Source organism: Nyctibius grandis, chromosome 8 (assembly GCF_013368605.1).
Source record: "Nyctibius grandis isolate bNycGra1 chromosome 8, bNycGra1.pri, whole genome shotgun sequence".
Classification (NCBI taxonomy): Eukaryota; Metazoa; Chordata; class Aves; order Nyctibiiformes; family Nyctibiidae; genus Nyctibius; species Nyctibius grandis.
The window spans coordinates 16758078-16820517 of record NC_090665.1 but is presented as its reverse complement, the minus strand read 5'-3'; the positions used below and the strand labels follow the sequence as shown (position 1 = coordinate 16820517).

At 39.0% G+C, this 62440-nt stretch overlaps 2 protein-coding genes across 4 annotated transcripts; one reads left to right on the top strand and one right to left on the bottom strand.

Moving 5' to 3' along the window:
- The first annotated feature begins 2410 nt into the window (after positions 1-2410).
- TRPC1 (transient receptor potential cation channel subfamily C member 1) lies at positions 2411-25875 on the top strand. Of its 3 annotated transcripts, XM_068405835.1 has the most exons (13): positions 2411-2688; positions 4499-4653; positions 5886-5987; positions 6824-7026; positions 8417-8548; positions 9816-10011; positions 11708-12044; positions 16047-16186; positions 18342-18485; positions 21832-22007; positions 22164-22365; positions 22905-23099; positions 23933-25875. In XM_068405835.1, the coding sequence occupies exons 1-13, from the start codon at positions 2553-2555 to the stop codon at positions 24158-24160; spliced, it is 2346 nt and encodes a 781-aa protein (XP_068261936.1). In that variant the 5' UTR covers positions 2411-2552; the 3' UTR covers positions 24161-25875. The 3 variants fall into 3 exon arrangements, with proteins under 3 accessions (XP_068261936.1, XP_068261932.1, XP_068261935.1); XM_068405831.1 differs by lacking the exons at positions 4499-4653; positions 5886-5987; positions 6824-7026; XM_068405834.1 differs by lacking the exons at positions 4499-4653; positions 5886-5987; positions 6824-7026; positions 18342-18485.
- Positions 25876-28781: 2906 nt separating this feature from the next.
- On the bottom strand, positions 28782-58748 carry PCOLCE2 (procollagen C-endopeptidase enhancer 2). The gene is made up of 9 exons (XM_068406584.1): positions 58545-58748; positions 57388-57496; positions 46063-46318; positions 44254-44378; positions 41013-41149; positions 36653-36807; positions 33176-33259; positions 30999-31166; positions 28782-29343 (listed from the first exon to the last, which is right to left on the bottom strand). Exons 1-9 carry the CDS (start codon positions 58628-58630, stop codon positions 29213-29215), a joined length of 1251 nt encoding a protein of 416 aa, XP_068262685.1. The 5' UTR covers positions 58631-58748; the 3' UTR covers positions 28782-29212.
- Between the last annotated feature and the right edge of the window lie 3692 nt (positions 58749-62440).

The following is a 62440-nucleotide window of genomic DNA, read 5'->3' as shown; positions in this document are numbered from 1 at the left end:
CACACTGTATTAATCAAGCTTCATTTGTATTAGTTTCCATAGCATTGTAAGAATCTGCATCATTTTACGTAAGTTATTTCAGGACCTATTGTGAAACGTTGTTTGATTTTTGTGAGTGTAACATGTAGTCATACAAGTCTCAAGGTGCATTCCAGTCCTATTATATTACATCTAACTGCACAGAAGTTATCATCCTTGCCTTATTCTTGTGAGAGCTTAACTCCTGTTGAAGCCAATGAGAATCTTCTCATTGACTTCAATGAGAGCAAGTGAAGGCCTGTGATAATGTCTGGAAACTAATGAATATTGATAAAGCTGATGAAACTTTTTTGTGGGAATAATCTTTACATATATGTAGTAGTTTTGTTCTGTTACTGAGCAGGAACTTTTATGGTCTGTGTCTTAAGAAAAAACAGCAAATAGTAAGCAGAAATGTAATTGTGTCATTATTAGGTCTGCATATGCTTTAGCTTTTGCAGTTGGACTAAACATCTGATTTTTTTAAAATTTTTCATAAAATAGTGTAAGAAAACAATAAAGAGATGGCTAGTCCAGTTTGGGATTTCACATTAATGTATTGCATTTCCTTACAGATTACTCCTTTGATTTTCCTAAAGTGGTATCATGTGTGTAGAGGTTTTGTCTAGAAAGACTGGTGCATTGTCTGGATGACATGAAGTCCATAATTATTTTCTTATTAAAGTAAGTATTTGTACTCCTTTCTCTGCAGCTGTAAATTTTCACCAAACATTCTGGAGCTGGATGTTTAAAAAAGTTGTTACCAGAAGCCAAACAGTTAGAAAGAAAGAAAACTAAATAAAAAAAAAAAAAATCTTTCATTCTTAAAGTTTTAAGTTGCTACTTTCTCTCTCAGCTCCTGAAAACCGTCCTAAGTGGGGCAAAATCTGAGAATCATGATGAAGGAACAGCTGGACTTAAGCTTTACATCTTCAATATCTTGCACAACATATTAACAGAAAGAAGATGCATCCATTTAGTTTCTTTTATATAGGGGGATACTGGGAGTTGAGAGAAGTAAGTGCTTGGATTTAGATCCATTTGTCTCTGTTTACTGGTTTATATTCTCTGGAAAAGAATAAGTTATTAATATTAACCAGTTTGGTTAATATTAACCAGTTATTAATATTAACCAGTTTGGAACTGGTTTCTATTCCCAGTTCCAAACAATGCCTGAGTGTCATACAGAATTTGAGTTCTTTGCCCTGATTCTGGAGGCAAATCAGTCTAAGTCCTCATTCAAGATAAGCTGAATTGAGGCTTACTTAGTCTCTATATTGCAGGAATAAATGATCTCTTGTTGAGAAATGCATGTATTTACCTGCCCAGGCACTTGGCAACTTACTCTGTAAGGGTCAATAGTTCCTGTTGTGTAAACTATTGCTGGAGTGTTCTGTTCCCTTCAGGAAAAAATATGCTACAATTATGTGACTCACTATTATATGGCCAGAATTACTTTAAACTTGCTTTGAGCAAAAATGGGTTTTCAGGAGCAACCATCTCATGCTTCTCAGCATAAAAGTTTGACATACAAGGTAACTAAGAGCAACATGTTGAAGGATAAATGACAGCTAACACCATGTGAAAAGAACGGTCTTTTCAGACTAATGTTTATTTTAAAGGGTGCAAGTGTTAACCAAGTAATATTTTTCTAAAGGAGATTCAAAAACCAGTGAGTCAGATGGTCAGCTTCTATTAATCCTTGTAGCTCAGCTATGAACTGGTTCTGTGCCTCTGCATGCTGCCAACATACACTAAGGAAGTGGTAAGTTCTTCTGTATCAACCTAGAGTAATCCACGAAAAAATTAGTTTGTGTCTGGTACCTCATCTAACATAAACTTCAAAAAGAGATTTTTATAAGGATAAAGTGGCACATAATTTTAATATGAAAAGGGAAAACAGGATTTCTAGACGTATTCCCAGAAGAGGAAAGTGAATGAGAGAGAGTTTATCAAATATTTGGAAATGAGTGGCCTGAGCAGCCAATGCCTCCTGTACAGCCTGATGCTGGGGTGAGCAGGCTCCAGTGACGGTAGCAGCTGGGAGAAAAACAGATTTAAGGGAAAACGCAGAAATAGGGACAAACAGCAATTACATGCTGGTGTGTGTTATCAATGCCTTACCGTGGGGCGAGACAACGCCCTCCCTTGAAGGAAGCCCCTGAACTCCGCCTCAGGGCTCCTGACGGGCGCGGGGCCCCCTCAATGCTGTCGGGAGGGGGGGTACACCCGCGGCGGCGCGGGGAGCGGAGGAATACGAGTGAAGGCCGCCCGGCCGCCACAGCCCCCAGCGGCCCTCTTCCCCGCCCACCTCCTGCTGCCCCTCGCAGGGGGTACGCCGCCATTGGAGCCTGCGCACTGCGGCAGGGAGCGGTCGCCCTCCGCCCTGCACGGCCCGGCCCGGCCTGCCCGCGGGGCTGACAGCGCCGGGGATTGCCGTCCCGCTCCCTCCGCGGTGGCAGCGGGCACCTGGGGTCGCGCTGCACCGCGCCACCGCCCCGCCCGCGCTCTGATGGCCTGGCGGAGCCGGTGCCATGGCCGCCTTGTACCAGAGCGCGGACCCGTCCGCCTCGGCCTCGCCGAACAAGCTGCTGGCGCTGAAGGACGTGCGGCAGGTGAAGGAGGAGACCACCCTGGACGAGAAGCTCTTCCTGCTGGCCTGCGACAAAGGTACCGGCCCCGTGGCTCGTCCCGCCCCCGCGTGCCGCGCCCTCGAGGAGCGGAGGCCTCGGCCCCTGGCTGGGAGGGCCCAGGCCCGCCGGCGGCAGCGCCCGGCCCCGGCGGTTTGGGCGGGGTCTGGGGGTAAATTCTGCGAGTGCCCGCGGTTCGCACCGGGGGTCGGCGGGTCCTCGCCGTGCCCCGCTCTGCTGCTGAGGGGCACCGCGGCGTCTGGCCTCGCCTCAGCGCCCGGCTCAGGGGGCCCTGCCCCGGCCCCGCAGCCCCGCCGCCTCCCGTTATCCCCTGGGCTGGTGGGCGCCGGGGGCAGGGAGGCGTTGGGCCAGCTCCTTGCGTTTGTGAGGGAGTTCGGTTTGTGTCCGATGAGTTCGTTACGATATTTGCTGCGTTCCTTGTTAAAGAGTCTGTGAGTATATAGTTGTTGTAAAACTGGGGGCTTATCTGGACATCCCCAGAATGAGTGAGTGTAGTTTCCTGTGATTTGCACCCGTGGTGGCGGATGGGAAGAGGTTTTCGTTTCTAAAATATGCTGCTTACTTTAAGCGTGTATTTCGTTTTCCCTCCGTAGAAACACAGTCTTCAATCAAACTGATCTTAACGTGTCCGAAATGTTGGACTCTGAGATAGGCTTTTACTCCTGTGCTGAACGTGTGCTTCAGGACATAAGCATGGTTGTAGAAGCCGGTGTGTTTATATGCAGAGCTGTCTGCTAGCCGTGTGTTTAGGTTAGTTCGCAGCCGTAGGAGTGTTTCTGGGGTGACGTTAGCCATCGGGCTTAGGAAGGTTGCTCTGGTGCTCTGTGGTGGGATGCATTGCTGTTAGCCAGGCTGCCTGCAGCTCTGCTGCTGGTGGAGTCTGTCCTGAAGATCAGATCGAGCCACAGCTTTCTCTCTGAGTGTAGACAGAGGCTCAAGATCTAAAAGGATGCACAATGAAAAATGTAAGAAAAAAAAATTGTGTGTATAATAACTGGTTTAGTAGTCTTGCAGACTCTGTATGTATTTTGCTGTACATAGAAGTATTCTGCATATACTTCTGTAAGTATTCTACACTAAGGTCTGTCTTTGTCATGGTCTTCTATGTTGCAAAATAATTTTTAACCCTAGAAACAAAAATAATTTAAAGCTTTTATCTTTGGCAAGAAGAATCAATTAAACAGAGTAATATTAAGGAGGACAGCCTGGTGTGTCTATACTTCAGTCAAATAGGAAGGTGCAGTTTATGTACATTGACCTGTAGTTAGCTTTACTTGCTCATCAGACTTGCTAGCTTGAGTTTTATAACATTGCAGCATCATATCACACTTGCTTTAATGATGTGTACACTAAAATTGGAGTGATGCAGAGAAGACTAATGTGGCTTCTGCTCAAGGAAGATGCGAACCTGTTTGTAGCATCATAGAGAGGGCTTCTCTGAGCTTATGGCTTTTTTGAACCGAGAAGCCTTCTCTGATGTAGTTGAACTTAATGTTTCCTGTGTCTCGCAAGTTTTGTATGAGCTATTGCCCCAGTTTTGAAAAGTACTCATGCTTTTGTGTGTGTTTGTTTTTAGGACTAGAACTAAAGAGGTGGATTGAAGTATGTGTCTTAGTGCTTTCCTAAAAGACACCTCCTGAAATATCTTTAGTTTGCTCCCTGTTGAGAGAATGCTTATGTACCTTGGCTTCTTAATTGTCTGACATATTCAGTGTGTGTTGTCAGCTATGGAATGTTGTCTTGTTTGATGGTAGCTGGTACTTAGAATATTCACATGTTTTTAGTGCTTTATAATAATACTAAGTGACATTCATCCATTACTTGTGCAGGTGACTATTACATGGTTAAGAAACTCTTAGAGGAAAACAGCTCGGGCGAAATGAACATAAATTGTGTGGATGTGCTTGGACGAAATGCTGTTACCATAACCATTGAAAATGAAAACTTGGACATACTACAGCTTCTTTTGGATTATGGCTGCCAGGTATACAACACCTAGGTTATTGAAAATTTTAAGTGTAGTCATTGAGCGGTGTATTCTACTCTTCATATATCTTCTCTGTTAATCCGTCAGAATTTGGACGGAAATAGAATCTGTCTTTATAGGCAGTCAGTTCTTTTTCCATTTAGTAATTGTGAAAGTGTTTCATCTCACTAATTTACTTTTCTAGTGGGATTTTATTGGCATGGCAAATATATAGTAACATTTTCAATGATATTAATAAGCCTGAATTTTATTTTAAATGTTATTCCTGTTGCAGAGATAATGTATACGTTATCTTCAAGCAAAATAAACAGTGTATAGTCAGAGTGCATCATATTAAAAAGTGTAGAATCTCTGGTTGTCTGTGGAGTAGAATAACTTTTAAAACGGTAGCACAGTTAGAAAAATGCACATTGTATTAGATGATTTTAAGTTAAGGTAGGCATGTGTTTCTGCAGTGCTTTCTTGTTAAACTTGATCTGTGCTTCATGGCAGAGGCAGTTTCCTACCAACAATACTTCCTTTACTATATGCAACATCTCTGCTGCTGCTGGAAGAGTTGTAGCTGTGATGGCTTAAGTATGTAAGACAGGGAAAAGTAGTATCTTTTGTTAGGTTATTTGATATTGGATGGGAAAAAAACAACAAGCTTTCCTCTCCTTGGATCTCCTTTTTAGTGGCGATAATAAAAGCTGTGTTCTTTTTATTTTATTTTTAAAGTAAAAAATTTGAATTTTCTCAAGTGGATTAAAAAGAATAATATCAACTGTAGGGAAAATGAAAAGCTGCTTAGCTCAATTTAAGAGGAGTTTCAGAAGTAGTTACCAGCCCAGAAAAAAAAGCTTATGTTTCTAGCTTTACCACAGAACTACAAATGTGGGCCTGAAGTATCCCGTATACCTGGGCTGTGTTACACAGACACATTTTTAATAACCTGATAAACTGTTCCTTAGAACTTGATTTTTGCAGATATCCTGTATCATCTTTGCTGGATAGTAATTTCTGCAGTTGGTTCTTCTGCTGTTCATGCAATGAAACGAGTTGTCAGTAATGCTAACTCCTGGAATGATAACCTGAATTTGTATCCTGATCATATGCGTGGTGATAATATAGAACATTGTTTTAGTACTTTAAAAATAAATTTTAAAAAAAATGCAGTTTGGCTTCAGATTGACTCTTTATACTGTTTAGGTTACTGCTGTTTTCACATATGACTTGTTTTCTTTCCTTAGTCATCAGATGCACTTTTGGTGGCTATTGACTCGGAAGTGGTGGGAGCTGTTGACATTCTACTTAATCACCGACCAAAAAGATCCTCCAGACCAACCATTGTAGTTGAGTGTTGTTATTCCTTGATTTTTGATCAGGAAGTGGGGGGCTGTGCTGTTGCATTCTGGGTATCGTAGATTTAAAACAGTGTTCTTAAATGAAATTCTACATCTCTAAGGTGATAGAATCTGGACATTAGGGATTATTTTTGTAGTCTCTTATGTCTTAAAGGATAGAATATGTTATTTTGCTTTACCGCCTAAGGAAGCCAGTGGCTTTATACGTGCCAAATGCTAACAGATGCCTAGTTAGTCCAGAAGAGAAAAAAAAAATAGAGTGGTTATAAATCTCGCGGACTGTTTGCAAGGTAATTAGTAGCCTTGACCTATAATGGGTATATTAATGTATTGAAGGTATCTTCACCTTGAAATTAATCAGTTGAAAGTTATCTTGGCAATGCTCAAGTATCAAAGAGCTTTTAAAAGTTCACAAGTAGAGGTGGAGGAAGGGAGAGAGTAAGTTGTTGTGTAACAGAGTATGGTATAGTCAGGGTATTTTTTCTGTGCTTAGATAGTAAATATACTCATAATAATTTTTTCTCAAACTAGAGCAAAATACACTTTTTAATGTTATACATGTATATGGGAGAAGGTAGGCACTGAATGTCAGGTTTTCTATGTAAATAAACCAGAAACATTTCTGTGTCCATTTTTATTTTTCCAGTATTTATCTGAGAGGTGTTTGAATGTTACAAATTTTTCCTTATTTCCATGTTACGAAACATAGGAAAATATTTTGAAGGAGAGATTCATTGTTGAACAGTCAAAAAACCCCCTTACGTATAAACACTCTAGTAGAACCGTATGCAATTAATTTAGATACTTGCTACATTTTATTCCAGAAACTGATGGAACGCATTCAGAACCCAGAGTACTCAACGACCATGGATGTGGCACCTGTCATTTTAGCCGCTCATCGTAACAACTATGAAATTCTCACCATGCTGTTAAAGCAAGACATATCATTACCCAAGCCTCATGCTGTAGGCTGTGAATGCACACTGTGTACTGCAAAGAACAAAAAAGATAGTCTACGACATTCCAGGCAAGACTTACGGCTCGTAGACAATAATAAAAACAATCTTGTCTTAATTCTCTCATATTGCTTGGGTCAGATTCAGTATATTTCCTTTTTCTCTTTAATGTGAGGTTTATGAGTGGATTCCTTAAATATATTGTAGCCTTTGTTGTGAGAGATGGCAGTTCTCGGGGATGGGTTGTGCTTGAAAAGGCTGATAGGAGGCAGTGGCTTCTTTTTAATTTTGGTTTTATACTTGTAGTCGCTGTGCATATTAAGCTAAGTGCCTTTCCTTTCTACCAGTTGTCACAAACATTCTAGCTATCTGGCTTGGGAGCATAGAAACTATGCAAATAAAATTTTTCTTAAGTTAGTTAATACTTGGGGTTTTTTTGAGCCAGAATGAGGAGGTGGATTATTCTGTATCCTGTTTCTAAAAGTGTTTATGTAGCATGGATCGATGAATGCAAACTAAAGACCATTTTTTTCTTTTTTTTCCTTCAGTATTTTTGAAAATAGAAAGCTTTTTAATAAAGGTTCAAATGAGGAGAAGGATTTACGAATCTTAACAATATTTTGTCTGGTTAACTTGACAGTAATTTAATATGTGAGAGTTGGGGTGAAAAATCACGAAGCTCAAAGATCGTAAGTGGACTGCAATTACAATATACAATTAATTACTACATAATTACTTCCGTATGTATCCAAATGACTGAAAAATAAGGGAAGTGAAAGGATAATTGTTACTGGTATTCAGCTACTACAGGCCACATTCTGGTACCTGTAATGGCAACACCCATCTGATACCCCATGTCATTAACTTCAGTATGAGAAAAGGTGTCAGGGTATCCCAAGCAAACAAACAATAGAAACATTTGAGGTAACAGCTCTTAGTTTAAACCAGAACAGATAACAGACTTTGTTTCAGTGTTCATGAGTTTTCCTCTAGTTTTGCAAGAGGAAAACATCCTTTCAGATGCTCTCCCTGATATTTTTTTTTGTATTGCACATTAAAGCTCCCCATTGTTTGTAATTTAGTTTATTAAAATAGAAGAGTGCCTTAAATGCTTTACTTCCCTCTCTTCTTTCCACTTGAGCTACTGTATAACACTTAAAATGTAAAAATTTCACCAATAGCGTTACCTTAATTGATGGCCGCCTGCCGATGTACTGATAATAGTTGAAGTAGTGAGGAAAAAAAGAGGGAACCAGTTTGGCCAATTTTTGATACTTAGAATAATAGGGATTCAAAGTATTGTGAAGGACGGTGTCTTCCATGACAACACATTTAATGGTTGTGTCTGATTTTAAGAAACCAAATTGTTTTGTCTTTCAGCTGACTTCTGGAATAGGTACTGATATGAAACCACTAATCAAATGAAACATCTTCATTTTGCTTGTTATTCTTTTGTCACAGGTTTCGTCTTGACATTTATCGGTGTTTGGCCAGTCCTGCTTTAATCATGTTGACAGAGGAGGATCCAATCCTGCGAGCTTTTGAACTTAGTGCAGATTTGAAAGAATTAAGCCTTGTTGAGGTTGAATTCAGGTAAGAATTGAAAACACAAACCAACTTTAATACTGGTATGAAATTACATGTATGAAATGTGTATGCATTAGAAAAGGTTTATTCTTAATTTTTGTAATTGGAGTGTTTAAACTGATAATTAGACGTAATAACAAGTTATATAGTATAATTTATGCCTCATTAGCAGTCATTTTGACAGTGTAATTACTTTAAATCCTTTTAGGGGTAGACAGTTCAATGTGTATAGTTGCACCAGTGGTTCAAATTTCAGCTTTACTGTGGAAAAATAAATTAGAAATGATGCTAAATACTGACTTATTTCAAGATCACAGACCTATTTATCATATCAATATCTTGTTAGTACTCTGCACTTTTTTTTTCTCCCTCCATCAGGGTAGAAGTATGCAACACCTTGTTTATGCTGACCTGACTCATGTTGGGAGTTGTTTCGGGTATTGTTTCTTAATTTTGCTCCTTATATTATAAGACTCTGAACAGTATGAGTGTGTGTGTATATATATAATATGGGTATGTGTGTAGAAGATTTCATGCTGAAAATGCCCTGTCTATTTAATGAACAAATGCTCAGTATAATTTTATGTTTAAACTATGCAGGTTTCTACCATTTTGAAACTTACCAGCACAAAAGCTTTCTGAGAACGTGAAAGCACGTTTGTATGGGGTAAAATTCTACTTTCCTAAACAACATAAGAATTTTCTGGTTTTATAGCTAATTGTCTTTCATAAGAGTTCAACTGTTGCATTGTTGTGATACAACTTGGTACTAAAATGGACTCACGTAAATAATGTGATTTCTTGTGTTTATATATTAATAAATAGTATTGAGTTAATAGACTTTAATTTTCAGATGACAGGAATAAAGCAAAACCCAAAACAAGTTCCCTTCCAAGTGAAAAGTCCAAACGATGACTTACCATTGCCATATTTTGTGTCTCCTACACTTTCTCATCTCCTGGAAATAATTCTAAGCTTTAACTCTTTATATGGAACTCATAAGATAAGAATTTGTATACTGTAAGTCTGTTTCTCAATTTTTCTCTGTCTAGTGGAGTTGCAGACTAAACTGAAGCATTATTGTCATGTTACGTTGTGAAACCTACTCAGAGTTGTCTTTGGAATGTTTGGACCTTTGACATATGACTGTTGGTTTGTTTTGTTTTTTTAATTTGCCTTAGCCAAATTAAATCCTATCAAAAATGGATACTTAATGATTTAATGGAAAGTATGTGAGCAGTGTAATAGTATGTACTGTTTCTGTGTCTTGCAGAAATGATTACGAGGAGCTAGCTCAACAGTGCAAAACCTTTGCTAAAGATTTGCTTGCACAAGCACGGAATTCACGGGAGCTGGAAGTTATTCTGAATCACACATCTAGCGATGAACATGTAGACAAGCGAGGATTGTTGGAAGAGAGGATGAACTTAAGCCGCTTGAAGCTTGCAATCAAGTATAATCAAAAAGAGGTTTGTCTTTGCAGTAAATTGGTAGGCTTTCCATATCATGTTTGCTAGTAATTAATTTAATTTGTTGTTCTGCCTCTAGACATAGAAGTGGAAATAAATTTGCAAGAGTTATAGAAGAGATGGTAATACACAGAACATCTGCATGTGAAACAGGGAAATGATATTGCAAGATACTGAGTGTTTCTTCAGTATTTACTGTGGAGAAGAATGTAGTGTTTTCTGTATTGGAGTATAGACTACCGCTCTTTTATGAACAGCTCTGGTAGTGGTAATTATTTGTTCAGATCCTCATTAAATCCTTGCCTAGGGAAGCATGGATTCTCAGGTGCCATACATGATTTATCATCTTCTCACTTGTCATTAGCTGTTCAGCGTTGGCTCAGGCCTCGTCTGTGCTGTTCAGTAATTATGTAAGACCTATGCTGGTATAACTGAATAGCGCCTCTGTTCCAGAATAATAACGCCTTTTTATGCCATCAGTATGCAATGTATTTCATGTGGTAGGTTATTGTTGTCTTTATCCCTTGACAAATTGTAACTCTAGTTCTGCTGTACTAGAAGGCAAGTGGGTATTTGTGGGATTCTAGTATAAGGACCAGGGACCAGAGGCTAAGTTTCCTTTCCATGCAAAATCCATTTTCAGTTAGCATTTTAAGAAGGGCGTTATAGTTCTGTCTGTTCTACATATCTAGGCTTAAACTGTTTGTGAAACTGTTAAAACACACAGTGTTTAAAAGTCATAAGCCATAGTTATGGAATGTCCTAGAACCAGCATTACACATTTCTGGTATGCATTAAACAAGCATACTGAAGTATTTCAGCTATTCTGCTGGTTTTGAGCACAACTTGTTTTCACCACAGTGGTGGAGAATAACAATATTTTTTGTGTGGTATGAGGAAAGTATCTTTGCAGAATACGTTTTATTCCTGGCAATTTTACTATGGCGAAAGTTTTTTGGGATGCTTTCTAAAATGTGGTGACAATAATATCAAGGTTCTTTATGTTGATATTTTTTAAATTAAATGACAAACCATCCTCTAGTGAAATACATTCTTTTGTAACTCCATGCAAATAAGCATCTGAAATTTGAAGCTATATTTGCATAATCTACATAACCTTCAGGCCAAAATTATCTTCTGTTGAGGGACTGATACAACATAGCTTACTTTGATTTAAAATTAACCCTGCTGAATAGAGCCATAATGATTTTAAGAAATGATACATAGAAAACTGCTTGGCTACTTTAGTCATCTTACAAGATGTTGTGTTTTACAATGTGAATAGTATTTTACGATAACAGTATCTTATTCTTCAGATAAGATCACTGTATTTTATAACAACAGACAATGAAGCTGTCTGAGGTATGATGTTACTTATATGCTAGATTTCTAAATAATTAGAAATTAAAACTCGTTCTTGACCTGAAAACTATTAGAAGTCTAGTATGTATAATTCATGTTTAGTTGCTGGTTTTAGAAGGAAATTAAAATTATGGATGTTTATAATCATAATGGGTCCATAGCACTTTTGTTCTTTTATGAGATAATTATTTCAACTTAATATTCTTGCCTTTTCCTATTCATTGGTAACTACATACAGTTTGAAAAATGAATTTTAATAATGTAAATTAGTAATCTGCTTTAAGAAACCTGAGACTGATTTCTTGTTTCTTTTTTCCCCCCCCACCCCACCCAGTTTGTGGCTCAGTCTAACTGCCAGCAGTTTCTAAACACTGTATGGTTTGGACAGATGGCAGGCTATCGACGCAAGCACACGTGCAAGAAAATTTTGACTGTTTTGATGGTTGGCATTTTCTGGCCAGTTCTGTCCCTATGTTACTTGTTAGCCCCTAAATCTCGAGTAGGTCGAATAATTCACACTCCTTTTATGAAGTTTATTATTCATGGAGCTTCATATTTCACATTTCTGTTACTACTTAATTTGTACTCCCTTGTCTACAATGAAAATAAGAAGAATACAATGGGACCAGCCCTTGAGAGAATAGACTATCTTCTGATAATATGGCTAATCGGTAGGTATGATTTGAGTAGATCGGATGACAATTGCTGATGTTGATTGAACAATAATGATTTGTACTACCTTCTTATGAAATCAACATGTTACTCATTGCTTGACCAAAGTTTGCTCTTTGGAGGATAGTGTTACAGGAAAAAAAAAAAACAAACAAGTTTTGAGGAAGGGATGTTAAGTGTTCCAACAATCTCTAGTTATCACAGACAGTAAAGTATCAGAAACAGAATGTTATAGGATCTAACAGAGGAGGAATGTGAATTTGTCTTCAGAAGGACTGGTAGCATTCAGAGTGATGCAAGTGAGATTCAGTTGTGCAATAACTAATGTAAAAGCTATGATCTTCCTAGACATTTTAAAATTCTGATCTTAAAAAAAAAAAAAAAAAAGAAAAATAACATGCAGGCAAAGTAAGTGTGTTCCTCGGATTAATAGTTTTGTAACAGATAAGAGCCTGTCATCAACTATTTTTCCTTCGTGCTAAGTTGAGGAATTCAGACATCGCTTTAGATTTTTTCCAATAACTTTTCATGAATAGGTAGTATTACTTAGTATGTAGGTGGTTTAATCACTGTGAGTCAAACTTGTTTTGTTTTTTCATCAGCCAACAATCCACGAAACTTTTAATTTCTTCCAGCTCTCTTTTACAAGCAGTGTTTGGAGAATGCTTTTAGATACATGGTTTAACTTTTGGGTTGCCCTGTGTGGAGTCAGTAATTGGACTTGATGATCTGTGTGGGTCCCTTCCAACTCAGGATATTCCATGATTCTTTGAATTCTATTAAAAAAACGTACTAGGAATTATCTGAGCTTCTTAATTCCATACACAGACACAAGTAATTATGCTAGAATCTGAATATGATGAGTAAAATTATTGTTTCTTTCAAAATCTGGATAAGATCTTCATGTAATTGGAAAGTACGTTAAAAGTAGATTTGTGCATTGTCTGCAAGTTAATTAAAATTTTTCTAGATTGTAAATAGTTGGAGTAAGCATGCAGTGACAGTCATAAAATCAATTCCTGCAGTGTTTTCATTTCTATTTTAACGCTCTAACTAGATAGAACAGGAAGATTCTGTACATTTTTGTTGGACTACTCCAACTTCAAACAATTGCCAATAATTTAGAGTTCTGCAAAATCTTTCATAGTTGTATACATGAAATTTTGATAGCATTCTACTCAGCTCAGCGAGAGGACTTTGAATATATATTCAAAATTGCCAGTTTAGTGGTACATCAACAATAAGTAACAACTCAGTCTTTCATGACCAATTCTGTAATGCTTGATTTGAAAAGTAAGTAATGTGGACTTGTTGCAGAGTTGGCGTATTGTTTAAAGAAAAAATTGTATGTTGTGTGTGTTTATGTATGCGTGTGTACTCCATCTTAGTCTAATAAATTGAAGGTGTGCATTTACCTCACCCTTATTTTAAAACACGGAAACAAGTATTATTTTCCCATATAATAATTTACCATTTCTGTACGTCATTGTCACCAGTTATCAAAACTGTACCTGAAAGGATGCATGTTAATTCTGGTTGATGCAGTAGAGGGAGCACAGGTATAATTTTTGTTGAGTACTCAAGAAATTTTGTTTTGGTTGGAAATTCGTAAAACCTTTTAACATGTTGTTGGTTGGTGAGCGTTTGCTTTTACATTAAAATTTGGTAGATAAATTCATGGAAACTTATACCTTAATGTAAGGGAATTAGATACGTATCATTTGATTGACTGGACTTGTAAAAAGGAATGATATAGTCAAAAACACCACAATTTTTATCTAAGTAGTTGTGGGTGGTTCATTTGTTATTTTAAGTGTGTTGTGTTTTTTTTTTTTTTTGTAATAGTGATTCCTTTCATTGTTTGAACTATATTAAAACTGCTGAGTAGTTCATGCGGATTTTGGAAATACCCAGTACCCCACACACAAATGCATGCAGGTCTTAAAAGAAACTTGAAAACTTCAAATCATAGAATCATAGAATGGTTTGGGTTGGAAGAGACCTTAAAGATCGTCCGGTTCCAGCCCTTCTGCCATGGGCAGAGACACCTTTCCACTAGACCACGTTGCTCAAAGCCCTATCCAGCCTGGCCTTGAACGCTTCCGGGCGGGGGCATCCACAACTGCTCTGGGCAAATGTAGAGTACAAATCAGTGTTACAGACTCCTGCTTTGATTTGAGATTAAATATCTGGTTTTAGAAATTCTTTTATTGCATCAAATCTAGTGTAGGCAGAAGGTGTGTCATTAGGTGGTCTTGAAAGTTTTAATGAAAGGCTATAGAAACATTTTATTCATGTAGTATTTTAACATTTGGATTTCAGATAGGATTGAAAAATGACCTATAAGTAACATAAATCATTAAAATCAGGTTGTTTTCACATTATTGAATCTTAAGATTTTTTTAAATAGTAATTGCATTTATAGCTTAAATGCATAATTCATAATGACATATTGTACTGTTTCCTTACAAATATTCAGTAAGTTGAAAAAGAATGTTTTTGAAAATGTGTGACAAAATCAACTGGAATAAAAAGAACCAAGTAACAAGGATTTACTTACATTATTGTCTTGCATAGTCCCATTAAAGTATGTTCTAAAAATCGATGTCAAAATGGCCACAGCAAAATTTCTAACACATAAAGTTAGCAGCAAGTTTTGTGTTCTGCTAGATTAACTTTCAAAATCATGAATACAGTAATTCTCTTTTCTAAGTTATTGAGCCCAAATCATACAGTTATCTTCCCCAGCAAAATAGATACAGAACTCAAATTCCTGGGTGTGTAAATAGCATAAATTATAGCATCTTCTACTTCTCCAACTCCTTTTGCTGCTTCTGTAACAAACGTAGTGTAAAATATGTGGTGATCATATGGATGGGCACAGAGGTTCTGGTTTAAAAATATTTTCTTTATAACCAGGAATAAGAGAGATTTATAAGTCTTTTAATGAACTCTGCACAGCACACTTTTTTTTTATTATGCCTTCAACATTGCTGTAGAGTTGACTGAACAAATAAAGTTATGCATAACTATCTGATCTTTTTTTTTCCATTCACTGGATCTTGCTCTTACTGGGCCAAGTTTTAGAGAAGTTGTAAAGTCCTAAAAGCTGAACCAAGTCTAACAGTTTTTAACTACCGTTTATACACATGCTGCTTTTCTTCTTGTCCTAAATATACCAGCATACCTCTGAAGTACTCAAAAAAAAAACCCAAACCATTAAATAACTGATTATTCATAGAAATCAAAGGTGCCATTATATTTCATCTAACGGTCCTTTCGACTTTTATAAAAATGTCAACTCTGTAACAGACATTCAGTTAGTAAAATTCCTAGCAACTCTATTTCTCTGTACAGACAGATATGGTTAACAATGGTAAATTCAGTTTGCAATAAAGATCCTGAATATTTAAATGTATGTTGCTCTGAGTTAAACTTCTGGGTTTTGCCATCTTAAGTCATGGTCTCTTTTGTCTGCTAATTTTGTTTAATGTCAGTTCTGGTAGGAGAAGTTTCTACTTTTCAGATCTTTTCAGTAACAGTTACTGAGCTGATTATTCTTAAAAAAACATTTTATAATACCTACACACTTCAAAAAAATACTTGATACTTCTTAGCAAAGTAATGCTTTCTGTAGTGCTTTTAGAAAAAGGTGAATACTTTTCAGAAAAAGCATTTGTATTCTAGCCCTCTACGTTTATTTAAATTTTACATTTTCCTGTCCAGTTTTTCTCCTATTCATTTCTTCTCATGCCCTTTTTTTATTGGAGAATGTGTTTCTTAGTTGGAAAGTAGACTTGAAAAGGTTAAACATCTTGTTGCCTTATCATTAATGCTTGTAATCCAATGCAGTGCTTTTAGTAAATTTACTTGATTATTCCACTTCTTTCTCTTTGCGAAAATATCACTTACAAAAGCCAGCCAAAAGTGCTTTAGTTGTAAAAGAATTATCTATTCAGTGCGATGGCTTGACTTCCCTGGCTTTTTTTTTTTTCCTGCAGGAATGGTGTGGTCAGATGTTAAAAGACTCTGGTATGATGGTTTAGAAGACTTTTTAGAAGAATCCCGTAATCAGCTTAGTTTTGTCATGAATTCCCTGTATTTGGCAACTTTTGCCCTCAAAGTCGTTGCCCATAACAAGGTGAGCACCCATCTTCATGGACCCACAGCTCCTCTGGCACTGATTGGGCAAATATAATTTTAGTACGTTGCTGCAAAGTATGTGAAGATACGTTACGTGTTGTGTGTTAGTAGTAATATGTTGTAGTTAAGCTGTACTACATTAGTAATATGTTGTAGTAATATGTTAACTACAACATACATTAGTAATATGTTGTAGTAATATGTTAACTACAACATACATTAGTAATAGCCTACTATATGGATACAGTTTAGGCTTCTGAGTTGTGTTCTATGTGGTATAGGCTGTTTAGTTGTCAAGATCTCTGGTCTTGTTGCATCTTGGGCTTGAAAGAGAAGTTGGTGAGGCAAATAGGAGTTAGAAAACACATCAAGACATGTTCAAATACTCAGGGACCCCAAACAGAGCTGCTGTCTTCCTTGTAAGAACTGGTCTTCCAAATGGTTCGATTTTCATTTGGGGAAGTCTCCCCATACAGCTCATCTGATTTGGCATTTGAGCTCACCCAATTCCATAGATCAGTACTATGCAGAAAGCTAATGGTAATCTCTGTGTTTAGATTGCCTAAACCTTTTTTGTTACAGAAAGTTTTATTTAGCTTTTGATTACATATGCTGAAATAAGTGGATGTGGGGGTTTCTTTAATTGCTTTTGGTTTGCTGGGGTTTTTTTGGTTAGGTTTTTTTTGGTAGTAAGGAAAAAAGCCCCAAGACCATAGAGGAGCCTTGTCGTTTCTCTGTGAAAAGCCATCTGGATTTGATTGAAGATGTAAGTTTTGAAAATTATCGTTCCCATTCTGTTGCATGTGTTGTTAGCTGCACAGTGTATGGCAAGCTGCCAGACCAATTGAATATGAATGTTTTAGCAAAATTCAAGCCAGTGCAGTAGCACCATTATTTTGTATTGCAAACTGTGAGTTGACGGCTGTCTGGCAGTTGGGAGGGAAATAAACTGGTTCAGTTTTTCCCAACTTGGTGTTTGGCTCATTTCCCTATCCTTGCATTGATTCAGAGGCTGGTAATCATTTGGAAAAGAAAGCTCCATTTCTTGGAAAAAATAGAGAGAGAATGCCATGTTGGGCTGCCCTCCCAAGCATTTGCTTTGCAACCAGCACATCTCTGTAGTAATAGTTCCTTTGCTGAGATAAGAGCCCTTTGCTGCTAGTTTAAGTTGTAACCTTTTTCAAGATGCAGGGCTCCTGTCCTAGGTAACAGCCACATGATGGCTTTTTTACCACTTTCATATGGCAGATATTATCGTTTATAGATTATTTAGCAAACCAAATAAAAATGGTTGGTTTATATCTCAGGTCCATATTATTGGCACTGAAGCTGTAAGAAATGAAGGAAGAGTGTAGCAGAAGGATTTGCGCACATGCAGTTGTGTTGTATCAAAACATGTTTATCCCTGTTTCTTGCCATCTTTGTGCAGCACACTTTCAGGTGACATTTTAAAGCAGCTTTGAGTTCCTTAGTTTCTGAATGTCCTTTGAGACAGCAGAAGCTGGTAGTATAAATGCTGGATGTTTTCAGCTAAGCTGACAGTTAGGGATCTGTGGATGTTTCATGAATAGTTGAATAGTACCTAGTGGATATACTTTAAGGGTATATTTACAGCAACAGTTTACTGGTGACTTCCATTCTCTGTAGTCATTCGTAAAATCTATTGAAGGAACCCCAGGTCCTAAGTTTTCTAAATCTTTCTAAAACTGGTTAAGACCAGCTGTCACCACATTGCAATTGCATGTGTACATTAGTTTTCTTTGCAGAATTTTAATGTTGTTTTTGACTGAGGCCTATTACACGAGACAATGCTCATGTTTATAAAGTACATGGATCCCTGTTTCAACAAACCATGCAAAACAGAGTAGAAGGGAAAGCAGAACAGATGAATAAATGGTTTGCTGAGCAACTGAGTGGCAGTGTTAGGTGTTGAATTTAAATAATCTGATTTCTGGCTCCCTCTGGAATGGCTTTTAAAATGCCTTTGTCTAAAAAGAGTGAGACACCTGAAAGACGTAAGCCATCTATGAATCGTATGTGTAATTTATTTTATGCAGTTGCCTGTTTTGGAGGCAGAAGTAGGGAGTGGTGCATGGGTGCATTCTGTGTATGTATAATGTCAGTGATGTCAGTTTGTCCTTTTTATATTGCAGTTTCATGATTATGCTGAAAGGAAGGACTGGGATGCATTCCATCCTACCCTAGTGGCAGAAGGTCTTTTTGCTTTTGCTAATGTTCTTAGTTATCTGCGTCTCTTCTTCATGTACACAACCAGCTCTATTCTGGGACCACTCCAGGTGAATATCATTACTGCTTGAGAAAACAGTAAACTTGATCTTAATTTGCTGTGAAGAGTCTTATTGAAAAGAGAAAAAGAAGAAATTAAAGGGAGAAAGTCAGAAAGTAAAAAGCAGAAAGAAGTGATATTGCACTGAATTTGTTTTTTTAAATCCCTCATGTAAAACATACTGATTTAGATGGAAAAAGGTAAGAACAAGAATGGGAGACCTAGTGTAGTTCACTTTCTTGTTTTTTTCCATTATAAGTGTACCTATACTGTCTTTTTGTTTTCATCTGTTGTTAGTTTAGCATACTGCATAAGTGTCTGCAGTTTGAAAACTGTAAGGATCAGGTTGTTCCTGTAAAGTTCTGTGCAAATAATCGTCCTAACTTCTTATTTCTAAAAGATAGATGAGTGAGATGTGTAGCAAGGAAGAGTAATCAAAAGCCTTTCTGTTTATGTCTGTGATCTCACTGAAGTTGCATGTTGAGTTGAATTGTGCAAATTGCTTTAGTTTGAAGAATATAAATCTCAAGAGTATTGAAATAGTCATCTATTTATAGCCAGTTATAAGAAGGGAGAACAGGTTTCTTCTTGGAATTTGCTGGAGCCTTCCTGTGAGTAATAATGACAGTAAAAACCAATTTTACTTATGTAATACATTTAATTCAGTCATCCAGAGGTGGTGAGGGGAAGCATTAACAGTCTGTTGTAATGCTGGAACAGTAGAGACCACAAGACTTTCTAAGCTACATTCAAATTTTTCACTTAAAGTTGGGATTTAACCTGGTTTTGTGCAAAGAATTTAATTTTCTTCTCCTTATTTGAAAGCAGACATGGAATTTTCTACTGAGTTTATGCCATGTAGTGCTTTTTCGTTAGCTAGTTTCTTTTTTTTTAAGTACAGGCCCTCTCATCTTAGTCTTGGTGCTATTCATCGTGATAAACATCAGATAAACTGGGTGGACCTGAGGGTGCAATATGACACTATACAGAAGGTCTAGTACCTTTGGGTGCAGGGCAGGGAACCTGGACTATTACTAAGACATCACATCTAGGAGGCAATTACCTCCCCTCAATCCTTTTTAGATTAAAAGAAGGAAGAAAGCTTCCTTTTAAAAAACACTGTGAGTGGAAGTCACCTCTTATTCCACTAGCATAATTTTTTTCCCTGGTGTGGTTTTTCTGTTCAGCTTCAGTCCTCAGCACTGACTGATTTTGTTACTTTGCCAGTGAAAAGCCCTTAGAAACTAAAGCACCTGTGATTAAAAGCACAGCTTACTGAAACAATCTTTACGTAGGTATACTTCCAGCTTCTCTGGCCTTGCTTCCTGGGAGATTTACAATGACAAGTCAGATCAGACAAGTCACTGCTTTCTTATGCCAATGATTTTTTTTTTTCTTCTAAATTTAAATTTATTACTTTATTTTCCCCCAATAGTGATAGGATTTAGTTAATATAGCTGGTTGTCAACATCATCACTGGGTTTGTGAGTGTCTGTTGAATGAAAAGACGCTTGGAATAAATAGGGTAGTCATCCAGTGATTATACTGATGGAATTTGTCCTAATAGGTCAAATCAATGCTTTGTCCTCTCTTCTAATGAACAGGACTAGTTTTAAGAGCCTTGCGGCAAGAGGATGATCTGAAAGGATCCTGAAGAAACATTATCACTACTAAGCATAAAGGCAGAATAAATATTTGGGGACAGAATTTTTTTTTAAACTCTTGCTCTGTAACTAGAGCTATAACAAAGGAGGTTCTGAAGTAAATAACTTTGGTTCAGATCACCAGGTCTTGTTTCAAGGCTTTAGGATCTAGCTGAAAACCTCCAGCTCATTTTAACGAGTTGGAGTTCTTAATCTTTTTGCACAAATAATTATATTTTAGAATATTTTTGTTTCATGCAGAATAGTCCTTCTTTGAAAAGAAAAATAATCGCTTGTTAAATTGGTCTTTTTAAAATCATCGTAAAAAGTGCTTTAAAAAGAATGTTCATAGTTCTTGTAACCAGTTATGGCCTGTTTCTCCTCTCAGGGTTTTGTTTGTTTTACATCTTGGCCTTTTCTCTCTAGCTGCGACTATGCTGCTTTTCACTATTTTTATATTTTTTCTTTCATACATTTTTAAATGGAAATGTACTTACATACTTTGAAAAAAATACTGGTCTTGATGTTGCAGTAAGCATTAGTCTTGTTATTCAAATTGATTGAACACTGAAGTCTCTCCACATTTTAAAGAGATTCACTGTTTAATGTGCATATTTATTTATGTACTAGATCTTTCACAAGATTTTTATTAGGAGGCTATGTTATGAAATTTTCCAAGTAAATAAAAACAGTCAACAGTCACCCCATTCAGTGGCACACTGAAGCTTATGTTATTACTGTTGGCCAGTACAGCTTGTGCAACAACTCTTACAGTATTTTCTGAAAGTAGGTCACAAAGTTCAAATGGTGGTAATCAAATATGGCATGGAAACCCAATGGGGAGGAAGGCAACTGCTAGGTTCTCTTGGCTATTAGAGTTATTTTTAAGCATTCAGTTACTTTACTTAGTAATTAATAAAACCTATTTTAATACAGATTTGTAAGTTGGCTGTGTGTGGTGGTTTTTTATTATTAACAGAACATAGGATAATATTCCCCTAGATTAGATCATTAGATTTCAAATGCTTAGAAATTCTAATACTTAGAAAGGAATAGCATGACTATATGAAGAAAGCAACTGGTATTTGGGCTGTGTTATTACACACTACTCCAAACAGTTTTGGGTGATTTGCACTTTTTGTGCGTTCCTGTTTCATCTGCTTTGTCTCTCTCTTGCCTGCAACCGTGTGCCAGTTAAATGGTAAATGTTTTGTTGTTGGGGTTTTTTTTCTTTAGAAGGATAGATGTGACGAAACAGTATGATGGGGATTACATTCATCCTCTGACCAAACGATGTAATTACTGCATAGCTCTGCCTACAGTTGCAGATTATCCACGATCATGGCAAACTGCAAAGAATCAGAGAGAATCTGCTATGCAACAGGGGTACTCAGTGAGTTTCCAACAGCATGGGAGGGAGCAGGAGCTGGCATTTCATCTCCCAGTAAACTTGTACATGCAAAACCTGACCAGTGATACAATTCTGGACTATGATTTGGCACAGATTGTGATTCATATAGGTTTAGGCTTTTCACATGCTAATATATAGAGGATTAGATTTACCCGACCCTGTTTTATATATTTGCATTCTTTATAATAGTATAGTGTTCTCTGAAGACATTTGTAGGAAGAGTGATTTAAATTCTGTAAACTGTTGATGCTGCAAAAATAACTACATGTTTTACTAAAATTGGAAATAATTGTATTTCACAGATTTCAATGGGGCAGATGCTACAAGATTTTGGAAAATTTCTAGGCATGTTTCTCCTTGTCTTGTTCTCATTCACAATTGGATTGACACAACTTTACGATAAAGGATTTACTGTAAATGAAGAAAAGGACTGTGCGGGGATTTTCTGTGAACAGCAGAGCAATGACACATTCCATTCGTGAGTTTGATATTATAAAATGGCAGTATTGTTCTAGCCCTTAATTCCTAGTAATTAAACAAAACTGGAATTTTTCACTGAACTTGATTTACATTAAGTAAACTCACTTTTGGTGTTTGCTTTACTTAATCAGAATTTTTATTCTTGTTTTTTTAGGTTTATTGGCACATGTTTTGCTCTGTTCTGGTATATATTCTCCCTGGCGCATGTAGCAATCTTTGTCACACGTTTTAGCTATGGTGAAGAATTACAGTCTTTTGTGGGTGCTGTTATTGTTGGTACCTACAATGTGGTGGTTGTGATAGTACTAACTAAACTGCTTGTGGCAATGCTTCATAAAAGTTTTCAGCTGATAGCAGTAAGTAGTTTCTGATTAATTACCAATAATTGCTAGCTGTATCTTTGGATTTTATACAAGTTTCTTCCTATGATGTGTAGACTAATCTGCAGACCTCCATGGATGAGCTCTGTCTCTGAGCTCACAAGGGGCATCGTTCCTTCAAATATTAACTTTTAATTTACTTTGATCCAAATAACATGGGTACTTTGCATGTTGAATATGTGCAAGGCTTTGACCCTCTGGGAATTGAAGACTTGTTGATACAGTGGCTGTTCAAGTCAAGATGCTATTCTTGATAAGGTGTGGTGCTTGGGCATTTGGTAGGAGGTTTATACCTTCATAGCTGAATTTTGTATTTACACTAGAGTATATAGTGAATTGAAGAGATATGTTTTGTATTTTAATTATTTAATACTAGTATATTAAAACAAACATTAAAATACTATATAATCAAAGTTAAATAATCGTCAGTTTTTAAGGCATGAGAAAATAAAACTTATGAAATAGCCTGTTAATATTTTTGCTTCTGATCTCTGTTAATGTTTCTGATGCTTTAGAATCATGAAGATAAGGAATGGAAGTTTGCTCGTGCCAAGCTTTGGCTTAGCTACTTCGATGACAAATGCACGCTACCTCCACCTTTCAATGTTATTCCCTCTCCCAAGACGATCTGTTATCTTTTCAACAGTCTCAGTAAATGGATTTGCTCTCATACATCAAGTGGCAAAGTGAAACGTCAGAACAGCCTAAAGGTAAGAAATGATTGGCAAAGCTGTAGGCTCTGGAGCTGCAAAGGTGCTGCTTGCTAAAATGAATCAGCAGATTGCTGCATGAAGCTGCCTGTCACATGGTGAGTGCTACTAAGATAAATAGGCACTATAGAATAATGTGTGTTGCATCCAGATAGAAATAAATGTGTTACCTATTTCTATTTAAGTAAGATTCTATTAGCTCTGGGGTTTGGGTATTTCAACCCCCTTCCCTCCAACCCTCTATACCCCCAGAAATAGTCTGGAAAAAATGCTTTGATTGATTGAAAACTCATAGAAACCTTAAGGAAGTATGTGCTAATCTCAAAAATGGTGAGGTTAGAGTATTCTTTGGAGAAGGTAATTGGTTTTAAACATATTACAGAAGTATCAAAATAAATAACAAAAAAGGATCGCTGAAGCCTCTCGTTGGGGGGAGGGATATTTTTTTTTAAATAGATGTTTTTATTGTATCCTGTAATTTTGTGTACTAGTTTTGCATCTTCTTGCTGACAAAAATAGCATTAAGTAAACTAAATTCAAAGACTTTATGGAATGCATGCTGAGAAACATTCAGGATTATGGAACTCTTAATTACTCATAGGACCATTACCAAGCCAGGTAGACTAAAAATTTTCAGTTTTGCCAGTACAGCAGATTGTAATTTAATTTAAATTTTGCTGGCAATTTACATGCATTGTAAATTTGTGTGCATCAGGATGTATCTATAAAATAGCTTTGTTATTTTGTTCATATTTATTCTCTGTATAATTGTATACAGGCTTTAGGGCTCAAAAATCACTTTTCCATAGTAAATGTGTAATGTTTGTTTAAAGGAATGGAGAAATCTGAAGCAAAAGAGAGATGAGAATTACCAAAAGGTGATGTGTTGCTTAGTCCACCGTTACTTGACTTCCATGAGACAGAAGATGCAAAGCACGGATCAGGCAACTGTGGAAAACCTAAATGAACTGCGCCAAGACTTGTCAAAATTCCGAAATGAAATGAGAGACCTGCTTGGCTTTCGAACTTCTAAATATGCTATGTTTTATCCAAGAAACTAAGGCCGAACTTTTAAACGAAAAGTGTGTATTTTTAGATACCTACAGGTGAAAGTGTTGACCTAATTCTGTTGCCAGACTAAACAGAAAAGAGGATTATTGCACAATAGTACATTTGAAAATGCATTTGCATGAGTTGAAGCTAGATGCAAAAGTGGTGGAAATAAATGCAAAACCAGTTATAGTAATTTTCTTAAGCTCTTAATCTTAATTTGTATATAAAATTTGTATATAGGCATTTTTTAATGTTCTTCAGACTGTGGCTGTCGAATGTCAGAGCTTCATAACTAGCACAATGTGTTTATTTCTTCTATTTTTGCTGTTTGTTCCTCAAGTTGTGGGAGAAGATAGGCTTTTTAAAACAAAAATCCAGCCTGTGTTTATTTTTAATAGAAAAGTCAGATACAGAATAATAGAAAATTTCCAGCACAGCTGGAAATTATGTTTGACTGTAGGTTACAGTGCATGCAAAGACCGTATGGCTCTGAAAGAGGCAGTTCTAGTGCCAAGTTTTGTATGGTAACATTGACTGTATATTAACGTCTGTAGAACAGAGAAAATCAAATCATCAAGACTTTTCCCTTTCGTGGGAAGATTGAAATTTTGAATTCAGAATAGACCAGCCATTTCTTAAATGTTTATGGTTATACGTAAGACAATCAGTTCCTGCTTGGATTTTTCAGCAGTGCCTCAAAAGTACGTTTTACTATACGTGTCAAGATTGGGAACAGAATTTTAAAACTAACCTCTGTACTTTTAATGTTTAGTATCTTGCATTTTTAAAATCTGGATGATAAATTATTTGAATTATTAAAACCCGTGATTTAACAAAAATGAGGTGGAGCACTTGAGTGCTATTGTTTGCAGTGCTGAACAATTCCTGTGACACACTGTACACTTAATTCTGTGTGAACGTACGTGGTATCTGGTCATTGGACAGATGTAGTTTAGAAGGGCCTGCTTTAGACAGGTTTTACATATCCTACTTTTAAGCTTGTCTTTCTTTTTTTCCTTTTTTTTTTTTTTACCACAGTTGTTGCCAAGCTAAACATTTTTTTGTGTCAGGAATACTATGTTTTGTGAAAACATGTGATTTGACTTTGCTTACAATGGACAGTAAGGGCTTTGTGGATTTTCTGTGCTAGAGGGTCCTATATGGCTTTATATGCTTATATATGATTCAACTTGACAAATTGTAATTGAGAAATGTGAGACTCATGTATTTTTAATTATGAAAAAAGTATATTTATGACAGCTAAAGGATTGATTGACAATTTTACTGTTATGATGGTGCTCTTCTAAAATGGTCTTATGTCCAGAAGGCGCAGGTAGCCATAGTGGTCTTTGACTACAGTTGATTTTCGGAGGTTTACAGAGTGAAGGCTTACATGAATGTTTACTTTTTTGAAGGAATTCTTATATTACCTTTACAAGAAAGAGTTTTATATTTTCTGTACTATGAAATTATCTATATCTAAACTAGGGTTTAATACTCTGCTTCCAGAAGTCTTATGGTATAGAGGTATGCTGGTAAGTCAGTTGGCTTTTCATGTGAATAAGAAGCTAACCTCTTGTGTTCAAAGCGAAGAGGATCACTGAATTTTGTATTTGGACTCAGATCTCATGTTTGAATAATATACCAACATAAAAGCGATGTGCTGTCTATGTTATGTATATCCAAGAAAGGAAGCAGACAAATAAAAGCTCTTTGAAAAATATGGTTGTATTTATATTAGTCATATTTGAAACGCATTATATCAGGTACCATATTGACAGTAATTTCTTTGTCATGTTAAGATAACAAGTTTAAGGCAGGCAGCTGGTATTAATGTGTTACTACCTTTTTGCCTTGTGGAACCATCCTGTTAAGTTTGTTTGAATGGCTTCACGCAGTGCCATGAAGTGATACCTGAGCTAGTTCCAAACAAGCTAGATTGGATTCTAGATGCACTATTAGTTGCTTGGCACTCAGCTCACGCTGATTAGTTCTTCTGGGAAGCTGGGTGTGTTTGTCTGTGTGATGCAGCATGCTAATATAGCTCTTTCTAATTGCTTTCAATGTTAAGTAGAGTCACTTAGAGCTTGCTTGGTCATTGTCACGTGGCACTGTGCTCTACTGCAGTGTAGATGTGTCCTTATGAAGAATTGTCTTATTTCAAGGCACTTTTTGGGGGTTTGGATTGGAACTGGGGGTTCCAGAGTTTTTATTTGTTGCTGAAGTACATACCTGTAAAGTGATAGATACCAGAGAGAGAGAGAGAGGTTTGTTCTCTGTAGTACCTTTCTTGTATGACACTTTGCATCTCTGCCTTGTTTGAAAGCTGTTGCAGTCTTCTTATTTACTTGGCTACTAATCAATACAGAGTGCTTTGTACTGTTTAGTCAATCTTGTCTCATCATTTAGATTTTCCTAGTTCACATGTATTAAACATGCTATTGCTTTCTCACTTGGCAATTTAATACTGGCTGTTCCAGAAGCAGTCTGCAGGTGTTGAGGCTCCAACATCTTCCTTATGCACACTCACAGAACAGTTCTGGACGTGCACAGAGACAAAATTTTAGGTATCTGTGATACTTCTTTAAACTAGGGTGTCAAACAAAGAGAAAAGTTTGGAGAAGCTGGAGTTTACTTGGCTATAGGATTCAGAATTTCTTTGTACAAATTTTAGTGCAAGTCACGAAATGACTAAATGGGGTTTTTGAGACTACTGAAAAATGTTGATTTTTCTTTCGTGTTAATGTCTGTTTTGTCTTAGAGCTAACTTTGCCTTGATGAATGAAAAATGGAGACGGAAATTTTCGTGCTACCTCCATTTGCAGCAGAAAGGTCAAAACCATTCCTTACTGGAAGTCAGCTTACTTTATGCTCTTGCTAAACTATGGTTTTGATTATTATTTCTGTTGAAATTATTTCAGAAGTTGTATTGCAGTTAGATACTTTTGATTCTGTTTGGTTGCAGGTTGGATCTTAAATGTCTGAAGTTTACAGTCACTACATCACTTTTAAAAACTTGTAATAATTGTTACCTATGTTTTCTAACCAATTCTTACTTGCAGAAACTGGTGCTGCTCCGTGTTTCTTTTAAGTCCTGGCTCCTGTTCCCTGTTGCAGGGCTATTGCTGTCAGTTCTTTGATTTGGGAAAGAAACTGGTCTAAAGGGAGTGTTGTGAAGAGCAGGCAGGAGCTTTCCCTACCTACCATTCGGGAGTGGAGGAGCAGGCTGCCAGGCTCTTCTTGCCTCACTGAAAAAAGTTTGTGACAAATGGTCATGTCATAATAAATAAAAATAGATTATTGTAGTTCAAGACAGTTCCAAGCATGATTTCCACATTGCTTCTCCCCAGGCTGCTGCCGAGAAGTGTGCAGAGCACCGTGCATAAAACCCCTTAATCTGCATAGGAATCAATATGGTAAAATTAAATTTACAATTTAAAAATTTTAAAACTACAAACCTACATCTGCTTTGCAAACAAATGTTGCTGTCAGTTCCATAGAGAAATGCTGTTTGGTTTAGTCAGTAAGGCAGAGGCCTAGCAATCTGTACAGTGTGGTTACAGCGCTGAGCTGCTGGATGTGAGCTGCCAGCACAGCCTTTTTGTACCCCCCTCTGATTCTTTTGTCTCCTGCCTAGCTACCTGTTAAGTCTTTGGAACAGATGCTGCTGTGCTCCTGACCTGCACTGTGACAGTACCTCTTGGCATGACGTATGAGAATCAATAGTTGAATAAGAATGGTAATCCACATTCCACTCCTGAAGTAAGCAATGAGTACTTCCAATAGGGACTGTGCATTTCATTACAGTTTCCTGCCCATGGTTACAGATTATCAAAAGAACTCTGGTATGGTATTTACATATGAGGAAAACAAATACTTAAAGGGATCTTAGATTCTGTTCCAGCCATGTCATTTTTATTAGTATTCAAGTTTTACTGAGTTTGAAAAGCATGTATTTCATACCTGCTTTTGACCAAAATGTTCTTCAACTTCTTGGTATTAATCTTTACCTATAATCTGTTTCTATTCCTCCATCTTTGGTTATCGTCTTTCGGTTTCAGAGTAACAAATAACTATATGACAAACCTGACAAATATCTTTTAACATGATAACATTGTCTGACTGCTTCCAGTCTGTTCCTTCCCTTATCCTCAAATAACTACTTGTTCAACCTTTTGCATATAGGTATGAAATAAATTAGACAGATATGCTACTATTTACACTGCTGGTGCCAGACTGAGCATTGCTATATTGTCCGTCCTTTCACAGTAGAGACAAAAATATGAACTATTTGCGTGTGTGCTTTAACGCCACTAAATTAATTCCTACCTTGCTAATTACGGAACTGAATAGTGACATTTACTAATTAGATTATAGTCACCAGCAGAGAAAAGCATGGTGCTGTTTTACAGTTGTCTAATTCTTTGAAGAGTAAATCCAGTTCCTATTCAAATCAACGATTCACTGACTTCAGTGGAAGGAAAATCAGGCCCTTCATCAGCAAGGAAGTGTAGTGTCAGTCATACTATGCAAGACCCAAACTATCAAAAGCATGTAAATGATCAAAAAAGAGCTTCTATGTTTAGCCTGCCCCACTTTATACATAATGAATAACTAGTTGGTGTATGATTTAATCTTAAAATATTTTATTAAGCACAGATAATAATGCAGAAATCCATGTCATAAAACAACTTTAGAGAAAAAGCTAAGTTAAAATGAGTTACTATAAATATTGCACTTAAAATTCTTATTTTACATACACAACTCCTTAAAAATTGGACAATTATAAATTAACAGCTTCCAAGTAATTGGAATTTGATATGTTTGAGATCAGATGGCTGTGCTGCAGATCTTCAGCTTTAAGACTTAGGAGGATCTGTTCTTATCTTGGTAGGTACATGTAATGGATACCACTTTGGGCCAGGGAGCGCTCAGGTGGATGGGAGGGAAGAAGGGGTGAGCATGGTCTTCTGTTTACAGTCAGTTGTATTTTCATGACTTACACTAAGTGAAAATTATTTTTCAAGAGAGATGATAGAATGCAGCTGCAGAGTTCAGTTTTAACATGTTTTGTTTTTCAAGGCATTTAGGATCTTTGAGTTCTTAGTCTTAAAACTCATGACAAAGCTGTTGGGAAACACTTTGCCTCTACCGTCTTCTTCTGCCTGGCCCATGATGATGTAGTTTAAACCTACAAAGGAGAGCATGATATTACAAGACAGAAAACTGGGACGTGATTTGGTAAGTATAGTTCTTTTATCTGTGGTCTCTATTCATTTGCATTCTGTTACCAATGCCTTCTAACATTTCTTTCCTTCCTACCTAAAGCATATACTTCCTTACCCATCTTTGCCATGCTTGTTATGCAATAAGTACAGTTATGTAAAAATCAAGTAGATACATAGCCAAGTATCTACTACATAATTAAGTATATAGGAGATACTCATTAAATGTAGACTGTCAAATGAGTCTGAAAGACATAAGAAATGTAGTGTAAACACTGGATAACTTAGCTACTCACACCTCAAGTAGAATGTGTCTCATTCATTTTTGATTATTTTCTCATTTGCTCAGCTTGTAGGATAATGCAGTTAAGGGACAGTGCACTTAAAGTCTTTTCATTCCCTTTTCCTCCCCCAAAGACGTAAACATTTTCTAGATGCACAGAGAAGCAGTCAGGCAAGCGAGGTGGGCTTAATGTGTGATAAGCCCTGGCTTTGGAGAAATTGGATGGATTTGCGTATTTTTATGGCTTAGAAGGGTTCGGGGTTTGCAAGGCCTTGGGCTAGAATGAGTGGTGTTCTAGGTGTAGGAGCAGAAAAGTTTAGATATTAAGTAATGCCTGTTAAATAATTCATGGAGATTTAGGACGAGAAACAGAAGTGTGTGGTTTGGAGCCAGCAGCCTGCCTAAAAGGAGACAATTTGTTCCACCAAGGATGTTACTGTGTCTCTCAAACAGCTGTCTAGTTTCCAGAGAACTAAAGGTAAAAGCAAAAGCTAGTTTCTGACAATGACTTTTCACTTTGGTACTGCCCACTTCAAATTAATATGCTTAAATATCAGTAGTATCCTGAATATTATCAGGGGTTTTTTTGATACTTATTAAATTATTTTGACTGTTTCCTGCTGTGGTTCCATTTATGTTCTTCTGTTCTACCTGTTTACTCAGGAGGCAGAGCTGAAAACTGTTTTATTTTTTACTTAGTTACTTCAATGAAACACAGTCTCGGTATTTATTATAACTCCATATAGGGAGTCCTTGTTAACATTTAACTGGAAATTATCTTGGTTGATCTACTCTGTATAATACTGTTTAAGATAGCTATAGAAATACCAGCTCTTTGCAGATACGGAGTGGGCTTAATACTACTAGTATTTCTACAGTAAAGATGTGAATATATAGAGGAGAGAAGCAACAGGGAAACATGTTGATTTTTGCCATTTGCTGTGACATACTGCTCTGCTAGGTTTAGCATGCTGTTGGTTTTCCCTTCTCAATAACTGTGTATGAAAACTAGCTCCAAAATACATACACAAAAAACCAAAATCTAACTGAGCTTCAAGAGAACCAAATCAGATTTTACTTTATATCACATGGGTTTAAAAAAAAATCTTTCAAACTTCTTTCATCTAAGTGAGTCTAATCCTTTACAAGTAAAGCTGCAAAATGCAATATAAACCTGGATAACTAGTTATTTTTATCTTAAATTGTTTATAATATTAGTTGCTGATTATGGAAACAATTACTGTAATTTTACTGATTTTTGTGGTCATATTTCAAATAGCATTTTTCAAAACTGTTGTCTTTTATAAACAGACAAAGCAGTTATTTTTGTGTACTTACCTCTTCTGATGAGAGGACACTGCTTACATACAACAATAATCTTGGCACTCATGGTCTTGCCGGCTTGTTGAATTGCTAAATTTCCCTCCTTATATACATTAATGATTGATACTGTTGCATGCAGACTGCCAGCCCGCGTTATTGCTGTGATTACAGTTCCAGTTATTACTAGAAGAAAAGACATTTGATATATTTTATACATTTTTATTATTTTTTAGACATAAATTTTGAGGCATCATAAAAACTGAGTAAGTATTAGTCCGTAATAAGGAAACAAACAATACTGGAAACAGTTACTAAAAATGTGGGTATCACCTGTAATAGATAACTCACTACTGACAAATTTCAGTGGCACCAAATATAAAACTGTTCCTAGAATGCATCAGTCTCTTGCAAGCCCAGTTCTAGGTTTTGATAATTTCAATTAAACTGTACAATTTTATACTACTTTTAATGACTAATTTTAGAAGAAGTTAGATTGAAAACGTTCTAGCCAAAAGCTGAATTCCCAGCTCTCTTGACACTCAAATGAGTAGCAGGGAATAGTTAATGCCCTAGGAGCTAGGCTTTGATCTCTCAGGCCTGATACTGATATAAATTTGTCAATTTCAGCTAAATTTAGACTACAGATTAGACCATCATATCTCCCAAAGACCTCTCAGTGTGAAAATAAAGATACCATTTTTTTTTCTAGGATGACTAGATTAACTTGTAGGCCATCTTTATTTGGGAATGGTAAATGGTATTAGCAATTTTTTTCTTGTCAGAACACCTTTTGTAAATAAGCTATTCTATCCTAGGATCAATTAGATCTTCAGTCATCAAGTATGTGCAGCTGGATTTTACACATCTGCATAATCCACATTTTGGGTTAGGCCTTTGTAAATTTGCGCATTATCTTCCTTTAATCAAGAGCTTTTAATTAAATGGGAATGTTCAAGTTCAATCAAAAGAGAACTGGATGTTAAAATGCTGGGTATCGCAGTTATATTTCTAGAAACAATAAAAATGAAATGCGTGATGAAAGGGAAATAGCTCTTATTTTCTAAATTCATAAAGTCAGCAAACAAACTTGGAATAAATCATATTCCACAAACAGCACACTTCGTGTTCTTACCTTAGGATACACTTGCATTCGCAGTAGCGTATAAAATATTTTTACTCTTACTCCTGTCACGGAAAAGACTGAAAAATTTGAAGTATTTGACAAAAAGGTGAAAGTGAATGTGATTTACTACCCCGATGCTAGAGGAAAAAGAAGAAATTTTATATAGTGTCATTTACCATCAACTGTAAGAGCTGAGGTGTGATCAGTAAGAGGAGACCTTTTGTTTTTTTTCCTACCTCCTGCTTTTGGTCTTGCACCAGCCTATACTGGTTGCAAATTAAAACAGGCTGGTGGTCAAGAGTGGTAAGGGGTCATGCTGCAGTGACTCAGTTCTGCGTTAGGGTACAGCCACAGCCCTCAACTGTTTTTCTAGCAAAATGATGCAAAGCTGCCCCCGCTTCCCTGAAACAGCAGATTTCCTCTAATCTCATGGGATTAGCTATAAAGTTAGAGAGCTAGATTAAAACAAACAAAAGGCGGGGGGGAAGTTGTCCTATCAAATTTATAGGGGATTAAAAAAGCTTCCAGTATTAATATGGGAAAATACTCTGAGATATAACTGAATAAATCAGCAGTAACAATGCCATCCAAATATACAGTAGACACCATTTTTCCTGAGTGATTTGTGGATGTATACGGAAAGCAGCACTTGTAAGCTTCCGTGCCTTCTAATTTTTTTTAAAAATATTTTTGAAGTCTATAAATTGAATTGTGGAATAGTCAGCAGGTACAGCATAAAATGTGTGTTGGCTGGCTACAGAAAAATGAGATGGCAATACAGTAATTGAATCAATACTTTCCTGTAGGAGGTTGTCTTACATTGTCATTTGCTTTTCAGATTGAGAAAGTATGTTAGTTTCAGACATAAGTGCAGTGGCCTATTTTGGAATATCACCAAGAATGTATTGAGTAAAACACAGATACTAATGTCAGATACGCACATAAGATGGTGTAAAAATAGAGCCTGTATATTATTGATAACTCAGAACTACATCTGGTAAATCTCCTATGAGTCTAAAAACACAGTGCCAAGTGAATAATTAAAAAGAAAAAGACTTTGCTTCCTTACCGAAGTTGCTTGAACAGTAATTGCTTTCGAGAGTCCCGCTCCTCTTACACTTTTGCTGACACAGGGCAACTGTTGGTTTCATGACTTTTTGGAGAGCAAAAAGTAAATTGAAATTGAAATGAGGTATGTTATACAAATGCAAAGCAGAATGTTTGAAAAAAAATTTTATAATCCTGATGTATACAATAACTATATCTAGTATTGCAAGGCATGAACGCCCCAGTAACAATATTCCTTTTCTCTGCCATCACCTCCAATCAACTTTTCACACGTCGCAGCTATGTATCTGTTCTAATGACCTTATAGAACGGGATGTTACAGAAAAATTATATTTGATTGCAGTGTGATCTTAAATATGTAACTTATTTAGTGTTGTTGCCTGTTGCCATACAGCCCTAGTAGTACACTTAAAAGTATCATAACATTATATTACAGTAACACTTCAGAGGGAGGGGGTGGCCTTTTATCTGAAATTACTGTACTGTGATAGATGAGATCAGAGTTCACATTCCTGACTTTTTTTCTAAATTTTTCACATAGCTTCATGACATGTAGCACTGTGTAATTTTTACTGATGACATTTTGAAACACAACGTAGTGTTTGAAGTGTCTATTTAATACTGGGGTTAACATTTCCTTTCTGAAACAGAATGCTTTGTTTATAAACAAGTGAATGCACTTTGGGGTTTTTTCCTCCTTGGGTGGATGTTAATAGTCTCTATACTTTACTCAGCTAACCCTTTCTATGTAATGTGCTGGGATGCAGTATTTTAAAGGCTTTTATGTTCTTTTCAAATTTGTTTGGAATTGGTCAATGACATCATAATTATTGGAAACATGGAGCTGAGACGGAGAGATTAAAAAACCCAATCCCCTACATAACCCTATTTTCCAGGAAAAACTAAATTAGTTATGAAGAATATCTTTGTGTTTTTTACTTTCTTTAGAATGGAGCATTTTGCAGAAGTTTTATTCAGCCTATACTTTCTGAAAAAGAACTTCTGAATTATTTTCCAATCAGTAATTTATACTTCTCTTTTAATTGAATTCATTGATTCTTTTTATAATTTTGCAAGTTTCTGAAATTCAACTGAATGGCATTTTGTCTTCACTGTTATGCCCATGACTGTTAGAAGATCTGCATATTCATTGTTTTGCCTTTCAAATCCAAAGTTTAAAAATTGGACTCCATATTTTTAATTGATTTGGGGTTGTTTGTTCCTTTTTTTTTTTTTTTCAGTATCCACATGATTGGTATTCAATGAGACTCTTTAGAAAGTTAAATGCCTCCCACAAGGAAAAGTGTTCTGAAGAGCAAGTTACAATGTCTGTGGAGGCACATCTAGTCATACTCTACATGATGTAGCCTCAGTCCTACGGTCAGATCTATATGATCATGGGAGTGAAACTCCTGCTGCCATCACTTCCACTGCCTTGATGTTTCTGCATAGTTCTTTCCTACCGGTGTGTATTTCTAAAAATACTTTAAATTATATGCTGAGTTGCTTTTTATAAAGTGACTTCTGTGTAGAATACAATGTAGAAATAACACACTATATTCATCTCCTAGAACTTTAAACTAAATGATAATTTTTCAAACTATTATTTCAAATAAGAGTTAGTGCTTGGCAGAGTGCCATGCCATTTCATTAGCTTTCATGTCTCACAGCGTCAGTTGCTAAGTCAGGCAAGTACCTCCTATCTCAATGCTACATGCAGCACAACAAAAACTAAGAATTTAATGTTCCTTGAGTCTTTCAGTTCAGTGTCTGTAGTAGGAAGATAAGAAAAGTAGCAGGTAGATGAGTCACAGGTGCGTGCCAGTATGGTAGCTGCCAAAAATTTATTAAGATCCTCTGATTTTTCTAAATTTAAAACTGGGATTGTGTGTTACAAAATATTCTCGTTTGGTCCTCTCAGGGGTTTTTTTTGTGCTAACACTTCAAGTTTTACTTTTGTGTTTAGTAAATTTTGGTTGGTGACTAACTTCGTTATGATTTGTCAGTAGAAACTGCCTATTGTTTGTAGAGATGATTCGGGTATTTTAGGAAAATACGAATTGGAGAACTGCATTGAAAATTTAGTTGCCACCGTTTTACATGTAGCCATATTGACAGACAAATGCATGACTTGATCCAATGAAATAAGAAAATCAATTACTTAACCATATGTATTGGAATAATCTTCGTTACTTTTATTAATGTATAGCATTTATTTATTTCTTCAAGTACTAATATTTTTATGTAAGATAGAGACTGAGGTAATGCCTACTAAAGTTAAATATTTTTTTTTTTATTTTCTAACACTGATGTCACAAAAATTGTTTTGGAATTAATTAGTAAAGTACACCTTTTTTGCATGTGCACATACAAACAGCTCACAGAGCAAAACTCAATGGCACAACCCTGAACACAAATGCAGCGTGAGATCTCTGACAGCCTGGATTAGTTGAGACCAAGTGTTTGAACTAGCAACTTTGTTAAGAAGTGCTTTATAGTGAAGAAGAGCTGAATTATTTATTATTGGAGCAGCAGTCACATCAGAATGATTTACAGGTCATTATGATTTCATTTTTGTAATGTTTATTTTCATCTATTTTAAATACCTTTCGTTATCAGTATTTAAGCACCACAGCTTCTTGGTTTCCTGCTGACAGGCCATTGCTGCCTGACTTTTGATGCGTTTTAAGTACAAATCAGGTTATGTGTTACAAAAACATCATAAATAATTTGGTCTTCTGCTATAACTGTATCTTAAATCTCTCACATTCAGGTTATAGAAACTGTAAGAATTTATCCCTTCAGTATCTCAGGTAATGAGGTAGTTTTGGTAATACTTTCAGAGAAATCCTCCTCTGATCTTTCATATATGCTGTCTAGTCTTAAAGATAAAAGGAAAAATTTTTAGTGTGACATATTTAAGTTCCAATCCCTGAATTTAAAAAAAAAAATAATTCTAGGAGAGTATCACATTGACAGGATGTCGACAGAATCTGAAGAGGGCTCAGGTGGCTTCCATACCAATTCTGCTTGATCTTAATAATGATATGAAGAAAAATATGGTCAGATTTTTACATATTAACTTGAATAAAAGAAAGAGTTCCTTTAAATAAAACTACTTCCTGAAATATTTAGAACTTCTCAAACAAAAGAATTTTGCTCATCCATTCTTCTATGGAATTTGCTAGTTTACTGTCAAAAATTGAGAAGAGACAGGAAAATTCTCTCAGCTGGAGCAAGTTACTGTTACATTGAACTCTCACCTGGATAGATATCCTTTTAATAATGTTAAGAAGCTTCTCCCTTGAGTATATTAATATATTCCTTTGAGTATATTAATTTTAATTCATTCCCTCAACATTTGAAATACAAACCATAAAACTGTAATTTTTAATATACTTTCTATTACATTTTTCTGTAACCTTGTCCTGGAATAATTTATTTTTCTACGAAATAAAATAAAGCCAGTAAAACTTACTTGAGGTAGCAGGGACTGTTGTGGTAGTAGGTGGAACTGTAGTTGTGGGTAACTTTTTTGGTCTAAATTTATAATGGCCAATAAAACCATCAGCTGTTAAGCTTAAATCAGACAAAAACTGAATGAGCAACTCATTTCTCTCAGACAGAATAGGCCTGAAATAGAAAAACAAAATAAAATATTTCCATTGTTTTGAATGCCAAAGCCAAAAAGCATTTATAGCATTCTTCTTACAAAAAAAGAGCGCGCGCTTCACTTTAATTATTGGTCTGAATGCAGTATCTGGCCCCAGACTAATACTGAAATACATGTTTCTTTGCTGGCATGTCAGACACTGGTGTTTTGAGTGTGAATCTCATTCTGATGAATCAGCTAAACCTCAGATTCCTGAAGGTTTTGTAAATATGAGTATCTTTAAATTCTTCTGTGTGACTTCATTGCAAACTTCACGTTCATGGAGTGGAAGGGGCTAGATTAACGAGTGGGAAAACATTGAAGAAATCCTCAGTATGTAGCTAAGGTAAGTAAACTTTTTTTTAAATTTTTGTTCAATGAAAAACATATTACACATCTGGAAGCCTTATGAAAATTAATTCAATATTAGATTCTGTAATTCTTTGACAAAAACATTAAAAATAAAATGGCTTGAGTTGGTATTTCTGAGGGCTCAGTTTTTGTCAATGATTGGATATTCATTACCAAGGCCTTGAAAGGCTAATGGAGTTATTAGGATTTGAATTGTCACGAAGAAGCACTGTTCAGTGTATTAATTTTCAGTTCATAAACTGCATAGTACCTTCTGTGACATTAACTGCCTCTGGATGTGGATGTAGTGTGATGAGACTTCAAGACTATTAGAGAAAATTGTACAGAGTGCAAGCCTAGCCAAAGCAGCACTTCTCTCATCCTTTTGAGCTTTCCACAGACCTTGTCTCAATATTTATTAATAATTAATAACAAATTTTTGAAGCAAAATCACAGTTTTTGGAAAGAGGAAGAAAAATTAATACAGGAGCAAAAGAATCTTGGTGAGGAGAAAGGAAAATAGAAAGTGGTTTTCAGATGTAGTTTTACTAAAATGACTGCGTTGTTTCTTCCCAGCAAGTCTGACAGAGTTCGTGAGCAGGAGTTCTTCAAAACACTTCATCAGGCCTTTGAAGTAAAAACTTGTGATCATCTAGTTCTTTGGCAGATGTTTCAGAAATCAGTTTGCTCTGATGGCTGAGTCTGACATAACCAAAAGTAACTGCCTGGTTATCTGGAATTCTAATGATTTACAGATGCCGCGGTAGTTGCACAGATCACGCTTTGCTTGCTGCGGTATTGACACAGGCTGTGGGTGTAGGAGGGCACTGATTATCAGCTGCCCGAGAGCTTTGTTCTGCTTCCTGAACACCAGGAGTACAACACCAAATCTGAAAAATCTGACTTAGTCTGTGTATCCTGTCTTTTTAAAAAAGGCTTTTTTTTGTCTGAGAGGCAAGGGGTTTTTTTGAGTCATTACTTCTCCTAATAAATTGTGATTATTATGTATACCGTAGGAATCAGGTATGTGGTTACACTGTATGCTTGCTGGTCTGCAGCTGGATCTGAATTCATCTCTGCAACCACCAAATGAGTTCAAGGTATCCACTTTACTCATACTTCTGCTGTATACTGTTTCTGTTACACAACGCCATGTTACATTATCTGTATCTGCTGGCTAATGAATGCCACCCTGCACAATTACTGTCTCAGTCATGCATCTAATACTCTTTATAGAAGACTTGCTTCACAATTCAGTTTACACACCATGATTTCTGGTTCTTTTACAACACTGGTCTTGTCTTTACTGTTTTTCTGAACCCTGCTGATGAATTGTGATGAGAATTCTGCAGAGCTAGTGGAAAATCCCAAGAGCCATACTTTTCCCCCTTTCACTGGATATAGAAGCTGCCTATGTACAGCTCTGCAAGGGAAAGTGACGGTGTTCAAGCTCTATATTGGACCTCTGGTTGGGAAGCAATGCTATCCTAAAATTGGCTTTCAGGACACTTCTAATATTCTGCAACAGGAAATCTCATCTCTAAGCTATGTGGCCTGGGTCTGAGCCCAGTACTCTGCCCTTATTTGCCTGTTGCACAAAGTCCATACTCAAATGTCTATATTTTGAAGCCCACTAGAGTTTGGCAGAGCAGTTTACAGCTTTGACATGCTGTGGGGATAGATGCCGAGCCACAGCTGAGAGGTGGTTTAGGAAGCTACTCCTGGTTGCCCCTCAGGGACTAACTGGCACTTCGTCCTTTTGCACTGCGCTGTCAGCCAAGACCAGATCTTGACAGTGTCAAACATACTTGCACAGCTGAAAAAAGGCAGATAAGTCCCAGGGACTGGAGGCCACCAGCCTGATCTGTAAAGGGTGTTGTTCACTGCTGACTTCTGAGGGCAAGGGAAGGACAAGATATCACCCATTTGGGGACCCATTCAGTCCGTCTGCAGTCACTCCAAGTGCCACAGCACTGCCAGGCAACAATTCATCTTAGTTTCCAGGTAAAGCTCTAAGTTATGAAGTCACTTTGCTATGAATACATACATGAGGCAAAAATGGAAAAATTCTGAATGTCATTTGGCAAAGAGGTGGAAGTGAATGTCTGAGACTTCTAACCCACCTCCTTGCCTTGAGGACTCAATACTAACTCTGCCTTGCAGAATCTCCCTCCATCTCACAGTCTTTCAGTCGGAGGCAATATGGAAAGATAGTGTACTTTTGCTAGTGGAGTTTTTCCTGAAAACAAGGAAGTGATTATGTATTTAACTACAGCTAGAATTTAGCCTCTTGCATGATTTTAGTGGCCTGAATTACCTAGCACTTAAAGAACAATGTTATCCGTAAGACTCCATTGTCTGTATCTTTTTATAGAGCAGCTTTTTTAACTTTACTACAAGAAGGGGGCCTGAAAAGAAATGAATGTAAGCCTGAAAAGAAATGTCTTTACGTAGGAAGTTTCAAATAGAAAAAGAAAACAGAAAGAAAGAAAAAAGGAAAAAAAAAAAAAAGTAACTCCAGACCAAAAGCCTAAGGTCGCTGAAGGAAACTGAAGTTAATGTATTTCAGGTGCACCCCTACCCTTAATTAAATTCTTGCCAAATTTCTAATAAGTTTCCATAGGTCTAAGCTTACTCTATTTCTAGCACTGTCATGCTATTGCATAGCTGCTACATGGAGAAGAAAAATCTTTTAAAAGACTCTTTTCAGAGTTCTGCAGAACGTCTGCCTCCCCTCTCATCTCCTGAGGGTATACTACATAACCTTAAAAAACCCAACCAAACAAAAAAAACACAAAAAGACCCTCATAGTAAATCTCAGTCTAGCAAGCTATGCTTAGGAAGACTGAGGCATGCACCTCCTCCCCCTGTACCACCATTAGTTGCTCTTGGGAATCAAACCAGCTGCCACTTCTGAGACATAAGTCTAGTCACACACCTCCATGTTTTGGGTTTGTTTTTTTTTTTTAATAGCTTGTATTTCTTGAAACAAAGTGCATCTTCTTCATCTTCTAAAGCTACTCAGCTTTAAGAAGCTCGGTGGAAGAGGAACAATGGGAAAGGATTACTAGCTTCACTGAAAAAACTTTATACACTTCTTTGGGGAGTAATTATGATCCACTGTTGCTAGACCTGATTATATAGTTAAAGTGCTGTTGGCTGGGGTGGGGCAGTTTTTGGGGGTGGGAGGCTTGGGGGAAAGGGTTGTTTTTTGGGGGATAGGTGAGTTGCAGGTTGGGGGGGTGTGTCGAGGGCATTTGGGGGCAGCAATTTGATAGCGAAGCTGGTGAAAGCCTGCTGTGCTACCCAGCACGGTCAGGAAAGCAGTCTGTGCCATGAGAGAACGTGTCTTGGCACAGATGGAAGAGACGGTGAGCAGCCAGGGAACCAGCAGAAGGGAAGTGGCTGGGGGGGAAATGAGTCAGATAAAGTGAGTAATGAGCCAAGGGGCTAGAGAGTTCAGCTGGATCCTTTTACTTCAGTGTCTATAATCAAAACATACATATTAAGTGATGTTAGTGTTCAGCTACCATTAATATTGGCATTATACCAGTATTGATAGCATTTGTATTAGTGGTGTTAGACAGTTCTCTAATGAGGCTTGAGTGACAGGACAGAACATGGGTTGGAGCCAGGGCTAGTCATGGAGGGAGAGAGAAAAGGGAAAGCCTAGGGAGAGACAAGATACTAAGCAACTCCTAGAAGTTCGATTGGAGGTAGAAAATGTCATATTTAATTTTAAAAAGAATAAAAATATTTCAGAAGCCTAGTACAGAACTGCTAGCAAAATGACTCATAGTGGTAGTGAAGTTCATAATTCAAGAAAGTTACTTACGCTGGTGGACTGTCTCCGCAGTACTTCCCAATTCTTTTAGCATCATTGATTTCCCCACCATTAAACACTGCGACGTAGTCATATCTGCAGTAGTTGTCTCTCTCCACATCAAACTTCTCGAACTTTAACTCTATTAGCTGCAGGGAAAGTGTAAATAACTCATTAAGGTTTTGATATGGAGAATTTTAGTGCTTCTTATAGTAAGTGACCTCTTCATATGAAGTACTAATTGATTTTTCTTTCCATAAAGGAAAAGTCCTTAATCCACTTAATTGTGGAATAAGGTATTTCAATCCACGTGACTTCTCTCCAGCAAACAGTTACACATATGACTCTAATATTCTATAAAACATTTTATTCTCAAATACATGCAAGTAACTTCTGAAGAAGTTATTTTTAGGAGTGAATGAAAACAGGATAGTAGGTGTTAGGTGTTAAGTTGCTTTTAAAATAACTGTAACAAATTAAACCACAGAAAAGGGGCTTTTAGTGTCATTGTATCATTCAAGATACACTAAAGAAAAAGCAAGGGTAAAGTTGGTAAGAGCCATTTCACTGACTTCATTAAGAGCAGGGTTTGAATCACTGTGGTTGCCAATTCTGTGTTTACTTGATGCAGAAATAAAAAGGTTAGAAACAAAAATATTGCTAGAAAGAAAATTAGTAAATAGTAAGACTATAAAACAAAAAGAAAGTAAGTAGTTAAAGGAATTGTGTTTCCATACATGATTTCCATAAATGTTGGGGCTTCACAAGTCATAAGTGAGAACTAGTGTAACTCTGGTATTTCCAGTACTGATGCTATTATCTCCAATATGACTTGTATTTATGGACTTTTCTACTTGAGAAAGAAAAACAATGGACAAGAAAACAGAAATGGAATTTACTACTCTGCAATGAAGCCCTGCAGTATGATTCTGTCAGTTGTGTGCAGCAAGGACGGAAAACACAACATAACTGCATGATTGAAACAGAGGTAATATATGCATTTAGGTTGCTTCTTTATAGGAAGCACAACAGCATTTATATCACCTTCCCATAAGTAGCACAAATGAGGCTTGAATGACAACACTGAATTGTGCTGATCGTAGATATGCAGGATTTCTCTTTAAAGGTCTGTCTCAAACAGAGATCACATTAAATCTTTTAAGACTGTACAAAGAAAAAGGAGTCATTTATACATTGCATACACTTCATTTGATTTACTGACATAGTAAAATGATCTTGTTCTACATTCATAGTAGTGATAGCCTGTTATCACCTGATGTCTTAATTTTGGCTGGATATGCTTTTGCACTATTCAGATATGTAAGGCATCAATTTGTTTCCCATAAAGTATGAGTAACCTAGGGGGACTTGGTTTCAGAGATGAGTAACAGGCTTGTTTCAAAAACCTTGTCATCATGATGAAAAAATGCACTTTAAGTGGAAGTACCCATCTGAATCAAAAAAGATGGTACAGAAAGAAGTAATGCAACTGGAAGCAGAAATGCTAAATTTTTCCATAGCAGGGAAAACAGCAGGCTGTAATATCTACTTTATTATTCTTCACAAGTGCACTTTGCACTAATAAAGAAGTATTTCATGACAGAGTAGAAGCTCTTCACCATAATGAGAAGCTCCTCCATCTTCTGTAACAAATGAAGTAATTATTGGTTTGTATTAGAAGCAAAGGAGTGCCTTGTTTTATTGCTCACATGCTTGTGAAAGGGAAGTAGAGACAACGGCACCTAAACTGTGGCAAATGGAAGAGTGAACAGCTTTTCATGTGCACTTGAAGAGAGATGATGCTTCACTACTTCCTCAAAAATGGCTTTTGTCACTGTCAAAATTCTGCCCCATTTGCATGCAAACAACCACTACTGTAGTACATGAAAAATATATATTCGGAAACTTGTAAATTTATGGAGTAGGATCTTCAAAAGGCACAGGATATAATGCCCTTATTTTTATGCTTATATAGTCCTTCTTAAATCTTCTCTACAAGCTTAGGAAAAGTTTTTAGACTTATCTAGAGATATTTGGAAAGAAGGAAAGTAATCTGCAGTTTACAGATAAGGTTTTAAAAATCACTGCCTATGTACAGGATTGTTAAATGACGTGTATCTAGCAAGCAAGGAATGTGGATCAAAGAGGAGTACAGGAAAGACTAAGCTGACATACTGCTTCAGTTCAAGGGAGAAAATATCTTGGTAAATGGAAAAGTATGAAAGATCTGAAGAATATATTTATCTAGGGCAGCTTTTTTTTATTTGGAGGATTACGGTCATGAGCAGAAGATTAAGAGGAAGGTTGTCTTTACATGGTAGAGGAACTTAAAAAGCTGGATGTGGTTAAGAAAAGCAACCTACCAAACACACTTGGCGACCAAAACATTTGGTCATTGTAGACTTCCTGCCAAGGTACAGAGCAGATGGCTCAGCAACAACCAGAAAATGTGAAACTAGGATTGAGATTAGCCCTACGGTGTAGGGAACACACTTGTGTTTGCCATGTGTGGCAAACAGTGGCAAATGAGCCCTCTTGGTCTGCTGTCACATCTCTTCAGGTCTTAATGAAGTGGTAACATATGCTCTGACAGCATCTGGCTAATTAAGCAAGAGCGTTATGAGATGGAGCCTTCAAAATATGAAACAAAACAAACTTTATGAAACGTCCATTGAAAATCCCTGTGCAGGACACATCTGAATATATTCCCTGTACGGTAAGCAGAACAAAAGTATTTCTGCTTTTAATAAACTCAATCAGCTCTGCCTGGGTACCTCAATAACAAACTGTAGCAACACTGAACATGCTACAAATGCTGCTAGACTTAAACCTAGCGTGGGTCATCAGCGTGTTTGGTCCCGAGATGATCCCCTGCCCTAACTTAATTTGCATGATGTTTTGCCAAATAACAAAATCATCTTCAAAAAGATGAAAAAGTCTCACCAGTCACAGATGCTTTAAAAAGTTTGATTTAGGGGAATGTATCCATGCACAGAAGAGGACACAGAGTGTTGAGAAAGCCCAGGAGTTACTGGGGTGAGCCAGGTAACACATGAGGGGCAGGCGGGTGTGGCTGGAGCGTAGGTGTGCCCGCACGCCTTGCGCGTACCCAGCTTTCCGTTTCAGCCAGATACCATTTCATTGTTTCAGTGCAGCGCAGGCAGCGTGTTGTGTGAGCAGGCTGCGGTGAGGCATCAGCCCTTGCAGGCGAGGGAAGCTGGGCTGCGCCGGTGGGGCGAGGGCAGGGCCTTACCTGGTTCTTCGGGGCGACGATGTGCCAGGAGCAGGTGACTCCCGCTGGGTAGTCTCGCTCCGGCCAGTTGGGCGTTTGGAAGGACCCCGACGGCTTCTCCAGTCGTCCCCCACAGTACTGATCCCCTGCAAGCACAGTGCACCGTGCTGACCAGGGTGCCGCAGGGACGCGGGTCACCCACGTCACGCACGTGTTTTGCTGCGGGGGCCGCGCTGAGGGAGACACGGCCGGTCCCAGCCGGTTCCGGCCGCCTCTGCCACGGCCCGACCTCAGGACACAGCTGAGCCCTTCAGCTCAGCTGGTGGCGCCTCTGGGAAAACGTATTTAATAAAGGGCAGAAAATGCCAGACGTAGATGAAGAGGGGGGTAAAAAAAAGAGTGAGAAACATTCCTGCAAACAGTGGGGTCAGAGGAGGAGGGGCCGCAGGTGCTGGAGCAGCCATCCCGCAGCCCGCGGGGACCCGTGCCAGGGCTGACGGGCATTCCCGGAGGAACTGCGGCCTGTGGAGAGCCCACTGCGGAGAGGGGTTTCTTCTGCCATACCTCCTAGTCCCAAATTACAAAGCTACATCAGGTATGTAATCCTTATTTATAATATGATTATGAACCTTCTTTATTAAATTAACTCTATCATGTAATAGTCATTTAATATATCTTTCAAGAAGTTACCAATACAGGGATACAACTGGAAGGACTACTAAATTACTTATCACCTCCACTGTGTCTGCCCAACAACCTGTCTAGTCTGGCATCATGCTAATAGCAAAAGCCTTGAAAGAGTCCCTCAGCAGGGCCATACCACCTCCCTGTAACCTCCCAGCCTCTCACAGTTCATGGTCTTCCCAAGGCAATGCCTTTATGTTTAATAATACCTAACAAATTTTTCTTTCATATGTTTTTCTAATTGTTTTTAAACCAGTGTAGAAATTGACAATCCACAATGTCCCCTGGCACAGCACTTCACCACTTAACAGCTCACTGAGAAAAATCACCCTTTCCTTTCCTTTGCAGCCACTTGCTCATCTGGTTTTTGTATTAAAAGAGGCAGTGACTGTGGTCCCCATTCACTTTCTCTGTACTGGTCATGACTTTAGAGCCCTCTCCTACATTCCTCTTGACCTTCTCTTTTCCAGCATGAAGAGGTCCATGCTGTGCAGCTGGTCTTTGTGTAGATGATGTCCCTTAACTCTGTCATTCTTGTTGTCTCTGATTGCTTCTGATAGTTTTATTATATCCTGTTCTGAGACGGGAACATCAGAATGGCACACAGTATTCAAGACATAGATGCATTATGGATTTATAGTGGCATAATTTGTTGTTGTTGTTGTTTGGTCTTTATTCCCTTTTCAAAAAATTGTTGTTTCTGTTTCTTTTTTGATATCCATTGAGCACGGAATTGATGCTTAACTATTGCTTTTATAAATTATCTATTTTAAACCTAAGATCTCATTCCTAAGCGGTAATAGTCAATGCAGAGCCTGTTGTACTGTACATAAAGTTAGGGTGTTTTCCCCTTATTTGCAACATTTATCTATATTGAATTTCATCTGCCATTTTACTGACTAGCCATTACCATAGTGCTACTAGGTGCAGTTCTGCAACTCTTACAATAGCCCTCCTCTTTACTACTTTGATTAATTACGATGGCTAAACACTTATACTTTGCTGTTTGCTAAGCAAGATCATTAATAACATTGAACAGCACAATCCCTAATATCTCTGGCATCACATCTTTTTAAGCATTCATGTGGCTCTCTATTGAGTTGTACACTCATATTTGTCTTATGCACATACGTAATTGTTAATTACCTCTTTCATGTGGTTCTGCTGCAGAAAACTTTGCAATGAATCCACTTCCAGCCGTATTAGCATCTGAAGTCATCTGCACCAACATTTTATTGCTGTTGGATACAAGGGCACCTGGTTTCACAGTACCACAGAACCTGCCAATGCGTTGTCCGTTGGCATGGCCATTGTATATATCCACAAAATCATATCGGCACAAGTTGTCACTTTCCAGGTCTAAATATCTGAAAGAAAGAACCACCACTTTTCCTTCTGGGACCTGCAGAAAGACAGAGAGGGAGGGAGGGATGTATCTTGAAGTGTGACTGACACCACTTATCTATCTGATCCCACTATTTGCATGAGTATTTTCATATCCTTCACTTCTCGCCAGGTAAGCTCTTTTTGTCAACTATACTCCAGGCAGAGTGATTTCTTAAAATCATATTGTACCAATCATAAAAACAAAGCTCTGGCCACCTCTATTGCCGTTATCTGCTTCCTGATCCACAGTATCATCTGTCCAGGCTCATATAGTTGATTATATGCCATCACCACCCAGTTCAGCTTGGCATGTTTCTCTTGTTTTCTCCTGAAAGTATGCAATCAGCCATGCAGCTCCCTCACCAAGTAAGGTGAGGAGGATGAGATTAATATGTGTTTTAAAAAAAAATATGGAACAAGCAATTCACAATTTTGAGCAAATGAAATGGCCTCTCTCATCTTGCTGATTTGTGTCATAAAGCTTCATAGTTGGAAGGATTTTTTTTTATTTACTGACACACAACTTATATTTATAAATAAAATTAGAAACATTATGGCTAATGCTGTACAACCCTAATATTTAGTTATTGGAGTGGTTACATTTAGCTTGAAGGCTGCAGTGAAAGAATTATATTTGGAAAGAATATGTAAAACTATAAACAGAGAGTTCAAAAGAACCATTAGTGGGTGTCCTCAGTACAGAATAGAGTTTTGTTTTCTGAAAAATCTGAGGAAACATAAGACAGGGCACATCTCGCATGTCTGCATCTGTGGACACTGCGAAAGAGGCAAGAGTACTGAGAAGGATATAAATTAAGAGAGTGTAATAGTTTACAAGGAGGAGAACATTTCCTGTGATAGAGTTGCAAGCTTTTAAGAGAATAAGCAGCATACGAAGAATTGAAAAACACTCTAACAAAGCACCCAGTGCTATGTAACAGGACAGGAAGAAGGGAATCGGTATATTAAAATATAGAGGGACCCTAGACAGGCAGAGTGTAATTATCTGCATTCAATTCATAGCCTGGTAGAGTGGTTACCTATTAAAATAATTGCAGCTGTTCTATTTTACTGAGACACTGCTATTATTTTCTGCTTTAAATATATAACACACACTTAATATATCTGCAGTAAGTCCATACTTAGACACTTTATTTAAGAGTTTGTAAATTTTTTCCTTCCTTAACATCGACTCATTTTAAAACACCAGTTTGAGATAAACTACAACTAAATTGTTCCTATATGAAATTGTCAGAGAGTGTGTTAATGTTATGAGTTTCAACAGTTAAAAATGCCTTGTCAGGTATAGATGGAAGTGACCACCTAGCCCACAGAAGATACTAATACAGGCAGCAGCTCTAGACGTAGTGAAAAATGTGCTGTAGATATGTTAAGATTACTCATTCATGTGGCTGCTTTTATGTCCAGTGCTGATACTGATCCTGCAGCGGGACAAACTGCTTCAGGAGCTGTTTTCTCCTCCCTCCTTCCATTTTCAGATGATGATGTTGTTTGGAATAGTAGGATTCTCTCTATTAACGCCTGGCTACGAGACTGGTGCTACAGGCAGGGCTTTGGGTTCTTTGATAATGGCTGGTTTTATAAGACAACAGGCGTGACAGTGATACATGGGAAAGGTTTATGTCGTAGGGGCAAAAGGGTTCTGGGACAGGAATTAGCAGGGCTCATTCGGAGAGCTTTAAACTAGATTCGAAGGGGGATGGGGTGGTAGCTGGGCTTGCACCACTGGGGCAATGCTCTAGTGTTGAGGTAGACCAGGAGGCCCCCCCATCCCCCTGGGGTGAAATCAGGGGGTGAATCTGGGATGAAATCGGTGTGCCCAGCTCGCTCCCTGAAATGCCTGTACACCAATGCACGCAGCATGGGGAATAAGCAGGAGGAGTTGGAAATCTGTGTTCGGTCGGGGGGCTATGATCTAGTGGCAATTACAGAGACTTGGTGGGACGCCTCGCATGACTGGAATGTGGTCATGGATGGCTATGTCCTGTTCAGGAAAGACAGGCCGCTAAGGAGAGGTGGTGGAGTTGCTCTTTATGTGAGTGAGCAGCTAGAATGTATTGAGTTCTGTCCAGGGGCGGATCAGGAGCGAGTTGAGAGTTTGTGGGTGCGAATTAAGGGGCAGGCTGGCAGGGGTGATACTGTTGTGGGTGTCTATTACAGGCCACCGGATCAGGATGAGGACGGTGATGAGGCCTTCTACAGGCAGCTGAGAGCAGTCTCGCAATTACAGGGCCTGGTTGTTGCGGGGGATTTCAACTACCCTGATATTTGCTGGGAGGCCTACTCAGCCAGCCATCCCCAGTCCAGGAGGTTCCTCCAGTGCGTTGATGATAACTTTCTGATGCAAATGGTGGATGAGCCAACTAGGAGAGGAGCGCTGCTGGATCTGATCCTCACTAACAAGGAGGGTCTGGTTGAAGAGGTGAAGGTTGAGGGCAGCCTTGGTTGTAGTGACCATGAGATGGTAGAGTTCAGGATCTCATGTGGCAGGAACAGAATAGCTAGCAGAATCGCAACCCTGAACTTCAGGAGGGCCAACTTTGGCCTTTTCAAGCAATTGCTAGGGGAAATCCCATGGGACAGGCTACTAGAAGGTAAGGGGGCCCAAGATAGTTGGTTAGCATTCAAGGACTGCTTCTTCCGAGCTCAAGATCAGAGCATCCCAACAGGTAGGAAGTCAAGGAAGGGTACCAGGAGACCTGCATGGTTGAACAGGGAACTGCTGGGCAAACTCAAGTGGAAGAAGAGGGTGTACAGATCGTGGAAGGAGGGGCTGGCCACTTGGGAGGAATATAAGTCTGTTGTCAGAGGATGTAGGGAGGCAACTAGGAAAGCTAAGGCCTCCTTGGAATTAAACCTTGCAAGAGAGGTCAAGGACAACAGAAAGGGCTTCTTCAAATACATTGCAGGTAAAGCCAACACTAGAGGCAATGTAGGCCCACTGATGAATGAGGTGGGGGTCCTGGAGACAGAGGATAAAAAGAAGCTGGAGTTACTGAATGCCTTCTTTGCCTCTGTGTATACTGTTGGAGGCTGTCCTGAGGAGCCCTGGACCCCTGAGGCCTCAGAAGAAGTCAGGATAGAGGAGGAATCTGTCTTGGTTGATGAGGGCTGGGTCAGGGACCAATTAAGCAACCTGGACGTCCATAAATCCATGGGCCCTGATGGGATGCACCCGCGGGTGCTGAGGGAGCTGGCGGAAGTCATCGCTAGGCCACTCTCCATCATCTTTACTAAGTCGTGGGCAATGGGAGAGGTGCCTGAGGACTGGAGGAAAGCGAATGTCACTCCAGTCTTCAAAAAGGGCAGGAAGGAGGACCCGGGTAACTATAGACCGGTCAGCCTCACCTCCATCCCCGGAAAGGTGATGGAGCAACTTGTTCTTGGTGCTGTCTCTAGGCACATCAAGGATAGGGGGATCATTAGGGGCACTCAGCATGGCTTCACCAACGGGAAGTCATGCTCAACCAACTTGATAGCCTTTTATGAGGATGTTACCCGGTGGATAGATGATGGTAAAGCTGTGGATGTGGTCTATCTCGATTTCAGTAAAGCGTTTGACACGGTCTCCCACAGCATCCTCGCAGCTAAACTGGGGAAGTGTGGTCTGGATGATCGGGTAGTGAGGTGGATTGTGAACTGGCTGAAGGAAAGAAGCCAGAGAGTAGTGGTCAGCGGGACAGAGTCCAGTTGGAGGTCTGTGTCTAGCGGACTTCCGCAAGGGTCGGTTCTGGGACCAGTTCTATTCAATATATTCATTAATGACTTGGATGAGGGATTAGAGTGCGCTGTCAGCAAGTTCGCTGATGACACAAAACTGGGAGGAGTGGCTGACGCACCGGAAGGCTGCGCAGCCATTCAGAGAGACCTGGACAGGCTGGAGAGTTGGGCGGGGAGAAATTTAATGAAATATAACAAGGGCAAGTGTAGAGTCCTGCATCTGGGCAAGAACAACCCCATGTACCAGTACAAGTTGGGGACAGAGCTGTTGGAGACCAGCGTAGGGGAAAGGGACCTGGGGGTCCTAGTGGACAACAGGATGACCATGAGCCAGCAGTGTGCCCTTGTGGCCAAGAAGGCCAATGGCATCCTGGGGTGTATTAGAAGGGGTGTGGTCAGCAGGTCGAGAGAGGTTCTCCTCCCCCTCTACTCTGCCCTGGGGAGGCCGCATCTGGAGTATTGTGTCCAGTTCTGGGCCCCTCAGTTCAAGAAGGACAGGGAACTGCTAGAGAGAGTCCAGCACAGAGCCACGAAGATGATTAAGGGAGTGGAACATCTCCCTTATGAGGGGAGGCTGAGGGAGCTGGGTCTCTTTAGCTTGGAGAAGAGGAGACTGAGGGGTGACCTCATTAATGTTTATAAATATGTAAAGGGCAAGTGTCAAGAGGATGGAGCCAGGCTCTTCTCAGTGACATCCCTTGACAGGACAAGGGGCAATGGGTGCAAGCTGGAGCACAGGAGGTTCCACTTAAATTTGAGGAAAAACTACTGTAAGGGTGACTGAACACTGGAACAGGCTGCCCAGAGAGGTTGTGGAGTCTCCTTCTCTGGAGACATTCAAAACCCGCCTGGACGCGTTCCTGTGTGATATGGTCTAGGCAATCCTGCCCCGGCAGGGGGATTGGACTAGATGATCTTTCGAGGTCCCTTCCAATCCCTAACATTCTGTGATTCTGTGATTCAACTGCCCTGGGCCCACGTACACACTGGCTGACCAGCCCCACTGCAGCTCCTGTTGCTGGTTTCAGAGTATTTTCCTTTAAATTCAAAGTTCTCTCAAAAATGCATTCAATTCCCCTGTGCTGACGTACATCACTACTACTACTACTACATCAAAACCACAAAACTCATCTCATCTTACCCAGAAATTCCAAAGCACAATGACTGTGTTTTAGAAAACTTTAAAGCCAGATGTTAGGTTTAAAACTCACACTACTGAAGTGAGCAAGCCCTATAGCTGGTATCAGAAAATAACCCACATGTATATTTAGTCAGCATAAGGTCCATACAGACACATGGTCATACTGTAAGATATTCTGTGAAAGCAATGTGTCTCCTTGAATCACTGCGCTCATAACTAAATCTATTACTGCATTCACTTGTCTTCTGGTCTGAATCACTAAGAAGCATTAAGGCATGGTCATTTTAACACAAAGAAAGCTAAAAGGAATTTGGTATTCCTGTCAGAAGACCTGAATGTTATTTATGGTTATATTACAAACTCTATGTGACCGGACAAATCAGTTCAAAAATGCTGGCTGTAAAGTCAGTCAGATAAAGTCAGATTTAGGCAGTTAAATTAAAGCAGCCTTTTTTTTCCAGAAGTATGTATGTAAAATAACATATGCTTCTGTTCTATTTTACATACATTTGGGATGGAATACTCATCATTCCTAAGTTTGTACAACTGGTACAACAGGATCCAAATGAGGTGACCTTTAAAGGTTATCATGTTTTAAAACAGGCTGAGCTGTTATGCCTACAGTTAAGATCAAGATTTCGTGCTGCAGTGTCTTGCAGCTTTGCTACAACTTACCCATCTATAAGAATTTTCTCCTTTTCCTTCTACTGTTTCTGAAAGTTGAGCAGAAGTTGCTCTATCATATTAGATTAATTAGTTTTGTCAGTGCTTATGAGATTTTTCCCTACTTTCTCAGCTTGAATTACTTCTTTGAAGACACCTACTCCCTCCCAGAGTCTGAAGAAGGAAGCTGAAATGTGAGAGGTGGCTGGCTCTGGGGTAAGAAAAGGTCTTTTTTGCTGTCCTTGTAGAAGCGCATTCAGATTTAGCCAAGTGGTTATCCCTCAGTAATGCTCATGGGTGCTCACTGACAGCTTTGTTCCACGAGCACATTGAACCAGTGCTGCTCTGCTCCCACCAGCCTCACGGCACTCAGTCCTACACCAGGGTACTCCACTCTCTCATGCTGCCCCAAGTGGGGCACGGGGAACCAGGACATGGGACTGACCCATGCTCAAGAGAGCATGCTGGCAAAGCAGCCAAACTCTGAACTGCCAGCCAACCATTCACTCGAGTCTTGGGTTTTCTGTTTCGCGGTGTAAGTAATTCTGTGCAGTGTTGTATGCTTCCTTCTCCTCTCTCCACCACTAAGTTATACTATACTACATTGCATTGTCTAATTATATTTCATTATAGTTTTTAATCTCTCTAGCTTCTATTAGTTCAGTCTACTTGATCTTGGTCAGGACTGTTCCCCATAGATGTACTGAATTTCTAAGTTTTGTTTCATGACGGTTTGTAAGAAAACATGTAGGAAAAACTCAGCCATATAGTCATGAATGTTTAACAAGGAGCCTACTCCAGATTTTAGTTGTCAGAATAATCCTTGCTCACATTTAGCTGAATTTGAGAAGATAAGTCATTTACAGAAATGTGTGAACTGGGGTCCTTAATCACAGTCACTACTTACTGCCATTAATTTATAAAATAATGTAATTGCTTATTAAAATAATATTTGTCATTATTCGGAAAAATAAAAAATTTGTTCCAGCATGTTAAATCAGTTAAAAGTTTGTGATCTGACCAGATGACATTCAAGAGTGCAGAGGCTGGTGGTTCCACATTCTGGCAGCATCTGCTCCAGTTTGTAGCTACTCCCAAGGAATCCCACCCTAAATACAGGCGTCTTTGCAAAACAATACTTTTATTTCATTTCTACCATTTCCCTTTTTTAAATCTTGAAAACTAATGTGCTAAAATCTGCCAGTGTTTATCCTAGGATACTTAAAATGTTGCTTCATGAGAAACACAGGGGAGAAAGCAAAGGCCAGCATGATTCAGTATTGTTTACTTTGAGCCACATCCGAGCCTGATGCAGTAAGATGATGGGATACCTCAGAGGAAGAATTGGAAGGAATTGCAGCTCTTAAGAGGAAAAAAAAAAAAAAAAGGTAGGAGTCAAAGGAAGAATATGTGATGCTGCCCCGGCAGGGTGTGCCTTATTTTTTTGTTTTATCCATCCAGCTGGTATCTTTCAACGACAGAGGCACTTTAGCTTCTGCCTCTCCTTGTCACACTGAGAGTGACTGACCCATACTTGCCCTGTGCTTCCCTTCTTATTTTAACTCTACGAACTTCTTTAGCATCAGAAATTATGCTAAACTGATGTGAAGGATGCCTTACCCCTATTGGAAGCTAAAGGAAAATAGCACTCCCTGAATTTTTAGGGGGAGTTTTTCTAGAGCATAATTCCCTAAAATCATCCATGTAGATTATTAACCTCTTCAAAAGGGCATGATTATTTTATATATACAACCCACCACAAAATAAGGTCGCTAGATTTGTTTTGGTTACCATTCATTACAGGTATTTCATATAATATTAATCCAAGTTCATTTACATTTAAAGTAGTTAAGCTGTTTTTCTGTTCTTATTCTGACCAAAGACAAAGCACTCTTCATCATTGTGCCACTCAGTTTCTGGGGAGGATTCCCAAACTGTCATACTTTTCAAAATTACTCGGTTTAGATTATTTGTTTTGAAAACAATCTTTTGGTGGGGAAAAACCCTTAAATGCCAACTTTCAGAGAAAATATTTTGCCTAATTTTTAAACCTATATTGTATATGGGCTTAATATATTTTGGTATATGTTTAATATCAAAATGCTGATTATATGTTTTGCCATAGCAATCCTAGGTAGACTTGAAAAATACATCAGCTATCTGCAAGCCAAACATATTATTTCTCTCTACTAAGAGTGAATGCAAAAGTTATTTGGAGTTACATCCTGGGAAGAACCACAGTTCCTGCCTAGTCACTTGTTCCCTAGCTTCATCCTCTCCAGATACAAAGGAACAATTTTTTAAAAAAATTCGTATTAGCTTGCTCTCCCTGACAAAGGCCCAAGATTCTGTTCTGCTCTTTCTTTTCTGGCAGTACAACCATGCATAAAGATCTGTTGTCTGCTGGAAGGGCATTTCACAGTGATATGGGAAAATCAATGCTCAAAACCTAGAGAAAATGATTTAAAATATTTCACTCCCCCAGGGCAGATTCCCAACTCCCTTGATAAGTAAATTTTTCAAACCTTGCTTATTGTCAGCAAACCTGCTGGAAACAGCTCCTGAACCTATAAAAATATAACCTTACATAACTCTGTCAGTCTTCAGTATTATTGTTGCACATAAAGTTGTTAGAGTTTTATGGGAACTACAGAGTCTGCCAGAAAAACACAGGATAGCAGTCCAGATTCTTGGACTATGTGACACCTGACATAAGTCAGGTGATGGCCAAGAAGGATTACAGAGTATTAAAAGTAAATGTATATGACATATTTTAGATAAAGCTATGTACATTATTATAGCAAAGGAAATAGCTGTACAAATGACTTCTTAGCAAAGCCAGCTAAAAGCTGCTGGATAGTCTGCCAAGGTTGTAATATAACCACAAGCATGTGCTGAACACTTCTTAGAGCTCTTAGAATAGAGAAGCTGTTTTCTTTAGCCAACTGAAAAAGTCCCAGTCTCTTGAAATAACAGAGCCATAATTGAGTTAGAGAGACTCTTCTAGGTTTAGCAAACCAGTTGGAAAGATTTCAGCTGATACCTGAATCCTACATTTCTTTATCTTTATTACCCGTAACATCTTCTAAACCTATTTTCTTCTAAAGAATGAATGAGCTGACACTCTGCCTCTCTGTGGATTTCTTCCGTAGACGATGAGATCCTGTAGTTGAGAAAACAACAGCTTCGTGCTTCTCGTGACCCAGACACAAAGTGAACCAATGTCTCTTCCAGTCTCTCAGACTTGTCAGATCCTGCTTTAGGCAGAGTGTTTTCAGCAAGGTGTTCACAGCCCTTGGCTAAAACGGACCAGCAAAAAGTCTTAGTCACCTTCTAAGATCAGATGCTAAACAAGGAAGCCTAACAGTAATTACAGCATATTTCTTCATGGCATTGTAACTGGATTTCTTACTTGAGTGCTATTGCAAGCTATTCTGAGCCTCAGCAGTATCTGGTGAAAGGATTTTGTTGTTTAAATTCAGGCTAACGAGACCCTTGAGTGTACCATGTTCCCTCAGTTTGGTAAATAATCCTCAGGCTTAGTCTTGCAAGTTTTGTAGTCCTTGCCTTCCCTACATCCTTCCTGCACATCCAAAAGACAGGGTGTTCTATACAGTTGATGGGGAAAAAAAAATGAGCTTGGCTTAGTGAACAATCTTGTCTAACAGACATGGGGGCACAAGAAAGCCTGGACTACTACAGTTGTGCAGCCCTTCTCGGCTTTGGGCGAGCTACAGAGAATAGGTATGCAGCAGTCGAAGAGCAGGAGTAAATGGCAGCACAGCAGAAAAGTGGGAGTCAGGATAATGATGAAATGCCAGAAGCCATCGAGTTCCCCCCATGGTCGATAAAGCCCGAGTGCAGACACAGCTCTGCTACAGCTTTGTGGTTAACGCTTCTCACAATGTCCAGGCTAACCTGGATGCTCCCATCTTCTTGGCAACAGCCACATTAAGTCTGTAATGAAACCACTCTGTATGGACTTCTTAAATACAAGCAATTGTGGTCTTCTGCCTCTACCCCCAATATATGATGAAGGGCAGATCCATGGGATGCTTCAGTAAATGCATCTTCAGTGCTGCCTCCATTTATAATCCAAATTTTTTAATGGTAAAAACTTTATGGTGTAATAATCAAAGTTATTATTTCCTTCCAGATTCAATTTTGAACTTTTGAACATCTAATACTGAGTTATACTGGTAAACTAACTTTGGAGGCTTTTTTCCCTTTTATTTAAAGCACGTGTGTATGATTCCAAATGCAATTTGCATCCGCTCTTCAGACTGTAAGGTGGGCCATGCTAATTGCTGTAATCTCAGCCCCTCGACAGCAAGAAGCAAGTTTCTTAGCAGCATACACTGTATTTCACATCATACTCTTCTGCATAAAGTCAGTCACAGATTTAAAGGTAACCTCTAACTGGCCCTAATAATAATGCCAAATAAAGGTGCAGAAAGCAACTGTTGCAGCTTCACCGGTGTCCTTTAGATGAAATGATTAAAACGACATCACTCATTTGGTACAAGAGTTGTTTTAACCAAACACTGTAAACAGATCAATGACTCCTGCTCTGCATCAGCATCTCTATGGTAGCAGGAGACAATTATCCTGTGACATCCTATTCTCCTGCCAACACCTAGCCTGTAAGGCAGTCTTTGAACTGAAGTTGTCTTTAGTGATCCTGTCAACACACAGACTAATTTATTTATGGTTTTATGCTTTCTTATACTTTTTTTTTTTTTCTGTAAAGCCCTGAATGTCACAGGAGTTCTTAGTGAACTGTGCCTAAAAAATGGAGAGGAGATTTGATGGGCAATTTTGGAGAGCTTAATGTGAGCAGATGTGAGGAATAGTAATCATTCATTCAAATCCCTTTCTGTGAGTCTGTGGACATGGACACATCCAGCACTGGAGTGTGTAGTCCTAGTTGTTCAGTGGCATTGCTGTCCATGAATACGATGTTCCTGCCCTACAGTCTCATTTCAGCATCAAAATATCAATCGTACCACATGCTTTTGCATGGTCATTTGTAAATGTAAGAGCACTTTCCTATTGCTTTGTCAGCTTGCTGTATGACATGCTCCAGATGTCCTGGCTGGCAGAACACGGTTATTAGCACACTACAAGCAAACCTGCCTGAATTCTTTGGTTTTGTTTGAAACTTTTTCTATGTCTTCTTGCCAATGAATTTTGCTTTTCATTATCTAGACCTCAAAGCTTTAATCCATTTGATCTAACTAACTATGGCTTTCTGCAGTGACTGGAAGGGTAGATGTTTGCTTTCAAGTGGGTTAATTTAAAACAATTAGAGGTGTATCTATGGAAGTCAATGAAAATTTGCTTCTGACATTAGGCAAGGTCAGTTCTCTTTCAGCCACTATTATCATATTACAGCATCCCTAAAAAGCTTCAGATAGTTGACCTGCTGAGTTACTGAATTCATTATTGTATATATGTTATCCCATATAAAACACTGGCATTAACAACAAATAGCTTTTCCTTGTCTTCAGCACTGATTTTGTGATATTAAAATTTCTTACTGTGATTTTCCAAGTGCATTTGCTGTTTGGAGGGTAGACTCCAGGAAATCCTTCACTCCCGATAAACCCTGACTCTCCAGATACAACTCCTCCACATGTAAATGTAGGCCTGAGAATAATAGGAAAAATAGTGCTTAATTTTAAAACGTATTTCATTTATTCTTTGTGTAACAGTAAAGAGGCACAGACTGTCTTAAAAACACAGCTTAAATACTTAAAAACATGGCTAACTTTAAACATATGTTTCATTATTTACATAATTTCACTATTGGCCATTTCTCTATTAATTGACTGTTTCACTATTAATTGCATTATTGACAATTTCACTATTAATTGACTATTTCACTATTAATGTGCAATTTAACATGCAAACTTAGGTGTACAGAAAATTAACTACTTGGACCTTAATTCTGGGTTTACACAGACTGTTATTCTTCCCTCCTTTTTTAATTCATAAGATGGAAGGCATGGTGGTGTGATACATCATTGCAAATTGCTATTATAATGGAAAAATAATTATTAAAAAGTCATTAGTAATGACTTTTTATAGTATATGTAATAGTAGTTAAAATAACACAGTAATAATAACTTATAATTCCTTTCTATACCACCCTGAAGTGCTTTGAATTTAGACGTTTTAATCAAGTAAGTCGCTTTGGAAGTTTTCTGTACCACAGGGACACAATCCACCACGCGCACAAGTCCCGCTACTCCAGCCCGGTGCTGAACCAACCGTCCGTCCCGGTGTTGCGGCCCCCGGTGCGGGGCCGTTCGGGGCTCGGAAGGTGAGGTGGCGGCCCCGGGAGCGCCGGGGAACCCCTGCGCGGAGCCACGGCGGGGCTGCTGAGGGCGGGAGGGCAAGCGAACGCCCTGCTGAGCTTCAGATATTGGGGTAGCATATCATATATATCATATCATACCATATCATATCATATTATAACGTTATATGATGCTACGTAATGTGTTATATGGGGCTGCTCTCGCAGTGGCCCGTTTCCGTGGGAAAAGGCCCTGTCCGTGCCCTCCCGGGATGCAGTAACGGGCTATAGAACAGCCGCGGGTGCTGCCCGGTGGGCACCGCTCCTGCGGAGGGAGGGAGGGAGGAAGGAGTGTAGGGGGGGCGCAGCGCTGCGCGGGCGCGGAGGGACACGCGGTACCTGTGCGGAGGGGCCGCGGAGCGCGCCGCCGCCAGCAGCAGGAGCGGCAGCAGCAGCGGGAGCGGCCGCGGGGCGGCGGGCGGCATCTCCGGGCGGCGGCGGCGGCGGCTGGGGCAGGGCTGGGGCCGCGGAGCCGCTCCTCCGGCTGCTGCCTGCTCCTCTCGTGTGCGCCGCGGCCGGGGGAGGAGGCAAAGGCTTCCGCGGCCCTCCGCCCCCGGGGCAGGGCAGCGCCGGGCAGGGCCGCCCGCCCGCCCTCCGTGGGGCGCGGCGCTGCGCTGCGCGGCTGTGGAGCTGCGGGCGCTGCCGGCTTCCCCGTTCCCCCGGGGGCCCTGCCCCCGCTGTGCCCAGCCCCGCCCCGGTGTCTCCCGGGGGAGGTGGGCGGCGGTGCCACAGCCGCGGCCCCGGGGGCAGCCCCGGCACCGCGTGCTTTACGCAGGCAGGGGCTGAAGGAGCGCGCGGCGACCGCCCGTCCGCGGGCTGGCCCCGGAGCGCGCAGCCCCCCGCAGCGCCCTGCTCCCTGTCCTCAGGTGGCACAGTGCGGGGGTTTGTCCTCATCATGAATGAGCTCAGTGTCACCATTTGTGCAACCGTGCACAGCTTCGCCAGTGCTTGAAAAATAGTAATGCTGCTGCAAAACTTCTTCTTTATTTAAATTCTAAAGTAAACTTAAAGTGCTTCGTTTTGTTTACCAGCTGGTAATCTTGACCCGTTTTAGTAGCCTTTTCACTCTGGCTGTGAAAGATACCCTTTAAAGGGCTGTGGCAGAGCTCACAGTAACGAACTCAATACTTCTGTGTTTGTAGGATTTGGGCCAAAGTTGTTTGACTGAGAAAAGAAATGAAAAGTCAGTATTCTTATTGAACACAAGAAAACTTGACATTTTAAAAAATGTTTACAAAAACCACATTGTTAGTGCTGTTGGATGATGGCATACAGATTATCACGTCAATGAATGACAATTTATCTTTTAAGGATTGTTTTAACAAGAGCCTGCCCCTCTTCTTGCTTTAGGTGCTTCTTCCCATATACACCCCTTGCAGAAGAAGTAGGTAAGTCTGTAGTAAAGTGTTCAGGCACAGCCAACTGAAGGAAAGTCTGGAGGAACTAAACAGAAATTCTGCAGCATGTAAGGCAGAACATAAACCTATTATCTTATTTTTAACTTATTTATTAAGCACTTAACATTCCTATTCTTGCAAAATACAAAGAAGGGCAGTCTCACTCCCAAGGCTTTAAAAAAGTGCTGTGGATTAGAGAGGATGCTCTGAGGATTAAACAGAAAGTGGATGCTGCAATTCAGCAGATGTAATACCCATACTCTCCTTTCCGCAGTGCTGGATGAAGAAAGCAGTAGAATAACCTGGATCCATGCTTACTAAATTTCCAGGAGGATTTGTGTGGGAGAGGTGCAGCTGCTATTAGGACATCCCAGATCTTTGGAGGCAGCCTGCAAGGCGGCTGGTAAGTAAGAGGTGCCAACAGCGTTCCTGTGTGCACAGAGGCAATGGAAGACAACAAAGAGCAGAGGCTGAGGTGTGCATGGGTTTTTCAGAGGCCCAGGTTTCATATGAGTGCTTGTGTGTCAGCAGGCAGGTGGGAGTGCCTGGCCTGCTGCCCTGAGGCAGGGCAGCCCCATATCTCCCAGTGGGGCTGGAGGAAGGAGCAGGACACATCTAGGCAAGGCTTGGTGAAGGACTGGGGCAGGGAGCCCAGTCCGCAAAAAGGGGGCTGTGGAAACAGAGAACGTAACACGGTCAAAGCAGAGGTAATATTTGCAGTTGTGTTTTGAACTGATTTGAGGTGACAGAAATGAGAAATAAGAAAGCTAAAAAGGAGACATTTATTTACTCCATGACCAACAGGATGCTCGTTAGCAGCCAAAAGTTTAACCACTACCACTAGGTATGCTGATTTTAGTCATGATGGTAAACGTAATGTTAATAAAAATTGCTAGATATGGAAGTCAATGTATATGACAGAGGGTTGTGTAATCCTCACACCACGAACACATGCATTCCCTGCTGCTCCTCTCTGATTGTCAACATTTTTGAAGTCTAGAGAAGACCCACTATTTAAAAACAAGAAAGTATTTCAGGCCTTATATCCACTGAAGAGCTGTCCACCATGCAAAACCACCAACAAAGGCTGTTAGTTACCCTGGCTTACATGTCCAAGGATTCTTTTACGTGTGGATGCTGCAGATTTTTAACCTCTTCCAAAGGTAGTTTTAAACTTCTGGCCAATTAATATGACAGCAGGTTCTGCATTACCACCCAAGAATATCTACAGGTCTGTGCAGCAAAGGGAAAATTCGGGGCTGATGAGCAAATTGAGGCAGAGAACAGGCTGCTGGGAAAGCCCCCCACACCTGTACACCGCATGTGCGGGCAGGCTCCTGCACCTTTGCCGAATAGGGAACAGCAGCAGAATCACTCCCTGGCATTGGCTATCCAGAACACACCCTAAATTACAGACTACAAACAAGTCACTCAGTCTAAATTAAACTGTATTTACCAAATGTAAATGATGTTGCTAGAGAGAATTCACCCATGAACTAAACCAGAGATATCTGGCTGGTTTCCATCAATGGCTGCAGAAGGAACAGAAAAGTAAAAGGCTAGTAAGTAGTTACCCATAAATAAAGGTGTTAGCACTGACATTAATCTTAAGCTAAATTAATATCTGTTAGGAGCACAGAAATGGGAGTGACCTTTCTTCTTCACCAAGCGCAGTCCCCTACAGTTCAGGGAACCAAATCAAATAAACTGTTTCATAAATTAATAATACTTCATTTTTGAAGTCAGGAAGCTGCTTGATCAGCATCTATTAGAGTCCCTGTCTTTGCGGGATAAAACTGTGAAATGCACAGTTAGGAACTGTATGTAGGAAATGGATATAAATTAAGCTATAAAGGTTTTAACCTCAAAACCAAAAGATGGCAGATTTACAGTCTCTCATCCAATCTTAATTATGCTGCCTTGTGTATGTATTCTTTGCATAAATGATGCATAGGTTATGTGATGAAAATAGTGTGGAGTTGTATAAGCAAAGAGTCTGTATTCATGTCTAACTTCTGACAGCTGACTTTGCAACACAAGTAATTTTGCTTTCTTTTCTAATGTAGTTTCTTTTTGAAGGTAGAACAAACTGTTTTCTGTTACATGTGTCCCTGAGGTGTGACATCTACAGGCTTGGAATGATGAATCTTTAGTGATAAACTATTTAACATTTAAACTTCAGAGCTAGTGCCATAGTAATTATAAAAAATGCCCACTGTCCTAGGGTGACATTGCCTCCTGTAGTGGTCTAGCAGAAATGCCCGGCCTGAGTGACCCCTCTCCTCCCATCAGCTGCTGCTAGCTCTCCTGGACTAAGCTAGTCGTGCTGGTGATCCAGGTGTGAGTGCTTCTCCCTGTCAGTTGTTGCAGAAAGATATTTTGTACACAAAGCTAACGAGACAAATTTCCTAATGTATGTCTGTCAAGTGTGACCTTGTCTACCTGAAAATGAGACAACTGCTGAAGTGGAAAGGGGAAACCTCTGCCTGAAATGTAATGCTGTGCGACAGTCTGTCACTGAGATGTTCTTTGAAAAGCCTGTGTAAATGATGGTGCAAATCGAGTGGAGGCAGTCCTGCTCTTCCACATCCACATTCTCCATGCATCCCTGCCATCTTTCCTGTGACAAATTTAATAATGATGTTGCTGTGCAGCAGCTAGAATGGCCTGCTGATCTGACTGAAAATGAACCCCCTCCCTAAAGCTAAGTTTCTTAATCTTTATGCTCCAGCTTTCAGGCTTCTCACCAAATCTTCTTTTCCACTGTGGAGAGTCATCTGCACAAAATCCCTTGTACCATGACAAAAAGATGTAAGACCTCTTAGTGCTCTCTTTGTG

Bases quoted from the DNA above. Each gene is read 5' to 3' on its own strand.
- TRPC1 (XM_068405835.1), top strand. From the start codon at position 2,553: ATGGCCGCCTTGTACCAGAGCGCGGACCCGTCCGCCTCGGCCTCGCCG. The intron at 4,654-5,885 runs GTATACAACACC...TTCTTTCCTTAG, and splicing joins TTTTGGATTATGGCTGCCAG to TCATCAGATGCACTTTTGGT. The intron at 10,012-11,707 runs GTTTGTCTTTGC...CACCCCACCCAG, and splicing joins TCAAGTATAATCAAAAAGAG to TTTGTGGCTCAGTCTAACTG.
- PCOLCE2 (XM_068406584.1), bottom strand. From the start codon at position 58,630: ATGCCGCCCGCCGCCCCGCGGCCGCTCCCGCTGCTGCTGCCGCTCCTG. The intron at 57,497-58,544 runs GTACCGCGTGTC...TATTATTCTCAG, and splicing joins TCCGCGGCCCCTCCGCACAG to GCCTACATTTACATGTGGAG. The intron at 29,344-30,998 runs GTAAGTACACAA...TCTCCTTTGTAG, and splicing joins GTGTCCTCTCATCAGAAGAG to GTTTAAACTACATCATCATG.